Raw genomic sequence first — 65,521 nt, 5'->3', positions numbered from 1 at the left:
AGGTCGTGCGTGTCTTACCGTGAGCGGACAGCGGAGCAATGACCATCGAGATGGTCAGAAGCAGCTGCCATGTCCCCAGCCGACTGTAACCCCGCGCCATGCTGAGCTGCGCCTCTGCTCTGCTCCCTTCTGCTGTTTCCCCGGTCAGATGGTGCGTGTCAATGATAAATCCTCCGCGAATAAAGTTCAGATCACTCTCGACACCACCATCGTCCCCTGGCTGCTCGTCTGTCTCAGAAGCGCTCACGGGTTCAGGTCCATTGTTCGGAGCCGGCGCTCTCTCCTCCACACCTATCGCGCGCGTACCGGAGTCTGTCAGCTGGAGTAGTAATGCGCGCCGCCGGGGGACGAGATTGTAATGAGCCGGCGAGTGTGCTCAGCGTTTTGTTCTCCAAGAGCCCTACTGCGCACTCTCGCGCTCACTCCGTGCCTTGTGAGAAGTAGACCGCGTATGTCGCCTCCGAAAGTTAATATGGTCCGTTTTACACCCCAAATGTGTGATGAAGCCTGTGTGTGTGTGTGTGTGTGTGTGTGTGTGTGTGTGTGTGTGTGTGTGTGTGTGTGTGTGTGTGTGTGTGTGTGTGTGTGTGTGTGTGTGTGTGTGTCCATGCTGGGTCAATAATCCTCTTACTGTTATGTTGTGATATGAGCTCCAGACAATGACATCTGCTCTTGTTTAGCACCTCTTTCTCTTCTCTGTCACACACACGTTTGTTTTGCTCTTTTTGTGTGGACCTCTCATTGACATAATGCTTTCCCCAGGGACTCACCCTTAACTTAACCATCCAAAACAAATGGCTAACCTTAACCAGGACTCTGAACCAACCTGCACCAATAAACTGCTTTTATTGACGTTTTAACCCTCTAAACCTTGTGAGGACCAAGATGTGAAAAGAGGCCAAAATGTCCACACAAAGCAAAACATGCCCACACATAGACACAACTCCCAAGACACATACATACCCTTTGTTTAAGTTTGCAGCAAATACATTGACACTGTTGAGTCATAACACAGTTTCACATGGAATAATGGGCTTAAAAGTCTGGTTTCTTAATATGTAAAGTCGAGGAAACTGTTTTGGCTCCATGTGGATCTCATCATTGTAAATGTGTTTATCCTTTAATTAATAAAATGTACGTTTTAAATCTTTTTAAAAGTCCTGTTGTCCAGTTGCTGCTCAATACACAACACACAACTACAGAATAGCGAGGTTGCTTCCAACACTTCTTATTGAAGAGTAAAGACCGTGTCAAAAATACAAAATAATAATCAGCAATTATGGGAAGCAGCTCTTACTGAATTCAAGGGGAATTTCGGTCACAAAACTCAGGGCCCTGCAAAAAATGTCCCTCAAAATATCATGTTTCCATTTGATGTCTGTGATTGGCTGAGCTGCTGTGCTGAAGGGGCTTGTGCCCCACTAGCAGTGTGTGATGAAGTTGATGCTGTTTCCTCTCAACACTGTCTGGTACTCCAAACTGCAATGATTATTCATCTGTAGAGCTAAATAAAATGTTTATTTTTAAAATGTACCATATGGATTCAGGCAGGAGGTTTGAGGCAGCGCCCCCTATTGAGCACCAGCCGCTGCTCTTATTCAAGATGACATTATAAACATCCTGTTTATCGCTTGAATGGACATCAGACCACATCTGCTCCCATGGTGTTTCTTGTTCTGCAGGTTTTAAATTGTTAAACAGCCGCAATTCAGCCGCAGAGATGGGATACACTGTAATTTGGAGTGATTCAGTAGATGTTGCCTCAGAATATTTAATGACGCTCGGAGAAACTTTTGATATTCACAGGACTAGTCGAGTCTGGGTGAACTTTTGTTGCACTCTTTGACCTGACCACTAGATGTCTCTGTTTCTCATACGCTCCACGTGAAATAGGGGTCTCTCAAAATGAAACATCTCTAGTGTCATCATCCTCTTGTCTCGTCTTCCTCGCCACACTAACAACACTTTTACATAATTCATGCGATAAGACCTGAGGCTCAGCTGTCGGAACACTCCATTGTTCCTCGTTGATTTGCCATCCCTAGGTCGAGGTGCAGATTCAGGGGAAAGTTATTTTGAATGACTTACATAAAAGAACTCGTTGCATAGGAGGAGAAGTGGTTTGCATTGCTAGTCGGAGGATAGTGTGAGAGGTAAACCAAGGGAGGAGCGGAGAGTCAGGGATTGAGAAACAGAAAAACAGTCACTGACACACTGCCAAACAGAGCAGAACAAAATTGCTTCCACACCCGCCTACATCCCCCTACACACACGCACACAAACACACTAAAATATCTGCCTCATTAATGCACACTAACACAAGAAGCCTCATTTTTATTAAAATATACTGACTGCACACATTTCAACAGGCAGCCTCTTCTCTGCCTGTGTTCTGGGATTTATCGTGGAGGGTGAGCAGATGGATCCGACTGGGCTCCAGGACTGGAGGCTGGCACACCTTAGATGGTGCCATGCAGGCATGCTGTCCACTGACCATGTTGTCTTTTCATCCTGTTCTAGTGTCAAACGGTGAGCTGGGGACACCAAGTCCAAATCCCCGCACCCCTCGGTGTGTAGATTTCACAAGGCATTTATTATTCAAGAGAAAAGGATATAAAAGATTCCCACTTAAACTGTAAAACGCACAACACGGACAAAAGTCTTTTTCTTTGTTCGCTTCTCATTCCTCCACTTGACTTAAACCCCTGAGTGTTGGAGAGCACTGGACAATTGTGAGAGTCCAACTGGCCCTAAAGTCAAATCTGTGATATTGAAGCACAAGCGTGGGGACACTATACAAGCTGCTTATAGTTTACAGTCATAGAGAAAAGTGTTCAATAATGAAGTAAAACTCCAACGTGCCCGTGTGTGGAGTGTGTGGTATTCGATCCAGAAAAAAAGGGCACCTGTCTCAAAAATGATTATTACTATTGGGATTTAAAGTTAAAAGCTAATTCAAAATGTCAAACCAAATAACAAGGCCACAGAGTACACTTTTCATAAACTAAATAATATGTTGGAGAATTCAACAATATCTCAATAAAACATACCAATTCGCTGGCTACAGGGGATTATGCATACACAGAGTTTACCAGTCTGATGCAGCATGTCAGAGCTCATAGGACCTCCGCTCTGTGTGGCATGAGGTGCAGTGGGAGGGGCTAAGATACAAGAGATACCTGATACTTTTGGATGGAGTTGGTAGGATAGTAATTATTAGGGGTGGGATTTGATTAAAAAAAACAATCTAATCTCAGTTAATCATAGTTTAATGGTATAAGAATATTTGCCACAAGAAGCTAAATTTTTCAATTTGAATGAATTTGGTATATTACTGAAACAAATGATGGAGCCCTACATACATTTAAACAACAAAATATTGTTATTTTGCATCAGTTTGACAATAGCACAATAAATCACGATGGTGACTATATTCAAGTTTTGATATCACCTTATTTTAACTAAAGCTCTTTTAATGTCTTGAAAATATCTGTCTTAAAATGAAACTTGCCCCCCATAAGTCCAAGTAACGTCTTCTCAGCAGATTCCTCCATGTTTGTTGTTGTTGTTATCATCCTAGCTGCGATGTTGTGCATCAGTGTGATTGGTGGACCAGGAACTGGAGAACTGTCTTACGACAGCGTAAATGCTTATATATTTTAACATGTTTTTTTGTTTTTTTTTAATTGACTCGTCCCACTACTACTACTAATTTTTCTCAAGAATTAAAAAATGACAAAAAAAGTGGCTCAAAAGGGGCACTTCAAGCACTTTGTGGTCCCCAAGGAGGTCAAATGGAGGGCACCACGAGCCAGGACTTGTTACCTCCTCTTTGACATACAGCATCAATGAGTCCAGGTTCAAGGCTGTACTTTGCGATGAAGATTCGAGACTCCTCCATTGAGTCTTCTCATCACACCAGGGTGTTGTTGTAGGCAATATATAGGCACTGTCTTTATCGCTGTTTATTGCTGTCCTCAGTGCTGCCGACCACAGTGCTGTAGCACAGGAACTCATTCGACTTGTTCCAGAAGGAGTCACAGGAATGGTACTGGGGGGTGGCCGCACTGCTGGTGGGTGAATCACATTTGAAAGGGTCCGTTCCCTCGCAGATAGACTGGTCACCTGCTTCCTGTGACGGAATTGAAGCCCCCTGCAAAACATAGAACCACGGTGGTGGCTCCAGTTTGGGTGAGATTTCCAGCCGTTCTCATTCAATCAGCCAGTTAGTGATGATATTTGAATTCATCTGCACACGGTGTCTAATGAAAACCAGACCACAGTGTGTTGTCTTTGAACAAGAAAAGCCTCATCTGCAGCATAAATGAATGCAGGCAGGGCAGAGTGGAAATGATGGTACCCTCAGGAGGAACCCAGCCGTCTGCTCACTCAACCCATTACTGCTCATCACTTTTTAATTTTTTTTTTTTGAGGGATATGACTCCAATGATGCCATCACAGAACCAACAAACAAATGACTCTACTAGGACGTTTTCATGATCATTGTTTATAGCTCCCTCCCAGTGCTAACCTTGAAGAGCGTAGCGCTTACCTTGGCTCCACCGTCGGCAGTGGTTGACGCTGATATTTACAGGGTCAATAACATGTCTGGAGGAGCAGCCTTCAGGTCAGGGTTCCATGTTCGAATCAGTAAGACAAAGAAATATTTCCTGCTTTCGTTTCACGTTCACTGATTTACAGAGATATGTTTGAATGCCAGATGAGCAAATGGAAACAGTGAACTGCTGACTTCATTGTAATCTTACAAAACCGCTTATTACGGAAAAGTAAAAGTCATTCATTTGGAATCGGCTCAACCTCACCAGTGGAAAACATTTGTTTTCACAGTAATGTTCTGCACTCCTGATCTAATTCAAACTCAGATGCCAAACTTTCAGTATATGTGTGTGATCATCTGCTGTCAAAGCCAAACACCTTTGCTTTCAACAGGCAATGTTCCGTGCTGAGAGACTTTTTATGGTCCCAAAAGGCACAGAAGAATTTGGTTTGCCTGCAAGCCATTAAGTCTTTGACATGCTTTTATCTCGTGCTCAGATTGATAACAGGACTGCAGGACCTTTCTCATCTACGTTTCCAGCGTAAATGGTTTGTTGTTCTTCCACTTGATTCCACAACACAAGTCTCTTAAGGTTGGAAAGAGGAATTTGGCATGACATCATGTTTCTGCAAGCCTGCAAGTTTGCAGATCGGACTCCTCCTCGATGGTGATTCAGAAAGCAATGCCTGAGAGACATTGGAATTACTGAAACGCACTTGTGGACTCTCACTTGAATTTGAAGTTCTCCTCAGTTGGACTCGTATGAATGTGGATAAATAAATACAGCACAAATATTCGTGGCTTTGTGAGAGGCCTCCAGCTACAGATGATGTTCCTGAGCAGAAAATGTTTGGTGCAGAAGTGTTATTTTTTTAACTCCTGCAAAATGCAGGAACAGGGATCAATATCTTAGATGGGCGCCGGCTTAACCCTTCAGACGCCAGAGTTTTGTTCAATGAAATGCTCATCTTTCCAAAACTTCTATCTTGAGAGGCAGGAAACTGTTCGAGATGAAGGCACACTGTGAAAAAGCCTTCAGTACAGAGTGACTCAAAGTTTGGGATGGAAGTCAATTCACTCATCTAATGTCTATATAATGACATCACCAGATGGCAACCATAGTGAATTACATAACTTTGACTGATGTTTGACCCACTTGTACTATTCTTCCTCATCTCTCAAGCAACGACGATGATGATGATGACTGTGCATCATCACAACATTCCTGCTACTAGTGTCATGGTGTGTTGACCTTGAAATGGCTCCAGTTGGTGCTTCTTGTGGACTGTCACAACAAACAGACGCGCTGTCACTACATGCCGAAGTAGTGCTGCCGACCGCTGTCCGATCTTTGTTGAGTCACTCTGATGAGTCAGTTTTTTGAAGTTACATGTGTCCGCCACCTGCTTGTATAAAGTAGTAGCAGGCTTCACATTTGCAGCTTGGGTTGTTTACAATTTGTTTGTTTACAAATCTGTTTACAAATCACAATGTTGTCTGGGTTAAAGTGTGCAATTGGGAGAAGTTTTTACCAGTCTAATTCATTCATTTCCTGACAACACAAAGAAGTCTTTGTGTTTTGTGTCGTGATTTATAGTGCTGTTGTCAAACTAATGCAAAACAAACAATATTTTGTTGTTTAAATGTATGTATGGGTCCATCATTTGATTCAGTAATATACCATGTCTTGTTTGCCGCCTTTCCTGTCCAGAACAACAGGGAAATAGTACTAAATGGTGGGACCTCGATCGATATCGAGCCGGTGTTTACCTCTAAACAATTGTTCTGCTGTGCTGTGTGACTGTGTTGCAGCAGGATTGTCGGTGACTGGTGAGAGTTTGTCAATAACATTACATTTAGAACATTACTGTAGGATATTCCTTTCTTTGCCCTCAGATACTGGGGGCCAAAAACAAGAGTGGTGTTGCCTTCTGAGTAAGTTTCACTGTTTTTCAGTTTTGCTGTGGTTGCAATTACAAGTCTTCCCGTAAACCTGCAATGCACATTTAAGGGAACAGAAAAAGCAGTTTGGATGCCTGAATTTGACCCCAGCACACTCAGTTTGGCTTGTGCATTTCGAATTAAAACAAAATTGCATATTGAAAAACACAGTGGTGATTTCTAGTGAACTGTATTTTAAGTTCAAATGATTACTATTCTCTTGACTCTCAGAAAGAAAGTAGCACCGTGAGAAGCAGATTGCTGCCTTGTTCAGTTTATCTTTATTTATGAATCAAATTTGCATTTTTGGAAACCTTTTTAGCTAGAAATACTGTGGAGAGGGAAAAGAATAAATTAATTTATAACTGAATGTCTTAGTTTGACTGCAGCACATGTGGTTTTTAAAACTTTTTACCTTATTATTCACCAGCTTCTGTGTGAGAATGAGGTGTTTACTAGCCCTGACCTCCAATCCATCACAGCCACTGTCATCCAGAGGCCTCGGAATAACTGACCAGTAGTTGCCTCACATTTGTCCTGAGCTGCTGCACATCTTCCATCGAGACTGGAGCAAACCTCAGGATCACACTGCCGTACGCCATTGGTCCAGTTTGTCTCTCAGGCAAGAGATTTTATGAGTGGTTTCATTGGTACTTTCATTAGAACATTGTACTTCATGCTTTTTCAGATTCAGACAGTTATTTATCCTTCACAAATTGTGTCACTGCATATATTTCTGCACAATGAACAAAAAATGTATTTGATGTTTACGGAGCAGTCAGTATTTTTTTGTTATGAGAGTACCATAAAAACTGTGAAACTGAAATATACATTACATGCCGTATCTGTAGTCAGAATAATTATTTGTGCTGAACGATTAAGTTACAAGCAGTTTTATATTTCTTCATCACCACCTAGCAGGCCCTCATTATGCCACACTGCAACAAGACTTTTTTTTTTTTTTTTTTTTTTTTTTTTTACATTTGTCACTTCCTAAATTCAAAGTGTTACTTATTGGTTTGAATATTTTCCCTGTTTCTGTTCACGAAAGAATACCAACCAATACCATGTATTGGTTGGTAAACTACAGCTGGTAGTTTCCTTCAATCCATGAAGGCTCCCGCTTCAGCGCAGATAATTCAGTCAACAAGACTTCCCTGAGATAATGCTGTATCCATCTTAAACTAGTAAATAAATTGTCACACACAACCATCAAAAAAGGCCACACAGTATTTGCAAAAAAACAGTTTAGTATGAAAAAAAACTATTTTAAGTGGAGTACAGATTGGTTACTCCTCAACTCAGATATGTAGTCACAAATATTTTTAAAAGAAATAGACAAACTGTAAAACAAACTCACACCAGCAGTGTGGTTTAGGTGCTTGGGGGAACAATAAGGGAAATTAAATAATAATTTCACTGACAAGCCGGCTTTGCTCATTTCCTTTGACAGAGTTGATAAGGGACCAGTCATCATCTCCTTTGGTTGGTGGTCACTTCAGGAGGATGCTGTTGGTCCTGGCTGTGCTGGTGCTGAACCGTCGGGTTGTGGATCTAAAAGGGAACCACCAGAGGTGACGAACGCGTTTTCCTAAATCACGACTGTTTGTAAATAGCTTTTATATGGTCAGTACTCACACACGCCGTTGGGGGCTCCCAAGTGTCGGGCGGGGGTCACCGGAGTCCCTCCTGGTAGCAAGCGGTTGCCCATTGGCTGCCCTAAGATCAGACAGGCTTGTTACATTTAAACATCAAGAGCACAGCACAATACAAAAATGCTACCTTGATGGAAATTCGGAAAATTCCACAAAATATTTTGCGTATTGTTGGAACAAATGTGACGAACAAATCATAAAAGAATGAAGTTCAGGATTGTTTTTTTTTAACAGAGAGGTTGTTTGTGACTGAAAGTTGAATCAATGTCTTGAATTTTGGAGCCTGTGACGCACACTGTGCCCCAAGTTCAGGTGGCATCGGGGCAACCGAAGTTAGCAGACCTTGATGACTGAAATGGAGCTGAGCCAGAGTGCAGGGACCTTCAAATTGTATTACTCATGACATCACCTGTGACCATGAACATGAGAAACTCGGGATCAAAAGTTTGAAACCCAGTGAGGTAGAGCCAGTGTGGGCGCTTGAACAAGGTCCTTAGTGCTTAATTCTGATCCAAAGTAAGAGACTTTGTATGAGCAGTTTCACCTAAATGACACATGATGACACATGTAAAGCCGATGAATTGTCTGAGGAGCTAAATCTGGTCACAGACATCTTGAGATCCCTCAGCTGAAGTTAGAAAAACTTGCTCCTCTTCAACCTCTGGGTTTCTACATCATAGCCATATTCATCCTTTTTCCATCCAAGTGTACTGTAAAAGTGCCTATCAATATTTTTGTATCAGTTGCACAGCTTAGTTGAGCCTTTAGATGTGTCATTCCAAGTGTTGAAGTACCTGACGGCTGCCCTGTGAATCCCGGCTGCTCCCTCTGCTGGCGAACCTTCATCTCTGCTTGTTTGAGCTGCTCCGTGTGAAAAGTCTGCCTCTCCGACAGTAGCTGCTGCCGCTGCTGCTCCAGCTGTGACACACCAGCGAGTTCAGTGTGCGAATGAATGAGAAATAATGAGAAAGAAGCATCACTTACCGCCTCTTTCTCTCGGTCCATGATGGTTTCCAGCTCTTCAAAGTGTCTCAGTTTGATCTCTAATTTCTTCATTTGCGTCTCCACCAGCAAAGCCACTAGAGACTTGATCTTCCTCTCCTCTACTGCGGCCAAGTGCTGTCACAAGATGAGTTGCATTTAATTCAGACTTCAAATGACTCGACGCCTTTCATGTCAGCAAGGATGGTTTTTGTAGGATGAGGCTGGTTTCACCTTTGCCTTTGTAGCGGCAGAGCCCAGTGCGGAAGCTGCTGCCGTGGCAACCGTGCTCTCCACCAGGTCCAGCTCCAGGGTGGCGGGGCCTTCATCGCCCTCCCGTGGCTGCAAGCACTCATCCTCATTTCCTCTTCCTGGATCAGACGGATCGATATCAACTCGGGCCTGTTTGTATAATCTGAATATTTCATCAGGTTGATAGGCACCATCTCTGTCCTCATCAACAAGATTTTCCACATTTTCTCTTTTGACATGTTCTGCCTCGGCTTTCGTGGCTCCCAGTTCCACCTTCAGCCCGTCCACGTTTAGCTTGTAAAACATGAACAAGGTCAGCACCAGCGATGTTAAATTAAACCCCTGATTTGATCAGAGTGAGTCTCTCACCTGATGTGCGCTCGCCTCCATTTTAGTGACATCCATGGCTTCTGAGGACATAAATAATCGTGAAGTCAAAACCAAGAAAGTGTCAGTGGGTGATGTTCATCCTCTTCATACCAGTTTTTTCATGCTGATTGTAGAGTTTTTCCATTGATTCCTCCTGGGCTTGGGAAAACTCCTCTGTAGACACAAGATTAACACGATGAACCTTTTTTATCTTCTCATCGAACCTCCATCTTCATTACTCAAGAAACAAGTTTTGCTGCAACTACGTGTTTATAACTCACTTGAAAACTAAATCTTGAAAATGATTCTCTGCCTCATCTATGACATTGACACCAAATGCTTGGATTCTATTTAAGCTAGCCTCAAATATTGCCACTCAATTTTAAGATCTTACAGTCCAGTGGCAAACAAGCAATAACACATGACACAAGCTGACTGCGTTTTTATCTCGTCTTTTCAGTTCATCTCACCCAGCGCGGCCTTGGCAGCGGCTGAAGCCACGCGTGGATCCACCACGGAGGCGAGGAAGGCCACGGTGCTCATCACAGGGTTCTCCGACTGACTGAAAGGCACGGGCTGGTACGCGAGTGGGCCGAGAGACGCTGAAGAATCCTCCAGGTATGGATCTTCTATCGGCAGACGAAGGAAGTGAAGGATACAATCATCCTGCGTTCTGGAGCCCACGTGCTCCGACACTTTGTTCCAGTCGTCTCTGTAGACTTCAAGAGCCTGACAAAAATAAACACATATACATAACATATAAATCAATTATGTTAGCTTCCACAGATAGCCTGGGAAAGCAGCAGCTACAGTTTTCGACAAATGAATAGGGATTTTCTATGGGACTTTAAGCACAAGTACGTTTTGGCTGAGGTTCCGTTGGTGGTGAGCCTGGGATTTTTTCAAAAAATGAGGTATAATAATACTAATGACAATAATATGTTGTGGCAATAATGACGGCACAAAAACTGAGAACAGTCAAATTATGCAGAGACAAAATCATTTCATTTGGAAGGAGAACAAGTCAGTGTACCTCCAACAGTAAAAGTGTCTCCTGCTCCGTCCACTCTCTGCCTGCACTCGCCCCTTTAGTCTGAGTAGAGAAACACCAGCAGGTTAATGAAAGAGCGCAGAAATCCTTAACTTCCTGCAGTCTGGGTCTTGACCTTGGGATGTTTCCTGGTGTAGATGTCGGTGCGCAAACCAAAGTTCTGACAGTCGGACGGCTTCTCTCTGGGGCGCTCAGGGAAAAAAAGCATGTGCTGCGACGCCGACACCTGTGGGAGGTGCGGAGTCAAAACTGCTGGCCGTTTCTATCACATGTTTTGTGATGACAGGCGTTTGTGGTACCTGCAAGGGTCGGTGCTGCAGTGGTGCCAACCCAGACGGGGTGTCTGCCAGCACATTGAAATGAGGAGTGGGAGGAGGACCCATGGGCAGCGGTCTGCTCTCTGCATCCACCTGATAGTTAATCAAACCCCACTGTTCCAAAAAGGCGTGGACCCTTGAAATACAAAGAGTGAAACTCGGATAAAGGCCATATTAGCAATGAGACCTGCAGGGAGACTGATAGAAAGACGTTCTAAGATCTGTTGTTCAACATGTTGTTACCTAATGACGGCGCAGACATCTCCAGTCAGGTTGCGTCTGCAGGTCGTGGAGCTGAGATACTCTTGGGGGTTGAGCCGGTAGGTGTCCAACATGAAATTTCTGTATGCCAGGTAGCTGCACACAACAAGAGCATTTATAGTTTTCACTCCTATCTTACGCTGAAATTGCTGCAATAAACTCACATTTCTGGGGATTTCGACTTGTTCTTCCCATTGAAGAATTCCGGCAGAGCTCGCTTCTCGATTGCATGGATGCTGGCAGGAATCGATCAGTTGGGTTAAGGAGCAAAGAACTTGAAAACCTCATTTATTTTTGAGCAACTTTGAGAATAAATGTACCTGTTGTTGTTGTACCACGCAGTGTAGCTGGGAATTATAATGTGGTGCGTTTGTTCGGCGATGTTTTCTTCCCCCTCCAGAAGGCGAGGTATTTCTACTCTCCCGTCCTCATCATCCTTGCAATGCACATGAAGAAATTAAATGGGTGTAAAAGACAAACCTCAATATTCAAAGCAAAACATAGCAGGCCTCTTAAGTCACTGTTTAGACTGACTAAGCTTTTCTGAGGTTCACTTTTCAGACGATACACTAGCAAACAAATGAATTGGAATTGGATGATAAACGTGGATATGAATGAAGTGGTTTATGTCATTAAAGATTCACATTCAGCAGTTCATCGAGAGCCATGTTCAGTTTGCAAGACAAGCAAAAGAATTACCCGTCCTTGGAAATCCTCATCCTGGTCATCTGTTGCAAAACAAAAGTCATGAAATGCATGAGACAAAATGATATGTGGTTACATTGGAAATACATGACAAAATTGGCCACTGAGCTCAAGTGATAGACCTCCAGGGCTGCGACAAAGAAGAAAAAATTACATAAATATCAAGTTTCTTTTGACGCACATAAAATGTTACAAACAACAAACAAACAACAAACAAAAAAAACAATTGATCAACGATTAAACCTTATTTCTCATTTGTATTTTATTAATATTACACTACTTAATATAATATTTTATATTAATTTGAAACTAATCCCTGCATAATTACAGCATCTTGTGCGGACAGCCACTGGATTTTTCTACAGTCGACTGAACTGTTTTCACAAGTTTATTATTTAAATGAATGAATGTGAATAATATTTTTTATAGAAATAATTACTTATTTTAAGCATTTCGTAGCAACAAACTAGACAGTGCAGCGAAGTTTCATTACCGAGGTCAGCCATTGTTCCTCCTTTGACAGGAGTGTTCTCACTGTCCTTCTTCAGGTTCACTAGAGAATAGAAATGGAAACATCATCTCACTGAAACAGCAATTTTCCCCTCACACGGTTATGCATCAGAACTTGCGCAGTCTTAAGAGCGAGAGTGAATTTCTTTAACTCTCTTACCAATTTTGGGTAAAATGACCTCCTCCATGTTGGGAACGGGAGTGGGGTCCTCCATGTCTTTGGTCAGGTCCTCCTCCGGCTCTTCTTCTGGTTGTCCACGTTTCCTCCTACAAGTGAAGAACAGATAGAAACCAACTCTAGTCCATTTCTTTACGATGAAAATGTAGTCATATTCTGAGGGTGTGGAGTGATGTGGTGATGATGTCACAACCCACTTCTCAAATAAATAGTATTTTGATTTTGAGCTTCAATATGATTTTTAAAAATTATTACATAATACAAACACATTAATCCGAGCAGACAGAGATCTCTTAGAGCCAACAAAACGTACCCTTTCTTTCCTTTCTTCTTGCCTTCAGCGGAAGGAGAAGGGGAACGTTTCCTCTTTTTAAAGGGGGTTGACTTGGTTTCCTGAAACACAAGTATTCAGTGACAAAAGACACGTCACCTTTATCAGACAGTAACGTGTTATTTAACACAAACCTGATGTTCTTGCAAGAAAATGCGCTGACGAAACATTTGTTGTGAATTTCTTTCATTCACACAGTAGTCTTCCTCGTTCATCCACTCGTTGTAAATATCTGTATCCAGGACCCAGCCAGCATGGACCTAAAAACCAACCAACAACATGTGTCAACACAGCTGTACAGTTCATAACCCCAACAATTCAGAGAAGCACGGGCTCACCCTGCATGGTTTCACTGACTGTGGTGGCTCTTCCACTTCTTTTTCTACTTCACTCGCAGGCACCCAACTGTCGTAGCTATCGGGGCAAGAATCGGAAATGAGTCTGTGCTCAGTGACTGTCTCTTGTTTTTCACATCACCTGTCAGGGTGCCTGCCCCAATGAACCAAAACGTGGTTTAGTTTACGCATGATTGGACGCATCCAGTCATCTGCAAATGAAAGCAACAATTGAAATGTTAATGTTGTTTTGTCAGACATTTTTATCGACGTTTATCTGACCTTCTGAGGACGGAAGTAAAGGAGTAACATGGTGGCTGGCAAGTGCTGGGTCCTCAGTGAGTGACCCCTGTGGACAAACACAAAAATGATCTTTGATTCACCACTTACGAATCCAACAAAGTCCAATTTAATGATGGATTTAAAATAGCTTAATAACCTAATAATAACTTTGCCGTAGACTGTGATTCTGCGTCATTGTCTGTCTATAGCCAAAATTACTTAAAGCATGATCACCAGTCCAAAATCATTAGATTAAAGGTGGTAAAAATGAATGTGTATTGGTTTTTAATTTGATCGGAAAAGAAGTAATAATTGTCAACAATTTCTCAATGAATATTAACCTGACAATTAAAATAAATCTCTCTCTCTGTCAGATCAAATAGGTCTTCATATCTGGTCTGTTCTGACCTGGTGCTTGATGATGATGCCACTTAATCTACTCGCCATCTCCTCATCAAGAGACAGGTCCAGGAAAACCAAAGGCAGCGACAGGCAATTGTTCTGTTGAGACGGCAAACAATGAACACTGGGAAATGGTTTCACGTGTTGGGTGACCGCTGTGGTCTTCCGTACCTGTGTAAGTGCTCTTTCAATCGCACCAAACATTTCTACATTCTTATCAGTCCTTGATGGGTTCTGCAAGTCAAACCTTCGCCTTCATAGAGCAGGGAAGAAAGGAGAGGCAGAGATTGAAGGAAACAATACGCAGGAGAGGAAACGTTTGGAAATCTCAATGAGGATTAAGATGTGATACAGACCAGCCTTGCTCAGCTTTAAACTTGTAAGCACTACCAAGGATGTAACAGAGTCCGCCACCTGGCCGCAAGTCCAGGAAGCACCGAGTCTGCAGAGAGATGGGTAAAGTAAGATCAGTATCATCAAATGCAAAGTTATCTGGAGGGCATGAATGACTCACAGGCAGTTTAGTGAGAGACGGGCTGACGGCATGTTTGCCAAAAGCATCTTCTTGAAACTGGAGAAGCTGCAGGGTCACTGCGGCTAGGGCCTGACAGGATGGCGCATCTACAAGCACATACTACACACACACAGGCAGACAAAGGCAGTATGGTCAAATATTGTCTCATGAAACGGCAACTGGAGGAAAAACAATTTACAAACTTAGGGAAAGGCTACAAATTGTTGTTAAAAAAACAAAACAATTTTGCCCAAATGAGGAAAAAGTATTGAGAAGACACCAAAGTTGGTACAGAACTGAACTAAGATGCAGTGCATGACAAAAACTCCAACACTTCATATTTTGTAGCAGTGAGAAAAAAAACGTAGCTGAGGTCTGAATTATATTAGAAAAGAGGACATGGGGGATACAAAAGCGCATATAAAGAATCTGCAATCGTTCAGAATGAAGAACTTGTGACATTGTGAGCACTAGATACATTTTCCTACTTAACAACATAATGATTTGAAAAGACAATTTTAAGATACTATAGAGAAACTCATCTGAAATATATTCATAGATAGCATAGAACCGTTAAGTGGAAACTGTATTCAATAGGACACGAATCAGTGTCAGAACACACCATCTCGCAGTTGGAGCTCGGGGTAGCGCTTGTTACCTTTTTGTAATGTTTGACGACCCACTGTCTCACTCCCTCCAGCTGCACTAAAGTCTCCGGACTCTCCCAGAACAAGGCGGATGGGCTCCCGTCTTTTTTCCGATATGACGCCGTTCCGCCGCTGGTCAGGCTCGATCCGGAAAACTCATTGTTTGATCCTCCTGACATAGTGGCCGTGTTCATTCATCCATTCACACATGCATCGTCTTTTCCGTACGCTGACAGGCCTGAGCTGCTCGAGCTTATATATATCGCTTCTAAACTGCACTAGAAAATTGACAAATGCGACTGTGCTAACACTAGCATTTACGTTAACCTTTTCTTTTCCGAGAGAAATGCAGACACCTTGATGCAGACACATGGAGTAGGCGAACCAATTAAGCTGGTTTCATAGTAAGACGTGCAGTCCTGTTTCGCTTGGAAATTTGAATAATTACATTGTTGTCACAATGTGTGCTAGCTGTTTAGCGCTCTGGGTCTCCTTCTTTTTCACAATTGTTGTCGGCGCAGCTACTGATTTTGGTCGTAGCGCCCCCTGCAGGAGGCGGTTATATTTCTAATGTGGTCAGCGACTAGTCTTTCCCTTTGATGAAAGGCATTATATTAAATTATAAAATTATAATTATAAAGCCATCCAATAAGTCTACACTTCGTTTCACAATTGTTTCAGAAAAGGTCCGTTTTGGAGAGACTGATATTGTTTCTTTTTTATTTACGCCATGACAACAATTCCCATTCCAGTCCCATAGATGGCAGTAAAATCACTATTCTCGTTTGTCAAATAAAAAAAAACATGGAGCGATCAGAAGTTTTTACTGACTGAAAACCCTCCAGTGCGCCACAGTCGTCACCAAATACGTTTTTTTTAATGACCGGATTTACGAAACAGTTGAGTCAATATTTCCACACATGTGGAAGTGACCTCTCCGTGACGTGTTTGCAGGAACTTCCCCAAACCTTGAGGAGATGGGTGTCCATGGTTTGACTACATATGTGGAGGGAAACGGTCGTTTGTTCAGCACCGTGAAGCTGAAAGACTCTCGCCTGGTTATAGACGGTAACAGTTTGTACTTCCGCCTCTACTTCGATCACCATTTGGACCAGCTTCATGGAGGAGACTACGGTGCTTTCGCTGCCCTGCTGGGGGAGTTCCTCTCCGCCCTGGCTGCGTGCAACATCCAGCCCTATGTGGTGCTGGACGGCGGTAGGAAGAGCTTGTTTTTATACGTCTGTAACAACTGTGCTTGGAAAATTCTTGTTTTGAATCAATCGAAACCATTTCTTTTGCTGTTTGGTCATGGCATTGGCTTAAGTGGTTTGAGCTCACAAAAAATGTAAGGAAATCTAAATAATCCTTCTTATATTTAAAAATAAATATAAGAAGTTAATAGTTGCTGGAAAGAAAAACGATTTTTTAAGTTGTACGAAATAAGTCTTTCAGAACTGCGTTAAGGAAAACAGAACAAAATATTGCAATGTACATTCGTTTTATTTATTCTTCAAGTCTGTATTCCGAAGCAGAAGAGACCGCACTGAAAACAAACAAAAATAGTACAGATGCCTCTCACGCAGGCTGTTTAAGTTCCTTGCATATTTCTGTTGCTCTTGGCCAAGATTGGTCATGAAAACAGGCTCTAGAAGACGATCTATATTTGTTGCATCATTCATTACTCGTAATCATTTTAGTCGGGGTCAAAAGTCCCTCCTTGTTACTTCCTAAACCATGTTGAGATACAGTGACTCAAAAATATGCTTAACTCTTTGTCGCTTATTATAATGTGTTTACGAGTACGAGTGTATCTAACTCAACACATTGACTTGTAATTTGTTGCCAAAACGAACTTGTGCTATCGCTTTATTTTCAGCCAAAATCCAGAAACTAGATAACATAGCTTTTTTTTTTTCTTTTACTGTTTTTCTCTTTTTCTTATTTTTTTCAGTTTTGGTGAGTTAATGCCCCATAAATTTCATCACTTCATCACAGACACATTTCTGTTTTTGACATGGTAACAGTGTTACCAGGGGAGTGGCTACTATTTGGACATATTTACAGAATTATTAGTGAGAAAGGTATTGTTGAAAGTTTGTGGTGTTTTACTTTTTTGTGATGACATTATATATTGATATTTTGATATATATCGTGATAACAGAATCGACATTATTCATTTTTTTTTACATTTTGACTAAAGCTCTTGAACATGTGTTCAACAGAGGAAAATGCAAGTTTAATATTCAATGCAAACTTTCATTTTGAATTAAAACAAGAACTTGAGTCTAATGTATACTGGAGCCATGTAGCTGATGCTAACTCAGTTAGCACGCTCTTATCATGACTGTGATCAAGTCCAGCTCAGTTTTCTCCTGTTGCATCTAGTGATGCACCCAGACAATTACTGACACAATTTGTCTCCAAAAGTTTCCTCACAGAAGAGGTTATTGGACCTTGTTGTTGCACATTAACTGCATCCTTGATCCGGGAATAGAATCGAGTCGGGACCAAAGCATATTGTCCTAGCCCTAGTTGAAAGATAATGTTGATCTATTGTGATCAATATTCTCTCTTTTGTGACAGGCATCGACCCCAGTAACAGGAAGATGGCAACATTGCAGGATCGATTCAAGAGCAAGATTAAAGAAGCCCACCTGATCTCTCAAGGGCGCCATGGCTGTGTACTGCCCCTCCTCACCAGAACGGTCTTCACCCAAGTCCTCAAACAAAGAGGCATTCCCGTGGTCCAGTGTCCGTCAGAGGCAGACTGGGAGATTGCCTGTCTCGCACGGCAGTGGAACTGTCCTGTTCTCACTGCTGACAGTGATTTTTACATCTTTGACCTGCCAGGTAAGTCCACAGTATTCAGTGAGAAAGCCAGTTTCAATCGCCTGCAGAAGTGCAGCTGCTTTCATGTGTTTCCGTTTCATTAGGAGGATACCTGCCGTTCAAATACTTCGAATGGGAAAAAGTCAAATCCCAAGGCTCCCTCTTCTTCATCAAGACTCGTTGCTACTTTACGAGCCATCTGTGTCAAAGGTTCGGTGGTATGAACCCGGAGTTGCTCCCCTTGCTAGCAGTTCTAGCCGGCAATGACTACGCCTCACCAAAGGATCTCCAGAAACTTCTTGCGAGAATAGCTGCGTATGGGATGTCCAGAGGTGGCGCTAGGAACAAAACCGCTTCCTCTATCGAGCAGATTCTGACTTGGCTGTCCACCTTCTCCAGTTCAGCAGAAGCTCTGGCAGAAGTTGACAGTCTGATGGGACAGGATGAGCGCAGTGGTGGGCTCAGTTCAAGGCTGTGGGAGGGGATGCAGGAGTACAATATCAGCTGTGGGAGTTCTCTCGCCAGCTGGTTCTCTGGAGGAAGGGGAGCTGCCGGGAAGCAGAGTCCTCAGTTTGCGCAGCTCCCTCAGTCTTTGTCTCGGGCTGCCGAACACGGGTGCCTGGCTCCTTTATTGGTGGATGCTTTTGTGATGCGTAAGGTCATGCTCATAGCGCAGGTGGAGAACAGCAAACTTCCCAGCAGCCACTTGTGTGCTCAGCCCATACGGCAGGCTGCGTATGGGATACTGCTGAGGAGAAGCCCCCAGTTACCTGACATGCTGAATAGAGACACTGCCAGGGGCAAGAGAGGGCGAGGTGCACTTCCCCAGCATGCAGCACGAGGACAAGCGGCGCCTTCAACAGCAACGCAGACTCAAATATTTGTGGAGGAATATGATCGACTTGATCTCTCCTTCAAGAAAAACCAGGTGGAGGCACGATATTTAAGATCAAACCTGTGTGTGGATACACTCAGTCAGGTGAGCATAAGATGTTTAACTTTGCTAAGATTCTGGTATAAGTAAGGATCTTAAACTCATGTCACTGATTAGAAGTGAAAATTACCATAAATCGGGACGATAGAGCTCAATGGCATGTTAGCCACAGTTGCTAAATTTGAGAAGGAAAATGGAACTTGTTCATCCATAAGCCGCACTGGTCTATAAGCCGCGGGTGCAGTGGTTCTGTCTGAGCTCCAGAAAGGCCAGTGGTGCTTAAAAATGCAAGAGGATCACTTGTAAACTAGTTTAGACTGACTCATGAAAGAAGCTGGGAAATGTTCTGAACTTGAATCTTGAACTCCTCACATCTTTTATCGACATTAAAGCGCTAAAAATGTGCTGTTTTCACCCACATGTCCAAGGTTCCAACACCACAGTCCAGCTCCACTGATTTCCGTACACACTGTTTCATAAATTTATTCTATCCAATATTATTTTCCTACTTGTGCGTTATATAATCCATGTCAGTAATATCCTGAGTGCAGTGAGATCATACAGACAGCGGGTGGCAGTAGCATTGGAGAGCTCCTTTGACACACAGATGCAAAGAAAAATGTTTGTCACCAATGTCAGATGACATTTTTTTCTTAGTTTTACTTTAGTAAAATCTGAAAGCCAAAAAAAATTTTTTGATCTCCTGAAAGGAGTACCACAATCTGTCTAGATTGCTGATGGTTTGCTGCACAAGACCTCAAATTTTGCTCTTTGATTTCAACCAGGCTCCTCTAGCAACTCGACTGGGCGTCATACTGGAAGTCTTCAATATGAAAGAGTCGGCTTTGGCCCTGGTCCCTCTGAACCTGAGGCTACCAATAGCAGTAACCCACTTCTGGCTGCAGGAGGCCAAACCCAAGCCCTCACAGGCCCATCTGGAGGCACTGCTGCTGGGGATTGTCTGTGCTGAGCTGACACGGATGAGTCATATGGGAGGTATCTACTGCGCAGACACAGGTTAGTTGTCACACGCACACACACACACACATACATATATATATATATACATATACATACATATGACACTTGGGTGGGTACCGATCTGAAAATAGACAAACTCACACTTGTCCTTCTTTGTTTTTTTTTCTGATGTGATACATTGTTAGCATTTGAAATATTGTTGCGACGGTCAAAGAGGGGTAAGTACGAGCATCTCCTTAACTACTAGCCCTTTGATCTCTTGTGATTTGCTTGACAGATGCCATCGCAGCCCAGGCTCTGTGCAGAGTGGGGCAAGCAGGGAGGAGGCCACTGAATCTGGGGGCGGCTCACGCCTACAGCCAGTGGACGGCCTGTCTCTGGAGTTCACTGCATCTCAATCAGCTGCTGCTGCTGCCGCTGCCTGAGCCTGACGTAGCATGGTGAGACATCCAGTGTTCGCCATTGCTATGCCGGATGTAAAATATATAGCTACTGAGTAAATAAAGTATCTCATTGCTTCCTCAATGTGACCAATCCTAGACTAACTACTCATTTGCAGTGAGTTGTGCTAAAAATATCACATAACGTCACATAAATTGCTATGTTTTGTACTTACTGGGTTGGTATCTTAAGGTTGTAGAAATCTTTGGAATTATTGTTACTGAGGATTAGAGGAGAAGTGTCATTAAACATATAAAAAAACATTTCAAATATGGAAGTTTTGAGGCATCCCTTTTCAGAAATTAAAGATTTTTTTGTTTTAACTTTTTTGAGAAATTGGCCCGAAAACTTTGTCAATCCCCTCTCATCATTTTAAATTTGCATTCCACATATTAAAAATAACTGGCTTCAAAAATTTTTAACTTTATGCCAATGACATTTGTGTACAATATTTAAGGACGCCTTCTTCTCAGCTTGTTCAACGGCAGGTTGGTGCACGGGTTGCTCATGTGTCAGCAAGCTGGCCAGTCAGCTGACACTCTCCTGATGGAAGAGTCTTACGCCAGGCAGCTCTTCTACGACATGCTCTCTGCTGCCAGAAACTGGAGCTCCACGACTTCTCCTGCCTTTTCTAATGCAGAGAATAGCGGTAGTGGAAAAGGTAGAGGTGGAGGAGGGCGTGGAGGAAGAGGCCAAGAAGGAGGAAGAGGCAGAGGGGGTAACAGAAGAGGCAGAGGAGGAGGCGGAAGAGGTGGAGGAGGAAAAGCTGCAGGTGGCGGACAGAGAGCATCTGGGACCATTAACAGGTTTGCACTTCTTTCCATGGATTGAGTGGAAACTACTCCTACTGGTCCTACTGTGGGTACTACAAAAAAGATGAAGTGAAGAATCAGTAAATGTGGCTTTTGTGTGATATCAACAAAGATGCTGAGATGCTTTAGGGCCGTGACTCTAAGCTTTCGATGTGCCCGTCAGACTGGGAATATATATCTGCCGTGAGTGGCTGTTAATGTTGACCGTCTGCCAAGCGGAGTGAACATGCTGTTCACATGAACTCATTTATGGCCACATACTGTCCTGCTGTTGTTGTCGCAACAGAACCAGTATGAACTTCTTGCTTCCACTTCTCTGACCCGGGCACCGCTCGACTAATTCCTCCTTCCTAGTGCCTCTTGGATGAAGCGGAAACATGAGGAGCAGGTGGTTATGAAGTTTTGACTCGTGTGTGTACTTCAGGGAGCAGCAATTTTAGCAAGCGACTGTTTCCAGAACTGACACGATAAGTGTATTTCAAATGTTGGATTTGTCTTAAATTGTAACCCAAAATTGACACAAGTCTCTTTTAAAAACTTTATAAGTCACAATGCATATTTCAAGTCAGGGTGGCCGTGGTGACTCATCAGAACTGGGTTCCCAGAAAATAATGATGATGTTATTCTTTTAACTGACTGTGCATCTGTTAAAGTGCCTCGACTTGTGGTTCACCTGAGCAGCATGGATTCATTTGAAACGCTGACATACTGAGGTCACATGTTTTTACCATATAGAGGACATAATGGCAACAAAAGTAATTTAAATTAGTAATACAGGCTCATGTCAATTAAAACAAAGCATGTATGCTTCGTTTTAATCACATGTTCACCAACTGTATTGCTGCATATGATGCTGAAAGCTAGCAGCCAAATTTTCTCTGATCACATCAAGTCCAGGTCGATGCTGAATTTATTCTCTCTTTGTGTGATGCGTCATCAAACAAGTTGCAGTCGATGCTTACTAAGGTAGCTGCTAATCCCTTAGCTTCATATACCACTTACATATTATACTCATTTATACATTTTTAATTATAACATGACATTCTGATGCGCAATCCGGATTGTATCAGCACTTCCTCTATGTTATTATTGTGTGCACTGTTCCCATCTGGAAGCTGTTGTCACTGCTCAGGCGTAGACTTCTGTTTGCTTACTGCTTCTAAAAACTCAATGCCTAAAAAGCCTGCCTAATAAGAAAGCGTATGAATTTCAATATACAAGCAGATGTCACTGAAGAAAACTGTTTTTTGTATTTTTCAGTCACGAGTTATTATGACTTTGTCAGTCAGTCAGCTGATTTTAAAGCACTTTAAAGTGTAATCCGTTCTTTTAGGACGTGATGTGCCACTGTGCCTGACCAACTGAATCGTGAGCAGAAATGTAATTCTGATTTACTTTTACTGTTTTCACACTGCTTGTTTTTGTTTGCACTATTCTGTCTCTCAGTTGATGTTTACAAGACGAGAACGCAGCTGATAAAAATGACCAGCCTTGTTGTTAGACTTGCTTTTGCAACCTCTGGTTTTGAGGAACGTTTTTATGCAGCGTTTTAAAGGTCCCATATTCTGATTCTCTCTGTCTTACATTCCTACAAAGTTTTCTTGCACGTTTCAGATGACCTTGATCCCTCTTATATCTGGGATATTTTTTATAATTTATAAAATCATAATTAATATATGCATTTCATTGTGTATGGAGTTAGCAGAGTCAAAGTTTATACAGTTAGCAGTTAGTTTATACAGTTGTTTAGTGTCCCAGATAGTTCCTCTATGTTCCCCCAGATGTGCTGGATAAGATTTCTAATAAGGGAGGCTTGATCTGCCTTCCCTCCACCTATTTGAGTGTGATGTCATCCAGCAATGGAAAATTTTCGTAAATATGACTTGACAAATTAAATGAGATTGAATATTGATGTGAGTGTTGTATGGGATCTTTAAGGTTCAGACATAAATCCAAACAGGTCAATTGCAATAAATCACGTGTTGCATCGTGAACATAATAAACGTGACTTTTTTTTAAATTTAAATCATTTGTGTGTTGTTCTTAACTGAAGTATGAGTACTAAAAGCTACTTGGACTTCTGACATGACAATGTCAATGTAATTTAAATTTTGGTGGGTTTTTTCCCCATGTTTTATATATATATAAACAGTTAGGAAATTAATTTAATATTATGGGGGGAAGACTTAAGTGTAGTTCTTAAAGCTAAAAGTTCGCATTTATAATACATTTTGAGCTTGATAGTCCTGGCAATAAAGGTTTATTTTGTGTTCACCACATATTGTCTTTAATTTTCTTCATTGCATTTTTGTCACAGAAGTTAATATTTATATTTCATTTAATATAGTCGTTGTCGTACGAGGTTTACTGTTCATTACATTATACGTATAGTCCATTTCACTTTGTAACGTAGGTTTGTAAATCGCTCGCGATCGCCCCCGTACGGTCTAGTTCAACACTACATTTTAACCTGCAGGATTGCGGAACTGATGTGCTTTCGTTTTCAACACATCTAAGTCCCCTGCTTCAAAAACTGAAATTCACATACGTTTATTGGTAAATGTTTCTCTGGTCAGACAGCTTATTTAACTTTACATTGAGAGGGAGTTTTATTCTCGCGTTCGTTCTTGTAGATTGAGATCACCTGAACGTAAACCGCACTGTACAATAAAAGATTCTCATGATCGCATGACAATGACGTAATCGGGAATACGGACTGTTTTGTCGGTAATAAGTGACCTGGAAACGATTTGAAAGAGACTGCGGCTACAGAAAAATGTTAGCGTTTCTCTGCTGCTGTTGCTCATCTCGTGAAAACTCTCTAAACGAGGTAGGTTTCTATTTTTTTTTTAAACCACCGTTTACAAAGCCAAACAAATGCCGTCTCATTTCCTCGTTCGATACAATTTTCAGTGCCATAGTTGATATACGATCTGAAGGAATGTCGTCCAGACTAAGAACGAACAAACCAGAAAAGACTGAAAGGTGAAATGTGATTAGTACAATAAGTATTTGTAGCGAATGGTGCCAATGTAAAATACAAAATGTACAAACATCTCTGTGAACAGATGTCTTGCATTATCAACAACAGAACAAACTAAAAGTGTGTTAGAAAGTGAGAGCTATACAATTTTCAGGAGAAAACAGTATGTTGTCAATCAGAAAGCTTGTTTCACCTAGTTTCTGTAATAACTGCAACAGTTTTACTTGAAATTAAAGTTCAACAGTAAGTCATTGTGTTCATATCACTGCACACTGAATAGTGTGGGGCGTCATCACTTCCTGCAACAGGCCTGAGAAAAGACAAGCTTCATCAAATGTACAGTACGTGTGTCGAAGCACTACAGTTGTGGACTTGTTGTTGACTTGACAGAGGCAGCCTCTCCTGCAGCCGGTCCCTACTGACCCAAATGCTGGTGGAATTGAGTCTGCCAGGAGGACGCGAGTCGCACAGGCTGGTAAATGATCATTCCTGTTATAACAGTCATTCACCAGTAGACATTGACACACAGTCTGCATGTTTTACCTGAATATACAGGGTCAATAAAGATGGAGCTTTGGGGATTATGCTACGAGGAATTGTTAGAAGACGGTCGCATTGAAGTTCAAACAGTGCCACAGTTGCCAATGGGCTCGTACCAAGAGCAACGGCGTCTGCAGGAGTGATGGCTAACATTGATGTAATCCAGTTTCTAAAGCATTAAATATCTGCGCAGCAATGCGTTTCATTACCGTTTTTTTTGTGGTTAAAACTTTGCTGTTGTCATTTTAATAGTAATAATCTTTTTATTATTATTCTGTCCACAACGTATCATTCATTATGTTTGCTTCAACTGTTGTGTTTTTCTGCCATAGATCCAGCTCGCTCTGACAAGCTGCTGATGAGGCGGGTTTGCGTGCCAGAGTTGGACCAGAGGTTTTCTGATGTGTCCGACACCTTTAATGAACAGCAAAGACGCTACCGGTCAATGGTTCAGCACATCACCAACCTGTGCGAGAGGTTTGGTTGTGATAAAGATCGCGTGGAGTTATCTGAATGTGTGGAGACCATCAGACTTGAGCACCGTGAGCGGCACAAAAGCTTTTAACGCTATTACCATCTCCCTCCTGACCTTAACCTCTCACCTCTGCTTGTAGAGAACAAGCATGTGGTCTCTGTCAAGATGAAGGGCTACGACTTCTTCCTCTCCGTTGCACCTGTGGAGCAAGAGGCGGACAATGAAATCCCTCCAAATCTACAATTAGCTGAGGAGGAACTGAGGAACACATCGGAAAACGCCAAAGCCACCATCTCAAAGGGCACTGTGCTTCAGGAGCTGATCAGCTGGCTCCTCCGAAGCAAGGATCAGATGTCGAAACAAGTCAAGGAGATCGCAGTATCATACCAGGAGCAGCGGCGTCTGCTGGAGAACCTGGAGGAGAATATGAAGGAAGTGAGACGAGCCAAGGAGATGTCCCTGAAATACAGACAAAAAGCTGGCGAGGTCTTAACTGAGGCCGCACAGCTATCAGGGTCCTACCAGTAATTGAAAAGATCATACGCAATCCATGTGTGATGTAAAGCGAATACTGTATCACTTTCACTGAAGAGGCCTTTCGTATTTACAGCTGCCAAGTGAACTGAGGGAGAGGACTTGAATCAAAACCAAGTAAAAGTACACTATACAGGGCAATCCCAGCTTTTTGCAGTTTTGAATGCCCAAACGTGAAGAAATGGAAATATAACTCATGCACGTAGTACATAATTTTGTCCAAATAAACATGAAATATATGATTTAAAAATAACAGAATAAACCTATGTATGTTTTGAAGCAACCCACAGCCATTCGTTGCTTACGTTATCTGATCCACCATTGAATTTATTAAAGGTCGGTGGAATAACAATAAGCATATTGACTTAGGTGTATGGAGATTAATCTACTAACAAATATCATGCCGTTGTATTTCTTCATGGTAACACTAGGTGACGCTGCACTATTATATCTCTTCACCAGGTATCACGAGTGAGCTATGAATTGATGTTTGAGGTTGGATCATAATTCATTTTATGAATATTCACATTCATATTCATATTCACTTTTCTGTGCCGATATAAATAGATCTATCAAAACACGAGACTCTACTCGTCATGCGAGTTAAATTCTAGGTTGCACGCATTATCTCCATGTTCATGTCGATACGTGTATTGTTTAGTGGCGTTATTCTATTGCCTTTTCACAAATTAATCTTGAATATTGGAGGTGCGCCGTGTTTTCCGGCGGAGAGGAAGGTTTAATGACTTTGACAACCTACCTTGATCACGGAAATTATGAACGCCAGTCCTACGTCAAATCGGATTGGTCCTTGTCCTCGGGGGCGTGTCAGTTGATAAAATCTAGCGTGCGCATTGGCTGCAGCTCGTGTCTCGTCCTGTCTCGTAACGCTGGTTTGAGTGGAGAAAGTAATGGATGGAAGGAGCTCGTGTTGAATTATTAAGATGAATTATGGAGTAGGGAAGTGATATCTGCTCCCCCGTCTTGTCGGAACAATTGAGGACAGCGACTCAAGGAAATAGAAAATAGCATGCCGGTAAGTGAACTCGGATATAAATCCTTCTGTCGCGCCTTAGCATAACGAGCTAACTAGCTAATCTATAAGCAACCGTCATGACAGCTGGAAGTGCCTCAGCCACCCGAGATCAGTGTGTGAAGGATGGGAATTCACCTCCACACTCCTCAGTCGGGCTTCCGTGTGACCCCCTGCCAACTGCCTCTCCTTCTATAGGCTCTGGCTGTTGTGTGTTTGCTTGGGATTAAACTTGCTTTTCTTTGTGCAAAGTACTGTTCTGGAGTTGGTAAATAAACACACCGACAGTTAGTCGAGGAGGACAGGAGTTTGACCTTTTTCTAAACTGTTGGAACTCTTATTTCGGTTCGATCGTGGTGCATGTCTGACATTTTTAAGCATTTCCTACCGGGAGGGTGCTTCCCCCCACCACCAAAATGATTAAATTGACGCATTTCCATCTGCTGCTATTATTGTAAGAGCCACCAACCACATGGTCGTGTAGCCTCTTGATGATTAATCTGTGAAAAGCTATTGTTCCCAGAATTATGAAGGCGTGGATTCTCTTGTCACCATGGCTTAATTCATTTTGGGGTCTGGTATATGGGTCGCAAACATTTCATCGCTCTATATCACTGAATGAAGAGGTTGTGAATTCTGATGTGTTATATGACTTTGGAGGAGAAAGGGTGAGGAACACTGAAAATTATTGAGGATTCAGAATAGGACCCCCATTTATATGCAAACCACTGGGAGACTCCATACTTGTTGGAGCGATTGTGGAGTTTTATGGTTTGTCTCAAAACATTGGCTGGTGGGACTGGAGGCTGCTTGTTGATCGTGGAATTGCATAAGCTCTTCATCAACACATGTATTATTCTTAGAATGGTAGAAAGCAGATGGATTCAACAGATGTATAAATGTATTAAAATACCAAACGGTTCATTTAATCTGAAGAAGTTATATGGAGTATCATCCAAAATGATTTCAGGATGGAATAGCACATTATTGATCCAGTGGTGAGGGAGCTGCAGTGCAGCGTGACAGAGGGTGTATACAAGCTGTTGAAGTCATGATGTGGCTATTGATTTCTTCAATCAGCTGTAATATTGCGCTTCTTTATTTCTCAACAGGTGTAGGAATTTATGGCTCCTTGTGTAACAATTACGTGAAATGGTTAACTCATATTAGTCTCACTTGGACGGACAGGATTATTGATCTGAGCTACATGTTACTCATTTAAAACGTTTTGTTGAATAACGGAAACATGTCCTCACTCCTGTGTTCCAATGTATCATAGTTATTTCCTCTCAGAATGCCAAGTAATTCTTCTTGCACTCTCATTATCATTATTTCAGGTAATCCAACAATTGCTGTTGTGCAAATATGGAGAAAGAGCTACATTTGAATGCTTCAATTCACTGAATAATCCGATTTATGTCAACATCTGAAGTTAAGCGTGCCATGTCAAACATTTCATCTGTTAGTTGTAATCGTTGGCCGTCTTGGTTTTAAACACATGACTGGTTTAGCAAAGTGAATTGAATTATGGACTATACTTAAACGCAGTCAGCTGAAGTTGGGTCTTCACTGAAGCTTCCAATTGACATTCTAAAATATTAAACATCTCTTGAATTTTTTTTTGCATGTTCTTTAAAGGTTGTTCATTACTTATTTACGTGGGATGGGAGAGACTGTCCCATCGACTTGCCATTCTGCGCTGTTGAGCCACCATTGTCAACAGGATCAACGGAGTACAATGAATTTTCCATTATTTTGGTAGAAATTGGGGCGCTTTACATGAATTATTTTTATTTCGTTTTTTAAATGTTTACCATAAGATGACTTGATCTGGTCTGCAAAAGAATACAGGTGGTTAGATGTCGCTGGTAACGGCGCTATTTTCTTAAAGAGAGACGTGAGTGTCCTTCGTCATGTGAGGAGTGGAGTGGTCTATGTTGTTTTATACCAAACCAAGACTCAAACTTTTTCCAGCCGCTTCGCTATGAATCCTTCAAACACTGCTTGGACCCTGAACATCAAAACATCACGAAAGTTGAATCATCTGCTTCTCGTCTGACTTTTTTGTTAATATGTTCAGAACCTACAGATGTTGATCATGTGAACTGCTTGATGGACATAATATAAGATTGCTTAATCGTGGAGATAATCACCATTATACTGTTAAATTCATTGAAGTCAGTGGAGAATGTAGAGTGGTCATAATCTTGTTGTCGCAGTTGTTGTATGGTGCAAAGAACACAAAAGAGGAGCTGTTATTTACCTAGCGTGACTCCTTGTGTCAGTGTTTCACATCTGAGAGTTTATTTGTATTTAAAATCATCACTATTTTTGCTCGACTCATGACGTTTTTCTCAACTCGAGCACTTAGAATTACAAGTGGTACGTAATGATTGTTGGACACAGAAGTACTGTGAGGTTTGTTATAGTATGTGTTAGATGTGGTATGTTTTTTGTCCTCCATTGAGAGGATTTGTCAGAATGTGTTTAAAGTTCCAACAGTCCTATCATATCAAAGCTATTTAACAGGATCCAGTGTTCAAACTGTGCAAGGTATCAACAGGCACGCAATGCCGTGGGGAGTATAAATGTGTTTTTGCATTACTGAAGGAAGTAAGCAGATCTGGAATGTTGGATAATGCTTTGTAATCATTTCCCTTCCAGCAGTCACTTGACACGGCTTTTTCTATGTTCATTAAGTCACAAAAACTCTTGAGATGTGGTCATTTGCGCTTATTCATTTATTCATTTTTTTTTCTTTTTGGTACCAATTTTGAGGTTGTTTTAATCCTTCTGTGTTTGGATTTCTCATCTTATTTGCACTCTTTTATTCCCTTTATTTGTTGTACGACTTGGACTCGGTGCCAAAAAGCCCAAGGGTTATACATTGAAAAGAATCCACAGCACTTCCGATTTCCCACCCTTTGTTGGATGTGGATACAATGTAATTTCTAACAATACATTTGGAATTCTGTTTAAAAAGTTTTGTTTTAGTCAACTGAATCAACGGCCCACGCAGTATTTGTATGTTTGTGTCAGACTTTGAAACTGGATTATTTACGCATATGTATGGTCTTTAATAGAATAGAATCCTGACAGAAATAGTATTATTTCTATTTACAGTTACAAAATATAATCATATATATACAGTATATATATATTAGATGTTGGTACTGTACAATACTGTTGAAGAATTTCCACTTCATAGCCTGTCCTTTGCATTTCAGTGATGTTCGTTCTGTAGGCTTGCCCTCAAGCATCCGGACTTGTTAACTGTGTGGTTGTGTACTTATAAAAGTGGACTCTGTGTGTGTGTGTGTGTGTGTGTGTGTGTGTGTGTGTGTGTGTGTGTGTGTGCGTGTGTGCGTGTGTGCGTGCGTGCGTGCGTGCGTGCGTGCGTGCGCGCGTGCGCGCGCGCGCGCATGAAGCCATGCGCATGCTTGTTAATGTCCTCAGTAGTTGCCTCTGTCTCAGACCTCTTAATGGTATCTGACAGAAAAGCCCAGCAGGTCATGGGGCAGGAAGAAATCATGGCTCTGCTGTCATCCAACATCACAAGTACAATCTCGCCCACAGTTTCAGGAAGTATCACTGCGAACTTTGGTCACCAACATGTTGTAGATGTGTTGATCAGACATTCCTGTGTTCCATGATTTCTAGAAGGTACATAAAAAGTGGATCAACAGAATGTGAAAATGTGGGATAAAAATTTTTTTTTTCTCGCTCTCACAATTTGTCACATTTTCTTTAGCTTTTAGTGGAGTGTGTAGATGATGGATCACTTGCTTAAACGTTGAAGAGTAGAAGCCAAACGTTGTGTACATGGTAATAAACGTGTAGTTATTTGTCACTTAGTTTCTTCTGATTTTGCCTGTTACCCTTTTAGATCACCAACACAAGCACAATTTGCAAGCACATTTGATAAGTTTGTTGCAGATGTCGATGTCCATCTGATGCAAGTGTGGTCCTTTACAGTTCTGGCCCTGTGGAGGCCGAATGTTGGCAGGATATTTTTATTAATAGCCAATATATTTTTGTCGTCTAATGTCTCAAAACTAATTCATGTGCAATACCACATAAGCTCAGAATCTATTTTGCCCTGCAACAGTTGACACAGTTTTGAGTTTCCTCAGTGGAGAATATACTGTGGAGAATCCGGTTGAAAATTGGTTACTTAACAAAATAATGTGCTGGAAAAAAACAGGTCAAACTTCTGTAGAGATTGTATTTGTATTTACATTAGACAGTCATTGGAATCATTTTACTATTGGTTTTGTGAGTCTGTTTTATTTGTTTTTCTGAGATTGTACGTTGTGGTGTTTTAATTGCAAATTGGACTCCTGTAAATATTGGGACAGAGTGATCAATTTTAAAGGTTCCTTATGTACAAGGTGAGGCAAGGTTAACTCCATGGACTTAATGATTGATCTATTTTGAATCTCATGTCTACTGTGTGTGATTGCTTATCCAAGGCTGGTGATACTTCTCTTCATTTGTTAGGGTCCGCTACGTTTTTGTCCGTTTTTGTCTTCAAACCAGTTACTTTCCGAACTGCTAAAATATTCCTTTTGAGGCCAAATGACCTGCTTAGTAGTACAAAAGATGTTTCAAGGATTGAAGCAGACCTTAGGAAGGGTTGCGGTGGGAGGATGTGATGCAACCCCGTCAACCTCAGGCTAAGATAAATACGAAAGAAGTAAAATGTGATGGGAAGGAAGGATGTGCCAGCATCTGCCTGTGTCTGTGTTGTATAGCTCTGAGCATGGATGGTGAGCAGGAGGTGAATTCCAGCTGTGACACCTCCAGTCTTTAACCTTTAGCACAGTCAAGTAAACATTCCACCCACCTCTCATCTCCTTAACACGCTGTGTGCAACGCTCTTCCTCCATTGTAATGAAAACTAGCTTGACTGGTCCTGCTCGCTGACTCAATCACAAAACCAGTCTGGCTTTTTGGGTGGCGACTTCCACCCTTCTGCTGTCTCATTCTCATTGGTGATTCATTCTGGTCACTATGGATTTGTGGAGTATGATTGGGTTTTTTTTAATCATCACTGCATAAAGACTATTTTTGTATTTGTCGTTTTAGCAGTTGCAGGCTTTCCTATTTTTCTTTCTTTTTTTCTTTTTTTTTTTTACTGCATCCACTGTTTGCCTTCCGATCAAGGCTTCCTTCTTCTTGGCTGACTCATTTCCTGCAAAACGCAACATACGAGAGTTGGAAATATTGGGTAATAATTTAGCAGAAAATGTCCTCACTTTTCTTCACTGAAAAATTTGAGGTGTAATAGTTGTGACGTCCTCATCTGCCCATACATATATGCTCCTTCATGGGTGGTTGTGTTTTCTGGCGTCCACTCATGGACGCACACTTGGAACAGGGATTACTCGTGTAAATGCAGTGCAAACCTGCTTGTTGGATGAAGTCTTGAGGAAGGAGGAGCCAAAAATAATCTCATTTGGTTCGCCAGCCATGTGCACTTGTTTCTGAGTCTGTCTGAACGTGCGTGGGCGTCAATTCAGAGAAACTGTCCACCAGCTGTAGCTGGCTCACAGGAACAGGTTTTTGTCAAACTGACAATTGAATAAGCACATATTTGTGCAGCGTGCACTATGTTTTTTTGTCGCCTATTTGTCATGACTAGGCTCTCATGGAGTTTTAAGTGTTTAAAAAAAATAAAAATCTAAGTGGTGAATTAATGCATCTATGAGACTCATTTTGCTCCGAGTAACTATGCCATTTTCTAACTCATTAGGTTGGTTGTCAGGGGCTTGTGAGACATAAACCTAATGGTCTTTTTATTGACCAGGCAGCCTAATTTCTCTTGAGTCATCCCTGGGGTTGTCTTACGATCCCACCACCCCGGTCTCTACTGTATATGCATCCATTTATCTCTCACTCAAATTATTCAGACACACGTCTCTTCACGCGCTCTGAGAGCCGACCTCCTCATTATGCCACTTTTTGTCCATCCTCTCCCTCCAATCCGCACTAATGGAATCATGTCTGCTGGTGTCTGTCTTGAATGCAATAATAAATGCACAGTGGTTGCTCCCGTCGAATTAGGCCAAAGCTTGTGAAATAAGATCCTTTTTTTCTTGCTTAGAGCTGAAAGATGACAGTATTGTGCGAAATAGGAAAAAGCTGTGACAACAGTCACAGATATTTCAAACAAATTTGTCACCCACCACCTCTTATGTGTCTCTTGATGTGGAATAATCAAACTGATCTGCTGAAGAGGGGTCAACAGCTACTGCTGTGTGGCTGCATGTTTCTATTACTACATCAAGAGTATGTGAACACATTTGCGTTGACCATTTACTCATCTATTCACCATTTTATTATTATTATTATTTTTACATTCTGCACGTTTCCTGAGTAAACATGGCACAGCTGCTGCCGATTACATCTTTAATGTGTCAGATTTAGCCTTGACAATCCGTGCATATACTGATGTATAATGCATAAGATCCTGGTAATGCCTACTGGTTTACTACTACTACTACTGGTGTTTCCTCGTTTATCATGGGGGTTTACTTCCACACGCAATAAAGAAAATAGCAGCACCATAATTTAACCACAATTTAGTGTTTGTGGTGTAAGAAAATACTGATATGATCTAATGTTGCTGTACTTGATTTATGCCATATTGTGTCAATATTTTTTTAAGAAATATCGCAATACTTAACTGTGTGATATTGTCTCAATATTTCAAGTTGGCTATATTGATATTCAATGCCTAAAGGCTTTGACATGGTGCTGCATTTGTGACATATTTAATACTAAAAACTTTTTTTACTGTAAACTGCAGATATGTTGTTAGTTAAGGTAGCTGTTCATTCCTCTGTCACTCTGACTAACTGAACTGACTTTATAACAATGAACTTGTTTTCATGTACATAATATTGTACTGCATTAGCTCATTTTTCACCCTGAAAATGATGGCTTATGTTAACACATATGACAGTATTTTGCTAAACTTACAGTATTGCAATATCGTATCACGTGTATATGTATCATATCTCAAGAAACCTGCCAAGACTTAGCTCTACTAAGTGTAGCGTGTCGCAGATCAGTCTCTGTAACTTCTAATGTTGTTGTTGAGCTTTTTTTTTTTGTTTTTTTTTAAACACGTTTAAAACTATGATCATGGAAAAAGTTTCCTCCACTATCTGAGTCATTTCTCTCACATCACAGCTGAAGCGGGTCATAAATCAGTAGATCAAAGACGGCACATCTGCTATTTCATCAGGGCAGATTCATTAAAACTACCATCATGAAATGTCTGTGTGATATAATGAGGGAATACTGCACTAGCTATCGGGTGCTGTCATGAGTGAGTGTTTGAGGAGTACAAGTACAGCAAAATATGCCAGAATTGCTACAAATATTGATGCTAGTATCAGTAGCGAGACATCCCTAGTGAATACCCAACAAGCAATCACTGTTTTAAAGGGACACATTCTCAAAAAAACATCAGACATGCAGGTTTGAATTTGTCGTCCTACCTTTTTCACGGTCATGATTTGCAAATGATAACTGTCAAGCACTCTTAGCAAGAACGTTTGATTTTACCAGTCCCAGCGCATGCTTGGACTGAGCCCTGGGCTATTGTTGTTTGTCGCATGACATTGAAGATGGCTGACAGGAAAACCTCTGCGCCAAAGGAAAATCCTTGTTAATGTCGGAGTTTTTTTCCCCCATGCTGTTTTTTTTTCCCTTCAGTGGCTCGAATGCTCATAGAAATCTACATCGTCTTGTGTTCTCTTCTAGAGTTTGAGTGAAACCACACTGTGGTACCAGAGGTTGCAGTCATTTCTCCATTTTTATCTAATTTTAGGAAATGAAACACATTTTCTTGTTCATTTCGTGTCACATTTGGTTCACTTCACTGAATAGTTTTTTCATATTCTATGCTTAAGATGGAAAGATTCCCCCCCCTTTTTGTTTAATTACACAGATGTGAATAAACACAAGGCAACGAAGAAACAAGATACCATGAAGAACTGTTGTTATTGCAGGGTCACTTCTAATTACACCTTTTATTTTGTCAGTTTACACAGCAATTAAGTGCATCAGAAACACTGTACCACAAGCCTTATTTTCCCACCCCGTAAATAGATGTGAACCACAAAGAAATCGTGTTCAAAATGAACGTTGTGTGCCTCGCACAGTTCTCACTTGATGAGTAGTTGGCTCTCCACGGTTTTCAAATTCTTGTCAACCCTTTGATCTGTAAATGAAGACTATGCTATGAAATAAACACTTAATATGTAAAAAATATATACAGGTTTGCGGTTGGATGTTGTTTGTGGTAAATGTCAATGTTTAGTCTCCCCTAATACACGTATTACTTCCTGGAAAGGCATTGTTTCAGAGAATCCTGGATTACCGCAAATGTAATCTGAAACCCTTTTGTGGATAATTTTGTGTGCCAGAGCGCAAGTTTTCATTATGACCTCTTCTGTGTTTTGTGCCTCCCATGTCACTGTGCAGTCGGTAATCCAGTTGTTTGTTGTCATGGCATCCAGCTTAGTCAGGTTACTGGGACGGTATCATAAGCAAAGAGCCTCAAGACAAGTGTGAACCTTTGATTTCCTTGATGTATCCTAGATGTGTCATGGGGGCTTCCCTTCAATGACCAAGAGCCTTCAAAACGGCCCCCTCTCTAATACATACATACAATGCATCTGTTTCTAATTTGTTAAATAATTTTGAAGAATTATGAGAAGTATGATGACGATTTGGGCCGAGTATTCAGTCTATTACCTAAATATGCTGATAAAAAGCTGTGACGAAGAATTGTTAAATATATATATATATATATATATATATATATATATATATATATAATTTAATTGGTTTTGTCTTTGTTTGCTTCTCTACAGCTGGCAGTTTTATCGTAAGATATGTTGACTAAACTTGTCAGCATTTCAAAGACAAATATAACTTATTCTGCATGCTATTGTTATTGTTTTTAGATAACGGCCAATTTGTAGATTCAACCTGAACCTTCCCAAATCACGAGTGGAAACATTTCCACCTACTCTCATGCTATTTTGGTCCAGAACGAGACGAGCCAAACATGGGCTTGAGTTTTAAGCCAAACTACAATTCAAGCCTCGCGCTGGCTGAATTTTCTCCTCAGACAGTGTCTGAGAGCTGACATGACCTGCAACTTAAACAGGCTGCAACTTGAAAAGAGATAATCCCTCAGACATGGCTGGACAGACACTAGGCTTTCTCGTCTGGAAACGTAGCATCCATTAATAATAGTGATGTAATTTAATCGCAAAAAGGCCTTCAGATATTTTGCGACAGCTCGCACTATCCATTCCTGTGAGTCAGTGTGTTGATTTTGAATTCAACATGAATTGCAGATAGTGTTTGTCTTGTGATGATTGCAAGGTGAACGGCCAATTCCATCATCAGTAAGTCAGTGCGAAGTACGAGAAGCAAACTAGGAGGCAGCATCGTCCAGTCCAGCATGGATCTAAATTCCGCTCAGTTGTACAATACCCGGCATCTCTGTGTGGGTGAGTTTGTGCCTGAGACAAGAAAGGTGCTTTTTGCAGAGGTGTGTGTGTCTCCGCAGGGGATATAAGAGAAAAACAAGACCACAAACCTTCAAAGGTGATGTTCTGTGAAAATGACTAAACCAAGTGTGAACATTCAGCAACACTCTGTCTGAATGTCAACAGATAAAGGAGGCAGATAAGTTTTCATTTAAAATAAGAATTAGAGTTTAAAGACGACAACTCTGTTTATGTCTTTCTTTCTCAGGTTGAGGTGGCTCCTCTTCAAATGAGGGAACATGTTGGCGATGGACCAAGGAGTGGTGGAGGAATGGCTGTCAGAATATAAGGTATTTCATTTTTGAAAGTCTACCACTCGACGCATCTTTGTATCTCATCAAAATATTCAAATGGATGTTGTTTGTAACCATACCAACTGTGACTAACATATATTTTTACCAACCAATTTACTACTTTTGCTGACCTAGAAAAGTAATACTTTCAAGATTGAATGTTGTTGTTCAGCAGAAAAATACATTCTTCCTACAGCGTTTGTGTCCTGGGATGAATAATGGACTATCTTGTCTTGTTTCCATTATAATTCTACTTTCCAATTTAGCCATTTCAAGTGAAACAACTCCACAACATGACCTTTAAAACAGCGTGTGTTGCATGGACTTGAATGCCTGTCAGCTAGCAAAGGGCTCCCGCCAGTCTGAACGGAGGGTGTTTTGAGTGTTCTGTCCAGAAATCACTGCAGGGAATGATGCAGTGTTTTGCACATGTTCATCATGAACGTGTGTTAACGCAGCACATGTCCTAGACCAAAAAGTATGTGTGAGTCATCACCAGTAGAAGTGACTTGAGAGAACGCTTGAATAAACATCTTAACTTGCAGCATATTTTTGACTACAAAATTGCCATTTAAGTGCAGGGCCAAAGCCTCTCAGAAGAAACATGTTCACAGAGTTTTGTTTCTATCTGTTTTGTCTAATCTCTTCTGTATACTTTGTGTATAAATTAAGTATAAATGCTATTTATGTGGCTAATATCAGTGAAACAAAGAATTGCAGAAACCTTGGCTTTATTACAGGTATAAGATATTAGAACATTTTTTTTCTGTGACCTAGACCCTCCCCGACAGTGCAGTTTCCATATATGCTGCTTCACTGAAGGACAAGGGAGCCCTGGTCCCTGCTCTCTACAAAGTGGTCAGAGAAAACTACAGTGATGTACGTATACTCGCATACCATCTCCATCCATAGACCAGGACAAAAAAAAAGTATTCCTGTGATTGAGTTTGACTCCTGCTGTCTTGTTGTCAGCTCCTGGAGCCAGTTTGTCACCAGTTGTTCGAGTTTTACAGAAGCGGTGAGCCTCAGCTACAGCGGTTCACGCTACAGTTCCTACCCGAACTCCTATGGAGCCTCCTGTCTGTCAGTGCTGCCAGAGACCCGCACACATCTGGCTGCATTGAGGCCTTGCTCCTGGGCATTTACAACCTGGTAAGATTTACTTTTTGTTTGTGTCACTTCTCTGATATTTCTCATTCAAACATTCCCTTTTCTGGCACTTTTTAACTACTCTTGATGCTTTATACTAAGTCATGCAAAAAACAAACGTAGTAAAATACAAGAATTGATGAGCAAAGTTATAAATGTAGCTTCATCTAGAGGTTGTCATGAACTGTTACCTATCCCTTGGTTGTTAATGGTGAACTCTATTAGTTCTATACAAGTCCCTCTCCTTTTCCCCCCTGTGGTTTGACTCTTTATTGGAAAAGTAAATGGCACAAAGCCTCACACATCTGTGCAAACACATCTTATTCTTCGATCAATACCGTATTGATATTCCAGCTACTCGTCTGTTCTCCCTGTGACGGGAAAAACCTCTGTGTGGTAAATGTTGCAGTCTCTCTGTCACAGCATGCATGCGTGTTAGTCTTTCAGACCAAAAGTGATTGAAATCCGAGCCATTTTAACGTCACAGTCATCACTCACTGAATGTGCTTATTTTAGGACACAGTAATTTTCATTCTCAGTAGAATGAGAGTGGTGGTTATTTTTCGCTGTGTGGAACAAAAGTGCTGTACTTCCTGTTTTTGTGTGCCTACTCTTTGAGAACTAACAGACGAGCTGAGGTTTGTCAGCTTGAAAGTAAAGGATCTCATCACATCACATCACATACATCAGCTGAAAACTGTTGAAGCAAAATTCATTCATTAGAATCAGTTCAAGTTCAGTATACGACATGATCAATTGTTTCAGGTGTCTTTTCACGGTAGTGTCCAAGTATGTGAGTATGACGTCACAGGCACCGCCAGTTCTGCTCACAATACATGCATCATTTCACTCTTGAAGTGTTGATTCCGGCTGTGAAAAGGTCCAGGAGGAAATAATGATCAAAAGCCCTGGCAGCGCAATGAAGGTCATCTCATTTAATTTCACCTCATTGCTCTGAACCTCCTGTATAACAAAGTGCCAAAAATAACCGGCTTGTTCTCGAGTTCTGCTCACTGTGTTCTCTGACACGACTCGCTGTTTAGACGACTTTTAAAAAGATGTTTGAATGTCCTGTTCTCAGGAAATGGATTGTGTGATTATGTGTAATGGGAGGACTTTTTGTCCATTGCTGCCTCGTGTTTGGTTTCACGTGTAATATTTTCCATCTATTGGCAATGTCAAAGTGTTCTTCACTCACAGAAGAAACAGTAGCAGGAGTAGAGCTGTGTAGCTTCTGAGGTCAGTCACACTCCCACTCATGCTAGATGAGTGCTTAGGGATAAGCTGTCAAGAGGTTTAGGTCTCATAAACATGAAACATCTCTCTTTTGTCATGGTAACTTCCTGTTCCTTGTTTGCAGGAAATTGTGGATAAAGATGGACAGAGTAAAATCCTGTCGTTCACTGTCCCTTCCCTCTCTAAACCATCCGTGTACCATGAGGTGAGAAGCGCTCGGAAGTGGCTGAACGTCTTATTTCAGGAATGTCACCGTAACCTTGTTTGCTCCCCTGCAGCCCTCTGCCATCGGCTCACTGACAGAAGGGGCTCTGGCTAATCATGGGCTGAGCCGCGTGGTCTACAGTGGGCCGCACCTCCAGAGAGAAACCTTCACTGCACAGAACAGGTAATGAGATGGATGTTACACCTGGCTATTGGTGGAGCAAAGAACTAAATGATTTGATTCCAAATAAATGTATATTTTCTGAATACCTAGATCAATATAACTTTATTAACATAGCTTATGTCATATATTTAAATGGCAGCTATAAACATACCATATAAGAGAAATATCCATAGTATATTAATATCAAAAAGTATTTGGGTCAAGTAGAAAAAATGTCAGTGTTGCGGCCCGCACTACTAAAATAGAGGAAGCTCTTTATTGTTATGGCCTAATTTGCATGAAAACAAGATTTAAATGTGTTTTTACAAGCGGACATTCAGCTGCTTTGAAACGTTGGACAAACAGGATGCGGTCTAACTTATACTAAGAAACCGGGACATTCTGATCTGATGTTGTTATTATAGTCCTGTTAATGAGGATGAAAAGATGATACACTGGTTCAATGACTTCTGGACTTTATGACACTGAACTTTTGTTTGAAGATCAAACCAAATAGTTGATATTGTCATCTTGCTTTAACTTCATTTTTTTTGTCAATAAATTCATTACATATTGCATGGCTTTTGCATTTCTTGTTTTTTTTAACCACAGAAATCAACATGCATTTACAGATGAATATTGTCATCGTTAACTTTGTTTTGTTTTTTTTGTTTGTTTTTCTCGATATTAGATAAGTTATTTCGGAGGTTATTGTGTTAGCAACCAATAGTTTAAGCTGACTTCTTTGGATATATGCCCTCTAAGTCGATTTTCCAGAAGAATGCACACAGCTCTTTAATCAGACTGTAGAGCAGAACGAAGAGAAAGTTCCTGTAATGTCTGTAAAACTATCTGTGAATATATCCAAGCTGTCCAATTGTAAATCTGGTCAACGTACTGAAAGCTGTGAAGTACCAGAGAGGCAACATTCAGATCCCTGTTTAAAATTCATTCTATTTATGTAATAAAAAAATAAATAATTCAGCTGACCTGTTTGATGTGACACCAATCTAAATGTTGAGGAGACATTTATAGAATCACACGCTAATGTGCTGCAAGATCGAATTGAAGTCTGCAGACCTCAAACTCTCCAGCTTTAGCAAATTCCCCTGATTTGCACTGACAGAAAAGTGGACGACCAATGCAAGACCAGGCTCATAGATTGACTCACTCTTTAATTGCTATTGAGTGTTTACGCTCTTCCGATAAGCCTTGAGAGGTGTTTGCCTTAAACAACGGACAAATCCTGCAGATATCATCATCTTCACGTTGTCCCGGAATGCCATTGCTATTTTGTTTTATGTGTGTTTATATCTGGTGGGACCCGTTAAAAGCCAGTGTGTCTGTGTGATGTTAAGGTTTGAGGTGTTGACCTTTCTGCTGCTGTGCTACAACGCTGCTCTCAGCTACATGTCCTCCACTTCCCTCCAGTCCCTCTGCCAGCTCAGCTCCAGGTACCAACACACGTCTGCTTTACTTATGTCACATGAGGCCTCAGCGTTGTTTTGAAATCCTTCTGCAGATGCTACCGTATGAGTGCTGGTGACCTCTCACAACTACTTGTTTATCTGATCTTTTTACAGACTTTGCTGCGAGATAAGTGCCCTGACGCCATGATGTAGCAATGAGTTGTTATGTGCGCATATTTTTCTGCACTGATTTCGTTTGGTCGACAGCCAGCGTCTGCTGTGCATTCTAATTTAGCTTTATTTGTGTTGACAAAGGCAAACAAATGTTCTGGGGCAGGGCATTTGGAGTTAATTACTCTTCTAATTCTGCAAATATAGTGTTGACTTCAAACACAGTTTCATTTTCTTTAATTCATTTCATAAAAAATGCTGCAGATCAGTGTAATAGTCCACCAACTCATGCTTTGAAACGCTTTCTCTTGAAGACTGTGCTACCGATCAGCAGTGATGTTGTAATTCTCATTGGACTTTTGTTGTAATTGCAGGCTGAAGTAATTTGTTCAGAGCTGATGGAAAATCGTGTGCTTGTGTATTATTAAGAAACACAGCAACTTGTTAAGTTTACAATTGGAAATCATTTGTCTGTGAGCCAATAGGCATTTTCCTTTATTGGATGACTCACTCTCCTACGAATAGAACCCTCACGGCCTTGTTCTATTTTCTTTTTCGACATCTAGAGTTTGTATATGTGGTTACCCACGGCAACAGATGCGCCGTTATAAAGGCATCAGCACGCGAATGACTGTCACATCAGAGTTCCTTGTTCAGCTGATAACTGGGATCCACTATGCCTTGTGAGTACACGTACACACACACAAGCACAGGTTTGCATCTCTATCCTTATGGGCACATTTCATTGACACAACCCCTTTGCAACTTCTCACCCTAACCATCCAAAACAAATGGCTCACCTTTACCTTTACCGGGACTCCAAAATAAACTTAAACCTAATTATATTGACCCTGTCATTTTTTGCCTTTGACTTTTAAGGCTTTGACTTGTGGGGATGACAAAAATGTCCCCACAAACTCAGTCAAACATCTGTTTTTATTTAGCCCTTCAATTGCATTATGTCTCACACAAAGGGAGGAAGGTGGGCCGCTTTTGCGGTGCCTTTGGTTGACCTTATCTGCCCACCTGGAAGTCAGTTCAATAACAAAGAAAAACAAATTTGGTTAAAGTTTGCTATTATTTAGCTTTTAAAAAAAAACTTTTTGTGAAATGTTAAACGAATATCAACTACACTGTTTGTGATTTGTCAGAAGCAATGTTTTGTAATGCAAAAACATGCAAGTCATTCACATGTCATATGTATTTTATTTTATTTTTTGACCCATAGCAGAACATTCTTGTCTCTACATTGTACAGGTCCATGACTACTCGTGCTGTAAGAGTGCTTTATTTCATGTTTACAAAAGTAGTAAACAAATATCAACGTATTTAGATGGAGAGCATCCCTCCCAAAGGGTAGATGGGGGTGGAGAGGGATACAGCAGTAATTACTGGTGAGGAGTTACTGAAAAACGTTTGCAATTGATTGAACCGGATTTCCAAAAGCAAACATCCCAGCAGGGCCACGCCTGCTTTGCTCCACACTGGGGCACCGTGAATCCTGACAAATGTCAATGTGAGCAACTGTCTTGAGCGAGAATTAAGGTTACAATTAGACATATGGAATTTCCACCATGTACTTATTACTCCTCAATATTAGATTTATTTTCATCATACTTTGTCCTACTTATAAAAAAAATCATTTTGTTGTACATCCCCAACCCACTCACAAGAAAAGCTGTTGTATGTTGTTGATATTTTTCCTTTGCGTATTCATCCCTGGGGCCAAAACTTACAATATATATATGATGGCAGAAGGGAAATTCATATTCATTTGTGTGTGTGTGTGTGTAGGTGTAACGGTGAAGTGGAAATAGCCTCTAAAGCGCTGGATGACGTTCTGTACCGAGCACAGCTTGAATTATTTCCTGAAGCTCTACTGGTAGGTGCAATAATATTTTGACTCTATTTTTAAGCTGATTTCCCCTTCTCTCCAGTGTGTGCGCGTGTCTGTGTTTGCATGTGAGTTCCACAGACATGCTCTGTTTTTGATCCTAACACCAGCCATTGCATCATGTTGGTCGGTCTGTCTGTGTGTGAGGGAGGGAGACGGCAAGCAGAACGTAATCCCACTAGATTATTTACATGCTTTCCTCTCTGCCTGGTTAAGCTGTAATCCTTGAAGCCCGGAGAGCAGAGGATTGACTGTAAGCCCGCAGCTTTACTACACATGTTCAGGTGTATTCCTCCACAAGAATCACAACATTTAAATCATTTAGTGCTGGAAAAGCAAGATATATTTAAGGTAGATTTACAGTCGTTACGTAAACTGAAGTGTCGGCTGCCAAATATGAGGATTGTGTTGCAGGTGTTTATTTCGAGCTGTGGCATGCGCCCGCTGGCTCCCAGCTTCTCACAGCTCCAGAGCGTGTCACCTCTCCAACCAGGGAGTTCAGAGACTTGCACAAAAGTGTAGCTGTGATGTGAACTTTAGCAACTCCAGCTTCAGTCTTCTGAGAAAACTTGAATACGTGAATGAGGCATTGATATCACAAGTCTCTTAAAGTCCCACTGAGCTTACAGGCTTATCTCTAATCATAAATCCAAATGGAATGTGATTGTTAATCAGACTGTTTGGCAACAGCTTCTGCACTTAAGTCTCAGCTTAAATTTGCATCACTTCTCTTCGCGGCAGTGTTTCCAGTCCAACATGTGCTTCAGTGGTTGAATGAACAATTGGCTCAGTTCAGTATATGTTTGTTGACCTGCTGAGATAAAGGACGATGAGTGGCCACATGTCTTTCTATGATCACAAGCCGGAAAATATGATTGTTTGGCCTCAATGCATTTCTGGACATCAAGCAGCATTTCTGGAGCTCCTGCATAGTGGGTCATTAACACGGTTTGTTCAATGTCAAAATATAAATGTGCATTGATAGCTGGATTCCCTCTGTGACTCTCTAATCCTCCCAAATTATATAAAAAAAACATCTTATTAGATTGGGGATTTGGGCATTTCCCTTTTTGCCTCCTAGGTCTAGTGCTTTTCTGACATGGTGTGCCCTCGAAATGTCATCTCCTCACTGATCCCTGCGCCTCAACCTTTTCAGGTGGGAAACGCAATTAAGTCCTCGCTGCACGGCGCCGCTCTGAAGAGCAACAACAAGGAGGGCGCCCGAAGCATCCAGGTGGAGATAACACCCACCTCCTCCAGAATTTCCAGAAATGCTGTGACCTCACTATCTATCCGGGGACACCGCTGGAAGAGACACGGTGAGGCAAACACTCTCACAGTCCTGCATCGACATGCTTTGAAGTTTGCTGCTCTGAGGAACATTAATGGGAGGTTTAGGACTCGCCATCATCATCCCATCATTTCATTGTCCTACTGTCACATTGCTGTTGTCACTCTTTATTTTCTTGATCGTCCCTTATTTGATTTGGGTTTTTTGTCCCTCAAAATCTGGACAGTTTCATTTATTTGCTGTTGATAAATAGTGGTCTGTAAATTACAGTTCAACAGATGCTGTTTATTGTAAAGCAAAAGTCGATGACCTCAAAATAAATGTAGAATTCTATTGAGTTGTAGTACGTACTAAATATATATCGTATAATGCCTCGCCCTGTGTCTAACCCACCTCCAGAATAAGTTGTTTAATGCAAAACATGAGTGAAAAGTCATAGACAATAAAGAGCTATAATTAGATGATCAGATCATGAGGATGTTTTAAATACATAGTGTTGTGTGGTGGTGAAGGGGAAAAGAACGGAAAATCTCCAGCTTTCAGTGCGAATGTTTGAAGTTACGAACAATAATTATAAATACAAAAGTGCTTAGACTTAAAATTAAATTTAAATCCCGACTGAAATCTCCTGAGTGCATTATCGAGCCACAGTTTATAGTAAATAAATGTCAATATGATATTTTTAATAAAGAAGCGTTGTGTACGTACTTTGGAAATGAACTGCCAGCTCATGTATGAGGATCATCTTCACAAAATATGAAGTCAACAGCTCAGGTTTTGTTGTGTGTTTTAAGTTGTGTCACTTCAAATATCTCTGTTCATGTAGTCGTTGCTTTATGTTCTGATCACTTTAATTTTTGTCTTTTTATTTTCTCCGCCATCACATTAATGACCTCTGTGTGTGTTTGTGTTGACATGTGTGCCTGTGCACATGTCTTTCTGTTCCCTGTGTGCGTGCGTGTATGCTTGTGTGCGCGTATGCTTGTGTGCGCATGGAATCTATCCGTTGTGTGTCTTTATACGTTTGGTGTCCCACTGCCTCCCATACTCCCCCACTACCAGAGTCCCAGGAGGTGAGTGTAGACAGTGAGGCGGCGCTGCCTGGCGGCGCGATCCCCGAGATCAGTGTGACAAGTGCGGGCGGCGAGCGAATGCCCAACGGAGACTCTCTTCGGCCGCGCCCAGAAGGCCGCGCCCAAACGGACGGGGATCCTCTGGGGGCCACCTCCGACGTCAGCCCTGACTCCAGAGGTTATGACTCCAGCACGCGGGTTCAGGAGGTCAGGAGGCAGAAGTCTGTGAGACGAATGGTGGAGAATGAGGGTTCTGGCTCCGCCTCCATAGGGAGGAACCAGTACTAAGGTCCTGCCCCTCCCTCCCTCTGCCCCACTCCTGGGGTAACCTAGGTAACTGTGTGTGGGGGCGTGGTCTCTTACTTTGCACGGTGACTTCTTCCCCTTTACCTCCTGCGCTGGTTTCAACCGGCCTGTCTTCACCTAAATGCACTTTCCCTTTCATCTGTTCATCTGACCTCATTCATTAATGGCCTCTCCTACGTGACTCCTGCTTCCTCCTGTTTCCTCCTGCTGAGAGACGCATTATTTATCATCTCGCTGCGTAATTGGTTCGATAATTTGCACAGAAATCAGGCCCTAATAAGCCGTTACGTATCATAGAAAGCAGACCACACCAATGAACAGGAAGTGAGCAGTTCGACTATAGCTCAGATTCAGAGCTTGTCAGATGCTCTTCAGACAAATAGACCGGCTACATCAGTTCAGTGAATGTCTTAACACACTGTCACGCCTCAACAACACACTCCTGGGTTGCATCTGGAGATTCATCCTTCATGATGGGAGTGAGATGAGCAGGTTCTGAAAGACGTTCATGTCACAAATGTTGCAAAAGAGGGTTTTGACTTTTCACTTCTTTTTTTTTTTTTTTTGTTGCTGCCACGGGGATTACATGCGTTTTCAAGTTGTTGGCCGAGATTATGCAAACATTGATTTTCCTGTGTCGATTTTCACATCAACAGAGTCATTTTATATTTAAATTCAACTGAATTGAACTAATTGTGGCTGAAACTTTGGATCATCATTTCAGGACCTGCTTGTCTGTCTGTAGCCAGCTCTCCTCGTGTCTTCTGATGTCACATCAGAAGTCTGTGTTTGTGGTTTGGTCGTAGATCAGTGACTCACGTGGATGTACAGCCCTTAACAAAAGAAACCAATCTCCAGTTTCCTGGCTTCTCTTCTGGGACTCCTGCCTTTCAAACAAAACTTTTATGGTGGTCTCACTGCTGCTGGTTTCTGTTTCACTCTGGTCTTCCACTTTATGGTCTCTTGTTGGAACTCATGAAATGTCACTGTGTTCTGGTGCAAATGCTCCACACGCCGGTGGACTAGAGTATAGCTCATCTGTCATGCAGCTAACAGTTAGTTTTGTCATGTTTCTCTGAAGTAGCATCGGCTTTCAAAAATATAAACTTGTACCACAAAAGCCATTGATAAATTACTCAGAAGAGCCATAGTTTTTTTTAATACAAGTCCCTTGAAAAAAAAAAAGTGTTTTTTTGCAGAGTTTTAGTGGTCAATGTTCTTTTTAAAATGTCCCTAGCACACTAATATAATGTTGGTAACAATTACCACTACTTCCGATAACAATAATTGTAATGATAACATGATGCATAACTCATCAAGGCAACATGCTAACAAATTTTCTTTTAAAAATAAAGTTCACGAAGTCACTTCATATCTGACCAACACAAAGTGTTCTGATAGAGAACGTGCAAACTCTCACGTTTAAAAGTGCCTTCAGTGGAATGTGAGTAATTCTGAGCACCGCCTGCTGTGGTTCTCTCAGTGTGAAGGCGCCACACTGTGCCTGCCACAGCTCCAGTTTCAATTCGACCGCCGAGGGTCAGTAAATGTGATGTGATTCTTCAGTGACACATTGATCGGATTTAAGTTTGAGAATCCCCCCACCTCTTAGTGAGTGCACCCCATAATACTGAACTTAACTCTAGAAGTATTTTTGGCTGGATGACAGATGAGTTCCTCCATTATTTTTTTCATTCTCTCTAACTGGATTGTGTTGGTCTTGCAGACGCAGTGGATCTGGGTTCCCCGGATGAGCTGATGGATATCTCAGAGGTGGATGAAGGAATGTGGCCAAGCACGATGGGGGCCGACATGGTCACGCCTACCATAACTATCAGTAACAGCGTTACTACTCTTAATCTGGGCGCTAAGGCAATGAAGAAGTGTCGCCTCGGTGGGAGGAATAGCAAGGACAAGGAGACAAGTCCGTTCAGCATCGTCCGGGCAGCCAGCGAGAGCGCGGAGGCCACAGTCAAGAGGCTGACGCTCACTTCCAGCCAGTCGGTGCCGAAGGCTGGGGCGCTGACCAGCCTCACACGCACCGCCAGCGCCGTCTTCTCCCGCTCCTTCGAGCAGGTGGTGAGCGGAAACGCCCCACCCGCCATCAACCACACCCCCTCTGAAGCGGGCCGCTACTCGTGCAGCATGCAGGACGAAGCCAGCGGTTACTTGAGTCCTGCACCAAACCACACTCAGCGCTCTCCCAGCATCAGCGTGCATCTGGGCTCTGACCTTTAAACCTGTGGGACATGTGATGACATGAGCCTGCCACTATGATCCCTGTGACCTGGAACTCCAAGCCATGCCAACTCCACTGGAGCACCAACACTTGTGTTTTTATCTAGATACTGTCTGTTACAATGTCGTATTAAAGGTTTCAGTCGCAGATGTTAGGAGGGGAACTTTCAGGTTTACAACTCGGAAGTGCAGTGACCACTTGTGCAGACTTGAAGGCCAAAAAGCTTTCAAGTTGTTTTTTTCTATTGGGTGCGTTACGGCTCGGGTTGGGAGTTTTACGACATGATAGTCAAACGTTATTCAGCAGTTAGTCTATTTAATGTTGTGAAGAATACAAATGCTTTTCATCTTTTCAGTCGATATCTTTTTTCTTCTGGGAAATTTTGCCGTTACATTTCTGTCTTTTTTAAGCAGTTTTCATTGATTCCTGTACGTCCACAAATTAAAGAAGTAAATCTCCTTCAAAATGTCCACATCAAAACCTGAAAACACATCAGCTTGAATATGTATTTTTAGATCATGGTGATCTTCAATACCTCTAATGCGACATTGTAGCCTTCCGCTGTTTTCAACCATGTATATTTTAAACCTGCTGGATCCAGACTTCCAGAGCAGTGCCGGCCCCCTCTGCTCCTCTCCAAATAATGAACTGGGTCTTTCTTTTAACATTTGCACAGTATTATCTTGGTAGAGAAGCAATAGTCCTCCCTTTCTCGTTCCTCCAGCGCCTTCCTTGAACTGCTGTGGCAAAATTAAAACTCCCACAAACCATTGAGGACGTGAGAAATAATGTGTATAAATTTTAAATTTTGCACTTCAGAATGAGTTGTCGATGAAGGTATTTTCCTATGATGAACAAGAGTTTTATCTCATAACTGTGGTATTCTTTGTAAATTGATTGTTTTGTACAGACTCCCGCGAATATCCACAAGATGAGCAGCTCAACCAAAACTGTCACAGAATCTCGTGTGTTGGGAAATTCTTCCGATCAACGACGTGTCTTTCATTTTTAAAGTACCCCGCTGTTCATGGTACTCGGGTGATGTGTATCTTGTCTCTTGTTGTTGTTTTAATATAACAGGGTACATTTGTGTGCCGCTAAAGGAATAAAATCAACAAATCTGCGTCAGAAGACACACAACATTTAAGTGTTTTTTTTTGTCTACCTTATTGTGTGCTTGAACAATAAAAATTGTATTTTCGGATGTGGGTTTACAGGTTGTAAATTATTTTTTTCTCTTGTTAAACATCACACAGTTGTACTAAAGTTGGTTTTACATCTGCCTTTCTATGTCTGATCATGTATTAGTCACTGCGACTCATGGGAATAAATGTTTCTATATTTCAGCAGTTCATGTGTTTGTGGAATTACTATTCTATCGTTCAGTAACGTGTACAACCGTCACTCTCTGTCTAGTTTTTTTTGTTTTTTTTACATGTTTTCATATTTGCGTTACATTTTTAAAGTCTTAAATCTATATGTTTATCTAAACGTTGTATTGTACTGTTCAGCACCAGGAGACTTAATTATACTTATTACTTGTAATACATAACAGCGATTAACCAATAATTGGCTTCTTTCAGATACGCATTCAAAATAATTATTTTGCCACTTAACTCGTATTTGTGCTTTGCAGATGATATATCTTGTCTTTAAATATGAAATGTCGCATCCGACAGACTGTGACATAATCGACCACCAGGGGGTGCTGCTTGAGATTGTCAGCGACTGTTGCGATGACGTATTTCCTTTTCCTGTGTCGCCGAGGGACGAGATATCCTCGCCGTGAGAAGAGAAATCATGGCCAAACTGAGTAAAGAGACCAAACAGCGAGTGCAACAGCTCTTCCAATGCGGACAGTTTGTCATCCGATGGGGTTTCATTCCGACGGTGCTGTACCTTGGTAAGTTACTGAACTTGAACTGAGCTGCGGAGTCGTAACTACTCGTGTTAGCCTGTTAGCATAGCACCCTGCGACGTAAATTTCAGATGTGTTTGGGTCCCTGAAGGTCGTGTGACATTTAAACTCTGAATTCAGCGCTTAAATGTCATACGACCTTCACATACCCTCGTTGATTTCATGTCATGTTTTTTGTCTCTGTCTCTACGACTTTTTTTTTTAATCTACTTGTTAATATTGTCTTTGAGTCATTAAGTCAGACGTAAACATTTAAATATCACATTCCGCGAATAAAAATTGCAAATGAAGTTTCTTTGCAAACATGGGTTTGCTGCCTTTAGCTTTTGTGGGGTGAAAACGTGTCCTGTGCATAACATTCTTTGACTTGTAAAATATTTGGCGATGTTTTAGGATACCAATAGTAATGTCATTCAATAGTCATCTTATTGTAGACCTTTTTCTGCTTTAAATCTGTGGCCACTTATTTCTAGTGATGGGTAAATGAGGCATCATAAAGCGTTTTGGCACAATGACACATTGTACTGATAGTGTGTTGGTACTGTATCACTGAATACTGACACCTGCTGGAGACTCAAATTCCCTGCAGGCAACCGACTTGACAGACTGACAATAATATAATTTAAGTTTTGCATTCATATTGTATTATTCCACAGCTTTAAATAATGTGAACATGCATCATAATGTGATAAACGTGGAAACAATGTGAATGAGGACGCTTGTGGATTTAACAATTTTTTTATTCAAAAAATAAGTTTTTCGAATGTTTTTAAATTTAAGTTAAATTATACCTTGAAATTAATTAGAATTAGAATGAAACAAGACAAGTCGTAAATCTGAGACAAACTTGGTAATGATTTAAATAAATACGTACATCCGATAGGAGATGGTACCACACGGCAGACATCTTGCGTTTCCCTTGGAGCTGCTCCCTACATCCACAAAGACATTCACAAGGAACCGTGAGATCAGATTGTTTCAGCACTTGCATCCTGTTGACAGATGCGCTTCCTTGTCCACACAGTTTGGTGTGTATTTGCCGAGTCGACACAGTCACATGATAGCGGTACATGCACAGACACGGGGTTTGCTCTGTGAGCTCGGCGCGACCCTGGCACATCGGTGTTGCAGGACCCATCTCTACAGCTTTGTGTTATCATTTGATCCATTCAATCTTCTAAAGATGCTGTCATGAGACGTGCGAAAATGTTATTTTGAATTTCCCCCTTTTTGTCTGAATTATAATCCAATGACCATAATAACAAACTACCATATAATTACACATATTTTTCCCTTTGTAATTGTTCAATTTAGGTGCCATTTACTCCAAGACAGAAACAACTGCATCATCTTGGATGCAGTGTTTGTTTATACGGCAGTGCCGACACGCGTGACACGCGAATTTGCTAATGGTAGCCAGAGTAGGAATGTTTGACAATGATGCATTCACCGCTTTGTCAACATTTGGTTGAAACCGCTCCCAGAACCAGAGAGTTTGCACATGACAACCAGGCACTGCACTTCCAGTGACTGTGCAGCAGTCACCATTATGCTACAAAAAAAAACAAGCAAAAAAAATGTACATCAGGACCATTAAACAGTGTTGATGTTCCACCTTAGCTAGAAAGGGCTCATTCTCATTCATTTACATATGAAACTGTGACTTCACTTAAATAGCACAGGAGAGCAACATCACCCAAATCTGCCTGAGGCGATGGGTTTTTCGTATCCAGTCATTTTCCATTTCTGGTTCCTCTCCCTGACCATGTAGCCAGGACAGGTAGAGATAGAGGATGACTGTCAGGATGAATGACGCAGGACATTTATTCTATAATTGTGAGTCTATCTGATGAGCAAATTTGTGTCATACTTAACTATAAACTCAACTGGTTATTTTTTATTACGCCCAATTTCCACCCTGCCAAAGGTAATATTGTATGGTGTTCTACCATAATAACCCAGAAGATGGCAGCATAACAAGTAGAATAAAGTAAGGTAGTGCACGACTGCCAGCACTGTCAACACATGTCACTACTGAATAAACATTTGTGGCGCAGACAAGCCTAAGCTATCTTAAAAGGAGTCAAAAGCATTATGGTGAAGCAATAGTGAGTAGGGCTAGGTATCGATTCTAATTTCAAGAATCGATTCGATTCCGATTCTCATGACTTAGAATCGATTATCACGATTCAATTCGATTCGATCCGATCTCGATTCAGGTTAGTATTTAAACCATTTTCTGAGCTGTTGCCTTAATCACATGACAAGTTAACGTATTAATACTAGTATCATATTGACATTCAACAGGAAATTAATGAAGGATTGATAGTAAATGATAATAAAGATCCAGACACAGAGCGCCAGATGTGACTGCTCATGGGACTGCTGCATTATTAGAAGTATGACATTAAACATTCACCCAAAAGATGATGCTGTTTAATACTAATGCATTTTTATGTTATTATCAAAATGAAAAAAAGATATTCTCAGCCACTGAAAATGTAAACGGAGTGCTGGTGACTGACTTCACAGCAACCTGACGGTCATTGGTCAGTATGTGAACAGTTCTCTGTGGTCTGTATTACGTTTTTTACGTTTATTAAGAGGTCCCACTCCTCATCAATATAGTGAGTTGTCAGACTCGCGTAAGATTGCGAAGATGTATCACTTGTAATGCCCACCCTGACTGCTGACTGAAGCTTACTTTTCACCTTTTCTTTTACTGACTGGTGCATGTTTGGGATAACAGATGTTTGCGAGAAACCGTAACGTAGTGTGGCTCTGTTACTTTCATTAGCCGCCTGAAGCCCTCGTTCTCAACGACGGAAGACGGGCACATATCTTTGCAAATGAAGCCCGCAATCGCTTCAGTTATTTTGACAGAGCTTGCAGAATTACCCGCTAGTGGTAAAGTTCGCTCGAGTTTCATTTGTTGTGGCCCGGTGGATGGCTTGGATAGAAGCGTTGGGTGGTGTCGCGTCACGTGACTCGTGAAGTGGGTCGTATTTCCGCTGCACTGCAACACTTCCAATAGCTCCATTAGGCATAACATGCTAATTGCTATGCTTTTGTCGAGCGCATTTTTGGTTTGGTCGCGTCTGAACGTTGCTAGTGTTGCCACTGTGAGGAGGCATGTTGTTTTGACTTTGGTGTCCCAGGTGCGCGCATGCGCACTTGACCCGGAGAATATGTGTTAAAACGTAAATTAATTAATCCGATCTTTGGACCTACGAATCGATTTTATGGAATTGATGTACGAATCGATTCAGAATCGGAAAATCGATTTTTTGAACACAGCACTAATAGTGAGACGCTGCAGGTGGGCTTCTCTTTTACCTGCCAAGGTTGTGTTGTTTTTGACGATTTAGCTTATCTTCTTGTCTCTGTTCAGAATAACGTGAAAAGTGATGGGCGGATTTGCATGAAATTTCCAGGAAATATGTGAAATGACACATGCAACGAATGATTCAGTTTGGGGTGTGAGCCGAGTCACCGCCTGACTCTAGGAATTTTGAAACGATTTCTCTAACATTGAGAGATGTGCCAAGATTGGCGTTTGATTCCAGGAAGTTTTGCTTTGAAGGCTACTTTGTCATTAGGAGATTGTGCTAGGGCTGGACTGAAGCTGCTTGGTGGAGGTTTGCACTCTCTTGGTGTTTTGCCTTTTTCTGCTTATAATTATATTCGAGTATTCTTTAAGTGAAATATACATTTGTTTGTAGCATTGTTAAGTTCATTCTTGCAATATTCTGCTTTGTTTGAAAGAAATTTCTCAAATCTAGCGTTTGTTTCACCTCCAAGAACTTCAGACTTTTAACTTACAGTTGCCTTTTGGAAACCACATGTGCCTCCCTTTCTCTTATGAAAACCTACGAGAATAGCATCTGAATATTAAAAAAATACATCTCATCTCTCATAATCATGTTTGCAAGAGTTGCCTGCAGAGTGTTGTATGGCCTTGTTTTTGCCTTGTTTATTTTGCATGTGCTAGTGTTTGTTGTACAAATGTTTACTGTGTTACTATAAATATATTGTAATAGTTATAATCTCTAAATACACACCATGGTTGATTAGATTATGTCAGGTCGGTTAAAGCCTGATACTGATGCAGTGACTGGCAGAGTGAAAGTGCGTTTCTTGTGCTTCTCTACATGGTGCCACTAGGGGCCTTGGTTGGTTTTCCATTAGAACAAGTTCCAACCTTGTTGCTGGTGTTCATCCCTAATATCCACATGAAAACAATAAACATCTCCTCAGGCTTTTAACCTTGACTCACCAAAATGGAAGCCTGGTAGTGACCTAGGAAACTTCAGCCTGCCATCAGAAGTCGGTACTAAAGTCAGTTGGACTGTCCTTGGCTTGGCCCCAGTGAATCCTTGTGGGGAAGCCAATGAGTGAGGTGGAAGCACATACAACTGTGACAGTGGGACGGGGTTGTTATTGCCTGCCTCCGTTGCTTCATGTCATGGCAGCTCAGTTGCATGACTGAAGAGACTGGTTTCCTGGGGAAATGCTTGCTGTGAATAGTGGCTTTTATAAATCTGGATAGTTTTGTCATTTTGACTATGGCCAATGTATGGCCCATGAAAGTAACAATATAAGATTGTGGGTTTGTCATCCCCTCTGCATTCAACACGCTTGGGATGTTTATGCACATGAGTCATGTTCACTCTGTGACATTTCTTTCAGAACCAGCTTTTGTGAGCTTTTGGCCACAGCTGGGTTGCTGTGCAGCCCCTTGCAGCTAGATGCTAGTTTCAGATTGCGTTTGAACTTGCTGGGGTTATTGAACTGGCACTCAGTCTGGGAGAGGAAGGAGAAATTGTTCACAGATCTTCTTTCTAGGGAAAGAAGATGTAGCACACATTGTACATCCATCTAGTCAGCAGGTCACAGGCCTTTGTGTCTCTGTTTCTAAGAAGAGTAATTCAGTGGCTGCTCTTGAGCAATAACTGAATTTGTCTTGCAACGTTGGATTTGTCTTTCGCTTTACACCGCATCAAACTCTTGGTAACAAATGGAGTTGATTTTTAGGAAAGCAGAGCCCCATTCTTGAGCTGTGAAAGGTGCTCAGCTAATGTTTCTCTGTAGTAATGAACAAACATCTCCTTTCAGGTTTTAAGCGAGGAGCAGATCCAGGAATGCCTGAGCCAACAGTCCTAAGGTGAGGAAAGATGGTCAAGTTCTGAGTGAAGTGGATCAGAGTGTAGGGATGTCATGGCATGAAAAGCTGATTTGACAAAGTTATAACATTCTCATTATCATCACGATATTGTAGCAATGTGGTCAAAAGTACTGAAACACACGGAACACAAACAATGCAAACAATTCAAATGAAGCAGTTTAGAGACATGTCCCTGCTTCAGAATGAACAAAGTGTTGTTGGCTGTGAAAATTCAACACAAAAGTAAGACATTCAAATGTAAATGTATCTACATCTGAAGTTCCTGCTGGATGATCTGACCTCGCACCATGGCTTGGGTGACTCCAGGAAAGTCATGTTTCAGCTTCAGTGGAGCACAGTTGACCATTTATCCTGGTAACCGTTACATCCCTATTGGAGTTGCACCGCTACCTGTGGTAAACTCCCCAGCTGTTAGTATTAGGGACGTCCTGATTCTTTTTTGTACTCATGACATCCCCTGATACTCTCTACAGTGTTCCCTCACTACATTGTAATTCACCTTCTGCCAATTCTCCGCCAGACTTTCAAAAAATCCCTGGTAGAAACCCTGACCATGGGTCTTCATAATTCATCGTAGTAATGTTGCTATGAATGTTTCTAGGATCTAAGTGTCCACATGACATTGACAGCAAGTGAAAGCAGATTATGATCGAGACTCACTGGGTCATGAATATGCTTAGTCAGAATAATTCTCACTTTCTCAGTGTTCCCTTTTTACTATGTTCCTCCAGCTTGCTGTGGGGCTGAATGACATCGTCTGTACACGGCTGCACTTCCTCCCTTCCGGATCATGTGACCCACTGCTCCTTTGACATCATGGCTTTTTTTTTTAAAAAAACAGGACTTTCCTTTCAACATGTGAGACTGAACCTGTGTTCGAACGTGCATGTACAGGATTGTTAACTTGCTCTCCATTGTGTTGAGTCTATCTTGCTTGTAAATTAAACTGGATTAGTGTGTTGAATCAGATGTCGCTCCTTTCTTTTCCATCAAACCAGAGCAGCTGGAAAGATAAACAACCGATCACTGATGTGAAAGGAATTTATGTCAATAGTCAAACAATTACTGCAAGTGTTTCAGATGTTTTAACCATTATTGCTTAGGGCGGAACAGCCTTGTTTTCTATTGAAGCCAAGCAAATCATAGGATTGCTTCGTATTGAACAGGTCCAATTCTACAATTTTTTTCTTTTCATTTACATCTTCAGCTGGTATTGCAAATTAAGTTGATGCTTCTTGGAGGGTTTTTTTCCCCTGAAACAAAGCCAACACTGCGACGTACCTGTGAATCCATGCATTGCCCTCCATTGTGATATTCATGTAGTCAGTCCCCCAATGCAAGAACCTATTTGCAGCCCTTAAAATCTGTCTGTGCTCACATCCTGGATTTATGTGTATATATATATATTTTTTTTTTTTCTCCAAGTATTATTATTATCATCATAAAAAATATTAATCAAAAGTAAAAAAAAATTCCATAACCCCCCAAAATAAAAAGGAAAACTACACCAAAATACAATTCTGGCACATTTCAAAAAGAATTACACAGTGGAGAATAATAATAAAATAAAAAAAAATGAAACTGAATGACGTAGTCCACTTGAGGGGTTACTGTCAAACCCTCGATACGCTGGGACTTTAGTACGCATTAAAGAAGCTGGGCGACATGTCGAGGCCTCGAGCTTCACCCATGCGAGAGCCCTGTTCAGTTATTCAAATGAACGTGACTTTGATATTTGCTGCTCAAGAACGCCATTGCAAAATGGGAAGTCCTATTCCGCCCTGCTGACAATGTTTCTGCAGAATTGTCACACGAACTCTGAGGTTCTCGTTGTCCCATGTGCTCGAGGAAACTTATCGACATTTAGGGTGAAAGTTCTTGCTCAACAAAATGCAATACAGAAGCCAAAGTAATGTGTTCATTTTGACAGCGTTTATCATCCCGGTGAATGTGGCAATAATCCTAGTTCTTTTATTACTGTTCGCAATGAACTGAAGTTTGCGGTGTAGAGGTTTATAAATATCCTAATATTTACATTTACTTTACCGAAACGATGCGTGTTTCCAGCTGCATCATTTATCTTTTCTACATTTACCTGCCAAATTCATCAGCTGCTACAAGCACTTTTTCAAAGTATTTTAAAGACCCACGAAGAGTTGCTACAGCTCAACTCAGCCTCTTCCTGCTTCTTACAAGCTTTACAATTCCTGAACTCGTTGGTTAAAGTGTCATAAAGAGTCTTTCAGAAACCGTCTTCAGTCAACTTGTCAGCACGGGTGCGACAAACCTGTGACTTGCAGTGCTGTATATAGTATAACACTTGTACAGTGCTGTTCTGAGACTTCACATTTGAATTGCTGGTCCCAGACACTCCGCAGTTGGACAAGTTGATGGCGAGAAGAATGTTTCTAGGTTATCAATGTTGACTTGCGGGTACAGAGCTGGTCTATCAAGAGTTCTGGAGTTCAATGAATGATTTATTCTTAACAATCGACACTTAAAAAGCACAAGCGACAATCATCACCATTACAGTTGTTTGAGTAATCTGATGGCAAAATAAATATTCATAAATAGCAGATTTAAATAGGTAAAATAAATAATATCGCGAGCGACGTCGTCGAGCCAGTGCCGCCGGATCAGGCCGAGGGTGTTGTCTTTCGGCCGAGCCTCCCTCTGGAGCGCTCCCGCTTGGCCAGCGCCCTCTTGGCGTCCACCAGGAAGAAGCCCAGCTCCCTCAGCAGGCTGTACGCCGTCACTTTCCTGTGGAATTCGCTGGGGTTGTCCAGCTCCCTCTGCAGCTGTTCCTCCTGGATGCTGGTCAGCATGACGACTGACTCTGGGTTTCTCATCTGGTGACGGAAGAGAGACCTCGGTCATGCTGTGAGCTTGGTCTTCAGGGTTAGCAACAGCAAAAGTGAACCTCCATGAGCCACACTGGTTGTCTTCTATAGCCCGGACCATTTCTAACATGCCCCCTGTTTGTTTCTGGTCCCTTCCCACTGAAGCATCTTCGTCTCTGCTTCTTGTTGTAGTGTCAGAGCTTCTGTCTCTAAACCGAACAGGTCTCACTACCGTCTCTACTGTCACAGATCACTCCTGTCACCATGTCTTCATTCTCCTCATCACTGCCAATTACCTTGACTCTTCCTCTTGTGCATTCACTCACACGCACTTGTTTTTAAAGTGGCGTCTCACCTTCTTCTTCATGAGTTTGATCAGCACACTGATGTAGTAGTCGACTGTGGGAAGGATGGAGTTGCCCGGGTACTCCTTCTCCACATGCTTCAGCAGGAAAGCGTAAGTGGAGAGTCCGTGAATCAGCCGCTGGAGACAGGCCTCCTGGAGAACAGTGTGAGCCATCAACAGAGCACGTCTTGTTTTCAATACTAACATGTGGTATTCCATAATTTAGGCTCATTTGAAGGACTTGGTCACACCACTCTCTTTAGTTCCCGTCACTCTAGAGTGTGAGGTGTAACTGAATATCTCATCACAGTCTTGATATATGACTAAAATAAGGAATTTCCCACTGAATGGTTTATATTTTGTCCATTTATTTTCAATTGTCTCCACCCGGAGCCTCCTTTTTTGTCACTAACCTTGGAGAAGTTGGAGCTGGGACATGGTCTCGGGAGTGATGGGATCTTGTACTGCTCCAGAGAGTCGTTGCTCATGCTCTGGAATTCATCCTCGAACTGAAACCACGGTGCACAGAGTCAGAGCTGCTGCTTCTTCTTCACTCACCAAGAAACTCACCTCTTTGTCAAGTTTGGCGGCTTTGCGTATCAAATCCCAGTATGGAGCCGTGCTGAGGCGCTCAGGGGTCACCGTGCTCTGCTCCTCTTCGCCCGACGTGTCGCCTGCTAAGCTGACCTCCGGCACTGGAGAGGCGCGTAGGCACAGGGCCACGGCGGCTGCTAGCATCACGGCGGAGACGGCGTCTGTGAGGAGAAGAGTGAACGCATGACTCACAATAAAAGAGGAAGATGACCAATGACCAGAAGCAACTGTGGCTCACTCAGTTTGCACGGCATGATGCTTGGTTTTGGGGCTGTTCCGGAGGGAGGCCTGAGGAGACTTGCTCTTGCTTTGCGAGGAAGCCCTCATTTTATATCGTCTTCGAGCTGGCGGGGTTTCCCAAAGCTACTATGGGTGTCCCCAAGAAACATGTCGAAATTGACGATTATTATTAGTATGAATGAATTTTTCTTTTTTTAGCCACCATTACACACTCAGACCTCTGAGCAAAAATGAGAGAAGAAGATAAACAAATGAATCTTGACTGGGAAAATTCACCTTTTTAAGGGAAAGCCAGGAAATATTTGTGGTTTCTTTTTTTTTTTTTTGTACCTAAAAATGACATGCAAATGGAAAACGCTCTTTTAAAGAACCATAAAAAGCAGACTAACCTTAAGTTTCTAGCAACTGACTAGACTTGGTCATGAATATTCTGATTTAGAATCTGACTTGCAAAATATTCCAGCTCAATATATTTGAGTGAGTATCATTGCTGCTTTTTCACATCAATTTTACTTAGTATCTTAATATTTTAGTGAATTAAAAGCTAAATGTTCACCTGAGTTGGTCTTTTATTCTGCCTGGGTGTCGTGTAATTCAACAGTGCACTGGCTCAGTCACTGACTTGTTGATTTAGTAGCTGACTTGGTGGCTCTTCTCTGGTCCTCATTTCTGTTTTCAAATCTTAATTCAAAGTTAATACATTCCATCACCTGGTGTCTCAGTGCTTTGGGTCTGTGCCCTCTTTACAGTCATCGTCCCTTTATTTTGATATCTTGTGAGCATGTTTTGACTCAGAAATTCAATAGATAATTTCTTTATTTATTTGCCCCTCTGTGGGGTTGTTGGGGCCGAAGCTATCTCTGCTACTTGGGACCATGATGGACACTGGGCCGGGTTCCCCCTTCCACCGTGTCGGGGTGGGGCTTGCCCTACTTGTTTCTCATTTAATTTCCATTTTATTCCAAAGAGGTAGTTAAGTATTTAACAATTTTCAATTCTCCTACTTGTTTCCGTAATGTTGAAAATTCTAATGACTAAACCCAGTGGAACCCAATGACCTTTTTGTTAAGGTGGAATCCCTGCTTTCACATGTCTTAGTGAAACTAGTTTTCTCAACATTCTAAACCATGAATTTGAACTGTTTGTTTTTGTCAAAACAATCTGACAGATTGTGTTTTTTAACATTGGCTCACTTTAATAAAGGACTATGTTTTGATGTATGGAGGAAGGACAAGAGGAATAAAGCTGAAGTACGAGTCATAACCTTAAGTTGGCTGCTGAGGATTTGTGCAACACTAGATATTTCTACATTCCCAATTCAGGTCCCTCGAATTAATAGGCTTCGGGACCCCTCAATAATAATAACTATTCATAGTTATTATTATCGATTTGTAGTAGTTTCTATCGAAACTAAAAAAACCCTCTTCTCCATTTTTGCTCGGTCCTCCTTTGGTTTTACCCTCTGTAGTTTAAGAACAGGAAGTGTTTCTTGGAGGACTTTTGGAAGCTGTTTTGAGTTGGTGACGTGGAAGTCTGAATTCATCCAAAACATTTTTTTTAGTTTCACTAAAGTGATAAAAGTCCTGTGGAAATCCTACGATTGGCAAGTTAGCTGTCATCTGTTCATGGATTAAAATAACCATCATGCCATATTTTATTTTAAACCACTCCTCCATCACCATGTCGGAGCTCCAGCAGATGCCAACGTGACCGTCATTCATCTGAGAAGTAAATTGAGTTTTGATAGTCAATTATATATATATAGTTGATTAAAAAAAAAAAAAAAAAAAAAAAAAATATATATATATATATATATATATATATATAGATAGATAGATAGATAGATTTCGCTTGGGTCAATAACATCAAAAAACGGTACAGTAATATGACAGCTTCTGAGGAAGTGACGTAAAGATAAAAAATGTGATTTTAAAGAAATAGCGGAAGAGAGAAGTGACTCATCATAAAAAAATCCACGATATAGCAGAAGATAAATCAATCTAATAGAAACAGAAGAAAACCAGGGATCAATGCAGAAAAGTGTATATATAATATGCGAAATATATGAGCGAACAATTGCAACAGTGTGATAACTTGAAAAAACTCCACTACGAGACGAAAATGGAACTTTAGAAAGTTACCTCAGTGATATTTGAAATACCAATGTGACGTAAGTCGCCAACACACTCACTGTTGCCGCACCTCCATCACCACGAAGTTGTACAATGTCTTATTTACGAAAGGTTCTTGATTCGACCTCAAGGCCAACTGTGGCTCAGGTGGTTTTTAAGACAACTTTTCTCATCCCGAGCGTGTTCATGAAAATCGGAGAAGTAGAAACTAGTCGTTGCAATTGTGATGAGTGGCCACTAGAGGGCTCCGTAGTCTTAGTTTGAGATTGACGACCGTCATTTTTAACCGTTAATCGTTGACGTTATTTCAAACATTTTCCCCGACAGTCTACTTACTTCATTTTATTATGATGTTTTTGTTCACGTTTGCACGTGATTCCAAAGCACTTTCCAAGTTGGTGGGATCCTCACTGACCACGGCAATAAAGCTGATACTGATTCTGATTATACTATTCTATAGTTCTATCTATCTATTCTCTCCATGAACTTGAGTGTTTTCTCAGATTTTATTTTTTACTTCATTTTGTTACTCATTTGCTCCTACTTTAATGCGTTAATTTAAAATAATTACACACACACACACACACACACACACACACACACACACACACACACACACACACACACACACACACACATATATATATATATCCAAATGATACAGATTGATCACGTATATATGTCATAGCGCAAATATACATGATGAAGGAGAGTAAAAAACGCTCTGAAAATGTGATTCCCCACACACAGGTTGGATAGATTAAGAACAATGACCTACATTTGGATGCAGTGATATGTTTGTCCACATAAGAACTTACCCATAAATCATAACCCAAACAACCTTCCACTGTGCTTCTCCAAGGGTCGGATCGTGGGGGCAGCAGCTGGAGATCCAAAGACCCTGCTGAGGGCCAGTAACTTTTCTCCATGCTAGAGGATTTTATTGGCTGGTTGTAAATGTTACTATAAAATATTTATCTTCATCATCATCACCCTCAGTCGGGTGTTTAGCCCTTTGAATGCCAGTTCACACTCATGTGATGCTTTGGGCATTTTTGGGTCTGTCACAGTCACTGAAAATACTATTTATATTTTAGACATTTTGGACACATTTTTACTCTTCAGCATGAGGTTGAACTGTGCCGGTGAGCAATATAAATTGCACCACTGGAACAACAGTTGGGCGCCAGGTGAGGTCAGGGTTGCCCTCACTCTGCCTGGTGTCCACCACGACTTGTTGTTTCTCGCCGACCGCCAAGTTTCCGCTCCTCACTTTTTTTTTCTTCCTCCATCTCCCTCGGCTGCAGCTTCCAAAAGAGCGGGGAACAACTGTCTGGTCTCTCCCCCAGTTCACCACAGGCTCTCGTCAATATTTAATCCAGAGTGCATTTGTTTGAAGGCAAGCGCGAGTGTGTGCGAGTGATAAGGCGCGATGGCCGTCCTTGTGAGCGCCAGGGCCATATTTGTATGCAGGAGAGGGAAGGGAAACGATAGCGCTGTGCATTTTCTGTGCGTCGGGACACTTGCGGATAAAAGGCCTTTTTTCTCGGCTGGTGGTAATTGGTTTGCTATCGCTGCCTCTCCTGCTCCTCCTCCTTTCCCATCTTCTCCCGCCCCCCCCGGTGATCCATCCTTGTCCCCGTGCATCCTCTTGCTCACCAGCCAGACTGAACTATTGTTTAGTGCTCACTTATTCAGACTGTGTGTTTGCTGCGTGTGCAGATGTGACGGTGCGCACCAGCAGCACTCTTCGTGTTCCCCGGGGGTTTACGGCGCCACATATTTCATCATCCAGACACAAGGAAATCCAAAATCCCGCTCTCTAGATTTGCCTACTCCGCGATTTCGGAAAAGTCGTTTTCTTGTTTCCCATTTTCCAGGAGTCGGCTTGTGCGATAAATCGAAACCGCGGAAGGATCGCAGCAAACAAAGGAGCTAGATGACTGTCAGGAGTTGCACATTTATCCAGTTGTTTGGTTTACGCAGACACCAACAAAAAACACAACCTTGGCGTGAATTTCTGTGATCCATCTCTTAGGCTCAGAGAAAACACAACTCAATTTAACTCAATCTTTCAGTAAAAGCTGAAACTGCGATGCTTGGAGACAACTCTGGTTTCCTCCCTAATTCACATCAATTGTTGCAACTACAGTGGTACCTCGGTATTTGAACGTCTCAGAATTTGAACAAAAAATGTCAAGATTTTTTTGCTTCGGATTTCGAACGAAAATCCAGAACTCAAATGTCCCCGAAAAAAGCTGGAAAAAACATAACATGCGCAGACCTATCATCTGACCCACGACGCGCTTTGTTATTGTGTATAACGCAGCCTCTGTATGCAGACGTGTCCCGTAAGCTACATGTACTGACTGTTTTTTCTTCATATTGAGGTGTAAAACCTTTCCTGTCTCCGCACTGGACCGTGGTAGAGTGTCACAGGGGAGGTGCTCGCTCTCCACACCTCTGAGGCTGGAGCGCACACTCCAGGGTTTGATGTCCTGTTGTGGGCTGGAGCTGGGACAGGGATGAGGCGAGTCTGGGACAGAGCGTGACTTGGTTTATGACTTTGTCACAGCCAAACTGCACAGAAGCGCACATTCAGAGCTGGACACGCACCGGGCACCTCTTCACTTCTGGAGAGACGTCACTCACTCGGCAACCCCTCCCACATGCAGCGGCCACACACATAGAGGAACAGCCACCTGCAGCAGACTCTCTACATTCACTCCTACAAAAGACTATTTTAAGGCTTGGAAGGCATTATTTCTTTTTCCATTCATTGTAATGGGAAAAATCGATTCAGATTTCGAACAACTCGCTTCTGGAACAGCCGTCTGGAACGGATTGTGGTGGAGAACCGAGGTACCACTGTATATTGCCTCATTTGCATTCACTTTAATGGTCACAAAATAATCTGTGTTCCTTTACTTGTTACCCTGGGAAGCTGGGACGAACAAATGAAAAACAGCCCCATTGAGCACCTGCTGGCCTCTGTGTGTCAACATCGCAACATAAGTGCCACAAAACTTCCTCAGCACTTCTGTGTTCTCCAGCATGGTTCACACAGCTTCTCCTGCTTTCACCAGACTTATCTCCTGCTCACAGCTGACACATCTCCCCTGGCAGTCAAGTGCTCTTGATTACTCCTCTTCCTTTTTTTAAACTGCACTTTGGAAGATTGTGACGCCCACAAGACCAGGCGATGGGATGAAGGAGCCACTTTTTTTATGACTGCTGCAGATCATGGACGTCTTAAAAAGCCAGCCCTTTAAATAAATAAGGAAACTGACTATTTTATGAGTCAGGTGAAGCGGTACTTTACATTTGGTGAAGGTAGAGTTTTATTATTAATGCTAAAGGTCAAGTTCTCCGGAGAGAGAACGTCCATCTGCGGGATGATGACTTCCAGTTCCTACTCCCGACTTTATTACTCTAGTGATCTGATGGTTTATGACAGTATATTTCAAGCTTTTTTGAAAAGAGACTACGTTTGAGGGAAGCAGACCTGTGATCATGCTCTTCTGAGAGCTTTGTATTTGATGCTTCAGTCACTGATGTCTTTGCTTTGTGTGAGATGCCTCACTGCTTCAGCCGTATCTTGGTGGTGTAATTATGAAGCTGTTATTAGAGTATCTATGCAACCACATGGTGTTGTAGTCAAGACCACACCAACCGAGACCAAGATCAATACCGAGACAGTAGGAGGGTCAAACTGACCCACGAGTGAGCGGCAGTGCTTAACCATTCAGGTGTCAGCTGAAACAAGCAGCACCGGTCTGACCTTGGTGTTTGGGTGTCCTCCTGATCAGTTGCAAAAACCTGTACACACTTTTGTAGATCAGTTTGAAACCACTGGAAAATAAAGAAAAAAACGCAGCAAAATTGAAAAAAGAAGCAGAGTCCTTCTTTTACCATTTATGCTTGCAAATTATTCAGTTTTCTCTGTTGATCTTGACCGGTCTTGAATAGAAAGCCTGAGTCTACAAGACAGGCTAAAATGCATTTGAGACCGAGACCAATCTCAAGTGCTACAGCACCACAACCACGTGGCCCATATACAACCGATCAATGACAAGGACAAGGACAAGGAGTCGTTTCTGGACTTCAAAAAATGTGAATTTCCTTCTGAACACCTTGACTCCATTAAGTTATCTTCCTGTTAAGAAGTCCGGGATGTGTGACCTCCCTTTGCTCATGGTCTGTGTCTAATTCAGTCAGCGTTCATGTGTCTGCACCTCCAATTCAGAAGTTGAGTTTCTAATATCGTAATCATAACTGCATTTCTACTAACATTTCAATTTGTCTTGAGGTCTGAGGGAACTAACTGAGAAGCTTTGCTCCCACACCACAAATGTTCCCCATTCAGCCATGTCACCAGTCCTTCTTCACTGGTGTGAAGAAGTGTTGGCTCC

At 41.7% G+C, this 65,521-nt stretch overlaps 7 protein-coding genes across 12 annotated transcripts in view; 4 read left to right on the top strand and 3 right to left on the bottom strand.

The window, feature by feature from the left end:
* LOC128757776 (chondroitin sulfate proteoglycan 5-like) overlaps window positions 1–491 on the bottom strand; it is an 18,875-nt gene extending 18,384 nt beyond the window's left edge. The window contains exon 1 of one of the 2 annotated variants that reach the window (XM_053863298.1): window positions 19–491. In XM_053863298.1, the coding sequence (XP_053719273.1) occupies window positions 19–100 (82 nt within the window). In that variant the 5' untranslated portion in view covers window positions 101–491. The remainder of the gene's footprint in view (window positions 1–18) is intronic. The other variant, XM_053863299.1, reaches the window with a different exon arrangement.
* Window positions 492–7,522: 7,031 nt separating this feature from the next.
* Window positions 7,523–15,816, bottom strand: smarcc1b (SWI/SNF related, matrix associated, actin dependent regulator of chromatin, subfamily c, member 1b). Of its 3 annotated transcripts, XM_053862276.1 has the most exons (28): window positions 15,301–15,816; window positions 14,643–14,762; window positions 14,485–14,570; window positions 14,300–14,381; window positions 14,135–14,227; window positions 13,727–13,793; window positions 13,587–13,656; window positions 13,448–13,523; window positions 13,244–13,369; window positions 13,092–13,171; window positions 12,761–12,867; window positions 12,584–12,643; window positions 12,085–12,113; window positions 11,706–11,821; window positions 11,550–11,621; window positions 11,368–11,481; window positions 11,107–11,260; window positions 10,923–11,033; window positions 10,790–10,849; window positions 10,227–10,485; window positions 9,868–9,930; window positions 9,757–9,797; window positions 9,579–9,681; window positions 9,370–9,506; window positions 9,139–9,273; window positions 8,949–9,072; window positions 8,138–8,218; window positions 7,525–8,053 (listed from the first exon to the last, which is right to left on the bottom strand). In XM_053862276.1, the coding sequence occupies exons 1-28, from the start codon at window positions 15,481–15,483 to the stop codon at window positions 7,998–8,000; spliced, it is 2,805 nt and encodes a 934-aa protein (XP_053718251.1). In that variant the 5' UTR covers window positions 15,484–15,816; the 3' UTR covers window positions 7,525–7,997. The 3 variants fall into 3 exon arrangements, with proteins under 3 accessions (XP_053718250.1, XP_053718251.1, XP_053718249.1); XM_053862275.1 differs by having other exon boundaries at window positions 7,523–8,053; window positions 9,370–9,681; window positions 9,757–9,794; XM_053862274.1 differs by having other exon boundaries at window positions 9,370–9,681.
* Window positions 15,291–23,466, top strand: aste1b (asteroid homolog 1b). The gene is made up of 6 exons (XM_053862277.1): window positions 15,291–16,504; window positions 17,873–18,139; window positions 18,223–19,097; window positions 19,838–20,069; window positions 20,311–20,473; window positions 20,948–23,466. Exons 1-6 carry the CDS (start codon window positions 16,267–16,269, stop codon window positions 21,303–21,305), a joined length of 2,133 nt encoding a protein of 710 aa, XP_053718252.1. The 5' UTR covers window positions 15,291–16,266; the 3' UTR covers window positions 21,306–23,466.
* A 308-nt stretch (window positions 23,467–23,774) lies between these two features.
* Window positions 23,775–26,192, top strand: si:ch73-345f18.3 (uncharacterized). Its single transcript, XM_053863506.1, has 4 exons — window positions 23,775–24,116; window positions 24,660–24,744; window positions 25,142–25,351; window positions 25,424–26,192. Exons 1-4 carry the CDS (start codon window positions 24,063–24,065, stop codon window positions 25,810–25,812), a joined length of 738 nt encoding a protein of 245 aa, XP_053719481.1. The 5' UTR covers window positions 23,775–24,062; the 3' UTR covers window positions 25,813–26,192.
* A 499-nt stretch (window positions 26,193–26,691) lies between these two features.
* On the top strand, window positions 26,692–49,200 carry hycc1 (hyccin PI4KA lipid kinase complex subunit 1). 3 transcript variants are annotated; one of them, XM_053862736.1, is made up of 12 exons: window positions 26,692–26,854; window positions 36,635–36,716; window positions 37,497–37,598; window positions 37,692–37,871; window positions 39,229–39,309; window positions 39,383–39,492; window positions 40,830–40,925; window positions 41,618–41,734; window positions 42,846–42,933; window positions 44,102–44,264; window positions 45,299–45,516; window positions 47,342–47,520. In XM_053862736.1, the coding sequence occupies exons 2-12, from the start codon at window positions 36,666–36,668 to the stop codon at window positions 47,372–47,374; spliced, it is 1,239 nt and encodes a 412-aa protein (XP_053718711.1). In that variant the 5' UTR covers window positions 26,692–26,854; window positions 36,635–36,665; the 3' UTR covers window positions 47,375–47,520. The 3 variants fall into 3 exon arrangements, with proteins under 3 accessions (XP_053718711.1, XP_053718710.1, XP_053718709.1); XM_053862735.1 differs by having other exon boundaries at window positions 45,299–45,642; window positions 47,342–47,489; XM_053862734.1 differs by lacking the exon at window positions 45,299–45,516 and having other exon boundaries at window positions 47,342–49,200.
* A 413-nt stretch (window positions 49,201–49,613) lies between these two features.
* On the top strand, window positions 49,614–55,921 carry tomm7 (translocase of outer mitochondrial membrane 7 homolog (yeast)). Its single transcript, XM_053862932.1, has 3 exons — window positions 49,614–49,757; window positions 54,888–54,936; window positions 55,689–55,921. Exons 1-3 carry the CDS (start codon window positions 49,655–49,657, stop codon window positions 55,702–55,704), a joined length of 168 nt encoding a protein of 55 aa, XP_053718907.1. The 5' UTR covers window positions 49,614–49,654; the 3' UTR covers window positions 55,705–55,921.
* A 1,592-nt stretch (window positions 55,922–57,513) lies between these two features.
* Window positions 57,514–58,991, bottom strand: LOC128757185 (interleukin-6-like). Its single transcript, XM_053862291.1, has 5 exons — window positions 58,976–58,991; window positions 58,714–58,898; window positions 58,557–58,652; window positions 58,153–58,296; window positions 57,514–57,806 (listed from the first exon to the last, which is right to left on the bottom strand). The coding sequence occupies exons 1-5, from the start codon at window positions 58,989–58,991 to the stop codon at window positions 57,594–57,596; spliced, it is 654 nt and encodes a 217-aa protein (XP_053718266.1). The 3' UTR covers window positions 57,514–57,593.
* Window positions 58,992–65,521: the final 6,530 nt, after the last annotated feature.

The sequence above is a fragment of the Synchiropus splendidus genome, chromosome 4, assembly GCF_027744825.2.
Source record: "Synchiropus splendidus isolate RoL2022-P1 chromosome 4, RoL_Sspl_1.0, whole genome shotgun sequence".
Taxonomy (NCBI): Eukaryota; Metazoa; Chordata; class Actinopteri; order Syngnathiformes; family Callionymidae; genus Synchiropus; species Synchiropus splendidus.
The sequence above is the reverse complement of the archived record's forward strand: the minus strand, read 5'-3'. Positions and strand labels throughout refer to the sequence as shown.

Bases quoted from the DNA above. Each gene is read 5' to 3' on its own strand.
- smarcc1b (XM_053862274.1), bottom strand. From the start codon at position 15,483: ATGAACACGGCCACTATGTCAGGAGGATCAAACAATGAGTTTTCCGGA. The intron at 14,763-15,300 runs GTAACAAGCGCT...GTGTGTGTGTAG, and splicing joins TCGTCAAACATTACAAAAAG to TATGTGCTTGTAGATGCGCC. The intron at 13,370-13,447 runs GTGAGCCCGTGC...GTTGGTTTTTAG, and splicing joins AGTCAGTGAAACCATGCAGG to GTCCATGCTGGCTGGGTCCT.
- aste1b (XM_053862277.1), top strand. From the start codon at position 16,267: ATGGGTGTCCATGGTTTGACTACATATGTGGAGGGAAACGGTCGTTTG. The intron at 20,070-20,310 runs GTTAGTTGTCAC...TTTGCTTGACAG, and splicing joins TATCTACTGCGCAGACACAG to ATGCCATCGCAGCCCAGGCT. The intron at 20,474-20,947 runs GTGAGACATCCA...CCTTCTTCTCAG, and splicing joins CCTGAGCCTGACGTAGCATG to CTTGTTCAACGGCAGGTTGG.
- si:ch73-345f18.3 (XM_053863506.1), top strand. From the start codon at position 24,063: ATGTTAGCGTTTCTCTGCTGCTGTTGCTCATCTCGTGAAAACTCTCTA. The intron at 24,117-24,659 runs GTAGGTTTCTAT...TTGACTTGACAG, and splicing joins GTGAAAACTCTCTAAACGAG to AGGCAGCCTCTCCTGCAGCC. The intron at 25,352-25,423 runs GTGAGCGGCACA...CTCTGCTTGTAG, and splicing joins GACCATCAGACTTGAGCACC to AGAACAAGCATGTGGTCTCT.
- hycc1 (XM_053862734.1), top strand. From the start codon at position 36,666: ATGTTGGCGATGGACCAAGGAGTGGTGGAGGAATGGCTGTCAGAATAT. The intron at 36,717-37,496 runs GTATTTCATTTT...TCTGTGACCTAG, and splicing joins AATGGCTGTCAGAATATAAG to ACCCTCCCCGACAGTGCAGT. The intron at 39,493-40,829 runs GTAATGAGATGG...TGTGATGTTAAG, and splicing joins ACCTTCACTGCACAGAACAG to GTTTGAGGTGTTGACCTTTC.
- tomm7 (XM_053862932.1), top strand. From the start codon at position 49,655: ATGGCCAAACTGAGTAAAGAGACCAAACAGCGAGTGCAACAGCTCTTC. The intron at 49,758-54,887 runs GTAAGTTACTGA...ATCTCCTTTCAG, and splicing joins TCCGACGGTGCTGTACCTTG to GTTTTAAGCGAGGAGCAGAT.
- LOC128757185 (XM_053862291.1), bottom strand. The intron at 58,653-58,713 runs GTGAGTTTCTTG...CCGTGGTTTCAG, and splicing joins CCGCCAAACTTGACAAAGAG to TTCGAGGATGAATTCCAGAG. The intron at 57,807-58,152 runs GTGAGACGCCAC...TTCCGTCACCAG, and splicing joins TCAAACTCATGAAGAAGAAG to ATGAGAAACCCAGAGTCAGT.